This window comes from Artemia franciscana, chromosome 7, assembly GCF_032884065.1.
Source record: "Artemia franciscana chromosome 7, ASM3288406v1, whole genome shotgun sequence".
NCBI lineage: Eukaryota > Metazoa > Arthropoda > Branchiopoda > Anostraca > Artemiidae > Artemia > Artemia franciscana.
Genome location: NC_088869.1, coordinates 52,655,244 through 52,727,332, shown reverse-complemented (window position 1 = coordinate 52,727,332; position 72,089 = coordinate 52,655,244). Strand labels below are relative to the sequence as shown.

Below are 72,089 nucleotides of genomic sequence, written 5' to 3'. Positions count from 1 at the left end.
TTTTCGAATTACCCCCCCCCCCAACTTCCCCAAAGAGAGCAGATCCCTTCCGGTTGTGTCAATCCTGTATCTAGGACTTAAGCTTATTTTTCTCACCAAGTTTCATCCCAATCCCTCCACTCTAAGCATTTTCCGAGATTCCCCCCCCCAGCTTCCCCTTCACTAGATCCGGTCAGGATTTAAAATAAGAGCTCTGAGACATGATATCCTTCCAAACATCAAATTTCATTTAACATCCAATCACTTTTTTGTAGGTTAAAAATACCTCATTTTTTCTGATTTTTCAGAATTAACCCTCTCCCCCAACTCCCGCAAAGAGAGCAGATTCCGTTCCGGTTATGTCAATCATCTATCTAGGAGTTGTTCTTATTTTTCCCACCAAGTTTCATCCAAATCCCTCCACTCTAAGCATTTTTGAAGATTTTAGGTTCCCCTCTCAATTCCCCCCAATGTCACCAGATCCAGTCGGGATCTAAAATAAGAGCTCTGAGACATGATATCCTTCCAAACTTCAAATTTTATTAAGAACTGGTCACTCCTTTGTAAGTTAAAAATGCCTCATTTTTTCTATTTTTCAGATTTAACCCTCCCCCCCCCCCAAACAGAGCAGATCCGTTCCAGTTATTTCAATAATGCATCTACGACTTCTGCTTATTTTTCCCACCAAGTTTCATCCCAATCCCTCCACTCTACGCGTTTTCCAAGATTTTAGGTCCCCTCCACCAACTCCCCCAATGTCACCAGATCTGGTTGGGATCTGGTGGGATCAGCTCTGAGACACAATATCCTTTCAAATATCAAATCTCATTAAGATCCCATCACCCATTTGTAAGTTAAAGATACTTCATTTTTTCGATTTTTCTGAATTAACTGGCCCCCCACTCCACCCCCTCCAGATTATCAAATCGGGAAAACGACTATTTTTAATTTAATCTGGTCTGGTCCCTGATACGCCTGCCAAATTTCATCATCCTAGCTTACCTGGAAGTGCCTAAAGTAGCAAAACTGGAACAGACCAACAGACAGACAGACTGACAGAATTTGCAATCACTATATGTCACTTGGTTAATACCAAGTGCCATAAAAACAGAATTTTGACAACAATAGACAATTTTTAAAAATTGGCATTTAATGCTGATGCCAAACATATAAAATTCATTGAGTTTACTGTTACTCAGCTAAAACAACAAGTCTGAGAAAATTTACCTGATTTTCTAAAAAGGGGAAAAATACCCAAAAAGTTAAGAGATCTTAATCAAAGTGTCACTATCACAGAAGCTAGCTGTAGAGGTTTCAGGCACCTATGTACAAATTTGTACCCTTTGCCACCAAAGATTATAGATTTTGTTTGTTTTTTTCCCCAAGGGTGATTGTGCTGAGCCAATGATCCAAGGAGATTAGGAAAGGCTAATTCAAACAAAATCTAAAGTTCTAGGGCCTTTTTTAAGTGACCAAAAGGATGGAAGGGTGACTAACCCCTTTCATGCCCCTTCTCCACCAGAGACATCCAATCAAAATGTTGAGATAGACATTTTGTTGAGCTTTGCTTAAAGGTGTAACAACTATGCCTCTGAGGAAAATGTGGGCCCCCAAACTCCCTATGGAAAGGGTAAATGAAATTTGTCCATTGTTTGTATATAGTATTTGTTATTGAGAAGCATACAGGCATTTTTTTGGAGGGGGGCTACGGGAGGGGGACTACCAAGGGCAATTTTCCATAGGAAAAATTTTTCTATTGAAAGGAAAGTTTCTGGGATGAATTTGCTTTGAAAATACACAGGGGGAAATTACCACAATTCATCAATGGAATTTGCTTGATTTGTCTTACTTCTTCTTTGCCTATTTGCTTTTAACTGTGGAGATTGGAATTGTCCTGGGGATTTTCTGTGGGGGAGGGAATTCTCTACAGAAAAATTCTCCGTGAGGGAACTTTCTATGGGGGGGGGGGGCTTTCCATTGAGGGGTGAGGGCTTCCAGAAAAAATTTCAAAGAGGGGGGGAAGACAGTTCAGCCAGTGTTTAAAAAAGATCAGAAATACATAAAAAGTTTTCTTCAAATGAAATTAAGTAGAATCTTCCAGCTGGAATTGCCTAAAGAAAATTTTTCTGGGGGAATTTTCAGCAAGGATGGAATTATCCAGAGAGAATTTTTGGGGGTGGGGGATTTTACCAAACAAAAATTTTCCATAGGGGAGGGTTTCCACAGTTGGGAGAGGCATATTTACCAGCATTTGTTGAAAAGCAATCAGAAATTCAATAAAAGAAGAACAATTTTTTCAATAGGAAGTGCAGAGCAACATTAAAACTTAAAACAAAGAGGAATTATTTCATATGTAAGGGGCTGCTCTCTCCTCAGTTCTTTGCTCTTTACACTAAAGTTTGACTTTTTTCCTGATTCTTTAAGAATACCTTCTGAAACACAAGTGTCTTTTAACTAAAATAAGAAGCTTTATAAAAGTACTAAAAAACTTTAGCATAAAGAGTGAGGGTTGAAAAGGAGACAGTCCCACTAATCTACAGAACAACTTCTGTTAGTTATGATTAATATGGCTCCTTACTTTCAGCTGAAAAATCATGTTTTTTATTTAATAATATAAAACATAACAAAGTGCTTACTATATAACCAAAAATATCAAAATTAGAAACTCAAATGTTGTAGCAACCACAACCAAGAAGTAAAAACTATGTTAATCATAATAAATATGCCAAAATATGGTGAAAATATAGTACTTTAGTCAAAATTATGGAAACTACAACAGATAATTATATTAAATGAATAACACCCTATATATATATCAAATATATAATTTAATTATGCCTGCATATTACTTTATATTGCTCAGGCTAAGTGGATTATCTCCAAGTGAACACAGAAAACTTCAATACAAATCAAAACAAAGTGTGGTTGCTATAACACATACAAAAAAATTAGCATACATGCAAATCCCTGGTGGTTATCAAAATTGGGTACAGGCTTGTATTTCTACAAGTGCTCCATTTATGTTGCCAATTTAAAAACTTCACAGAAAACAAATTTTAAGAGCCTAAAACTGCTTGTGAGTAACATCACAGCAAACATGAAATCATTTTTAGGGGGTTTCTATCTGTTTTTAAAACTTACTGTAGGGCCTAAATTCATTTTCAAATGAATGTTTCATTATTGAGACTAGACAAAGTAGTAATTATCATCCATGAATCAGCTGCAAATACCAATTTTTCTTATTAGTCATTTTTTAGAAACACATTTTAAGATTTTGGTTACAATGGGCTGTTTTGAATCCTTTTATTCCTTTAAGGGCTCACAATGTTATCAAACCCTTTATTGGTTATAAAGGAAGAGCATAAAAAAGGCACCAAGAAATATATTTGCTTTCATCCTTGCTAAGCTATAGGCTTAGTATAAAATTCAAATTTACCAAAAAAGGTACTGGGTGATGTATCCACTTTCATCCTAGCTGATTTATGTTATCAACTACAAATTTACCAAAATAGCGAAGTCACCTACATGACTTTGTAAAATTTACCAACCAGTTGGTGAAATCCACTGCCCCCTCCCTTTTAGACATTTTGGCTAGTTGCACCACTACCTATAGGTAATCATGAGCCATAATTGAGGCCCTAGATCAGATGTTCCAGGCTTCTTTTGAGGCATGCCTTACTCATGCATTTCTAAAGTCCTGATGCCCCTCACATGATATTTGAATTTTGTTATTAAAAATTTTACATGTATTCACCTGAAAGAAGCTTATTATAGTTAACCAAAGGTTCATTTCCTGCCAATGACCAGCCGATGGGGCACGCACCCCATGTTGGGAACCAGGGCTGTAGATCCATTCTTGAAAGTTTCAACCACCTTGGCTTTCTTTCCAAGATAGCTACAAGCCCATTACCCAGAGTTTTACCATTATTAATCTTTAGTGTATCAACCAAGCATTTCATTCTGATCTCAGAAAGTTGATTTGGTAAAATTCTAGTTAATTGACTTCTTGCTATCTCAGAAAGGGTTTAGGTTAGGAAAATGAAACTTTCAGGGCTGAATCTACAGACTAAAGTATGTCCCAGGAAGGTATTTTGAAGCAACTACCTCCACTCCTTCTCCCTGTAGAGGGCCTTGACCTTTGATGACCTTTAAACAGATGTGTGTTATAAAAGCGAAACCTTGCAAAATAGATCTTCTGCTTAATTGAAGTACAACAAAATTGTTTTCAGCTTCATAACTTTGCTCAATTCTATTTTATAAGGTTTTAAAGATATGCAAATACATTTCCTAAATTTTGAAAAAAAAAACATTGATATGGCTCAAAATTCTACTCAAATAACAGGAATTGCATTTTCAGAACTGAAGCCAGAGAAAAAGCAACTAGTAACTGAAAATTAAGGTAAAATGTTGTTTTGTCAAAATTTCAGTAGGTAATAGACCTGTCATGCAGGCAAATTTCAGGGTTCTCTAGAGGGAGAAGTGGATGTGGGTGCTTTAAAATACCTTCCCGGGACATACTTTAGCCTGTAGACCAATCCCTGAAAGTTTCATTTTCCTAAGCTTAACCCTTTCCGAGATAGCAAGAAGTCAATTAACTAGAATTTTACCGTTGATTTTCATAAAAGAAAAAATAATAAAGACTGCTCTAATAGGCCTACTTCATCTTCGGTCTGAGTAAAAGTACTAGTCTGTTGTAGAGAAAATACGCTCGGCTTTCGCCCTCTGCGAAACAAAAAGGCGTCTTTTTTAAGTTTGTATTTCTTCCATAATACACTAAGTGTCAGTATTGCGAGATGTTTGGTCTGAAATTGCAATACCTAATAGCGAAAATATGCCGAAAGCTCCATTACCCTTGTGAGAATGCGCCAAATGAACGATTTTACCTCAATGAAAATGCGCCGATTGGAGAAATTCAGTACGTGACCACCTAAAAAAAGCACCAAAATGATGCCAATGTGCACTATCTGGCCACTCTGCTAGCCATCGCACATCAACGGTTAGGATTAAGCTCTGCCTTCTTTACAGATTTACAAGGAAAATTGACTTAATGAAAGTGGCATTTTATTCACTAGATTGACATCCCCCCCAAAAAAACAAACGCTTGAACTGGAACTGACTTGCCTTTGGAGTCTGAAAAAGCACCAATAAAGACAGGTCAACTGCATGAGATAAATAAGAGTCGACAAATGTGAACACAAAAGATGAAGAGCTGCTGTGTCTGAAAGCATATACTTGCTCTTTCTTCCCCGCTTCGAGGCTAAAGATTAGATTTCATTCAGGATTTAGCATTCTGAGGTTGTTTTTTAAGGAGATTGTCACGGACTAGATTGCCTTTTCCCTTTTCCTTTTTTCCTTTTGATTTCTTTTTAAAGACAAATGAATCTTTTGACTACAGCATCAGAATATGACAAGGAAAAGAGAAGTCTGATTACTAGCAAAATATTTAAAATTTTCTTCTGCCCATCAGTCTTTTAATACTAGTGACACAATTTCAAAACAATAATGGTTAACCATTTTAGTATCTATTTGTCTGTATGGTAAATTAATGCCAACTCTTGCAACTTTGTTACAATGTTTGATTTGTTCTGCGATAAAACTCCAAAGGTTGTAAAAAACAGTTACAGTATTTTAGTTTTCTTCGAGAGGGTACAAGACAAATTTACTAGCTCACTAAGCTTCACCGTAGAATGGTGATTAGTATCGATTTGTATGACAAATTCCCTGTAAAATTCCATGGCCATTTTTTTTCTTTTGCTACCTTCAGTAAAATGAGACTTCAAATAAAAACAACTTCTCGGCATTCAAAACAAAGTAACATTTGTTCCAGGGTAAGATACTATCCTTCACTGATCATGTTGACACCCTCTAAGCTCTTTAAGCTCCAAAGGTAGGAACAAGTTATAAAGTTCCTGAAGAAAGCACAACCGCTTAAATGGCAGAAATGACATGAGCATTTTAATATGGAAATTACAGATATTTGGCTGCGATAAGCGTTCGTTGACTGTGGCAATTATTCATCATAGAATTATGATTCAGTAAATTCTGAACCAGTTTTTTAAATCAAACTGAAACGACAGGTGAGTTTTTCAAATACACTATCTATTGTGATGCTACTGCAAGCACTATATACAAGATATTGTTTTTTTTGTTTTTTTTATCTCCAAATACCAATTACCAAAAACTGATGCAAATGGCTAGATATGTTTCATCAGAGCCATCTGTTGTTTCATCCACAATTACAGAAGAGTAGTACAATTTGAACTCGCCAGGTATTCTTTGTCTTTAGGGCTTGCCATATCACATCTGTAAATTTTTGTTTGCCCGAGTTTAGCATGCATAATAAGTTTCATTCTGGTAAGGACTTCGCTAAACTTGTGAGATCATTGTATAGACTATGAGGAAAACCGTGCTCCACGAAGAAGCATGCAAGTTTGCTTTCTACTTCTAACAACCGATCTTCCAACCCAGAAGTAAGGCTTTACGAAATAGGTTGGCAATCAAAATTACCCAATTTTACGGAATAACGGAATGCACAGAGAGCTTAAACTGAACTTTAGATACCCGGGGAAGAAGCTCCCAAGGGAAAAAAGAGAAGGACCAACTTTGTCTGAGCTGAACTGCTTTTAGACATAGAAACCACAGCGTTGAGGATGACACAACTTTTAGTTTCATTTTAAATTTGCATCAGGAACCAGGAAAAAAATGTTTTGAGTTTAAGACAAAAACCTCTCTTAGTCCCCAACGATTCGACTAGTTTAGATTGATTACAGAAATCAATTAATTGCTAAAATCAACTTAGCAACTCTGATTGAAAGCTGTATAATTATAGAAAACAAATGTAGTGACTCAAAAAAAAATTCAGTGGTGGTAAATATAAAAAAATGTATGGAAATTAAGTCCATAAATAGATTTCAGATTTTGGAATAGGAGAATCAAAAAGTAATTAACCTGCATGCTTAATATGTATAAATAGAAAAAACTGACTCCAGCTGTCAGAAAAATTAAAAAGAACACAAGCTGCTTCACTTGAAAAGGCCATATTCAAAGACAAGACTTTAGAGCTATTAAGTTTTTCTGTTAACTTTCATTTTTACGGTGGCGTTCAGACGCTCGACTCAGACTCCGATTGGACCCAACAGTTTGACACTTTTCAACTTTCGACCTACCTGAATCCAAGATTTGAGGAGTAGGAGACTTTGTCCAAGACTGAATCCAGTATATAAACGTCAAACGAAGATGGCAGATTTTGTTGACAAATATAGAGCAGCAGGGAGCTAATAATTTTATTAATTAAAAAAAAAAAACTTTTCTGATAGAAGTAAAGAGTGAAATTGCAACTTAAATAAAAAATATTATTGCTTCCCGGCCTGTGCAACACACATTTATAAAAAGACAGAAAATAAACCTACTGATAAGATTTTCTCCTATATACGAGATTATGGAAGCAAACACTTTACTGGAAACACAAAACCCACGAAAAAAAAAGTTTAAAGAGATGATAAGTTTATAAGATCTATATTACATAGCGTGCAAAATATCAAACCAATCTATAAGGCTCACGAGAAGGCTTAAGTAAAGGGCTGATTTTTCATTATGCTACAAACATTGCGAATTCTCATCAGTAGTTTGCACTAGTTTTCTAGATATAGGGTGTGAGGCAATAGTTTGTGTTCTTTTTAAGGTTCAAATTTGCGCTTTAATTCTATCAGAAAACTTGTTTTTTTTTACTAATAAAATAATTACTGAGCTTTTTTTCATAAAGGTATTGCAACTGGCCCCCTCCCATGCCTACAATTTCCCCAAACACATCCAATCCAAATTTTAAGATAGCCATTTTGTTCAGCGTAGTAACGGAAATTATGTCTTTGGGGATGACAACCCCCCACAGCCCTTACGGCAAGGGTTGGATATTATGCCCTTGAGGCATGTAAGGTTTTTATAGAAAGGGTGGTGATATGAACTCCGGAGGGGCTCATTGGATTGGTAATCAGAAGTTCAAGTGCCCTTTTTTACATTCAAAGTGATCGGAGGGTGGATACCCCCTCCCCCCACATCTCGTATTTTCCCGAAATACATCTGATAGGAATTTTTTGATAGCTATATGTTGTCGTAGAAACTTCGGAAAAGGCTCATTCGAGTGAAAATTAAAAGAGTTAGTGCCCTTTTTAATATTCAAAAGTGATTGGAGGGCAACAAGCCCCTCACGCCCATCAGTTCCCAAAACACATCTAATCAGAATTTTGGGATAGCCATTTTGTTCAGGGTAATTGAAAAGTCTGGAAATTATGCTTTTAAGGATGACACGCCCCAGCCTTCAACGCAAGGGTTATAAGTCATGCCCAAAGGGCATATAAGGTTTTTATGGAAAGGGTGGTCGTCTAAACTAAGGAGAGAGCTCATTGGATTGAAAAACCCTTTGGTCTAGCGCTCTTTTTAAGAGTCAAAGTGATTGTAGGCAGCCACCATCCCCCCACGTCGCATTCTCCCTAAATTCGTCCGATCGAAATTTTTGAGATAGCGATTTGTTCCAAAATAATCCAAAGATCATACAACAATGGCTTTGGGGTTGACAGAATCCCCCAGAGTCTGAGGCTCAAGGTTGTAAATTATGCCCTAGAGGCATATAAGGTTTTTTTTTATGGAAGGGGTGGCCGTGGAACTTTAGAAGAGGCTCAATTGATTGGAAATGTATAGTTTTATTGGTTCTAGGCCTTACTCCCCCTCCGGAGGTTACTCCCCCGAAAAATAACCCCCACGGAAAATAACCCCTCCCTCCCCAGAAAGTATCCCCCCTAGAAAATACCCCCCAATGGAAATATCCTCCCGCGGAAAATAACCCCGCGAGCATTCCGCGGGATGTTCTTTCTTCTTAGTAGTAACGCTATTCCATGCTATTACTGGTAATATCAGTACTTCTACTGTGACTACTATTACAACTATGTCTATGGGTAAGAAGGTGGAATTATCAAGGAATTTTGAGGGGGGTGAACTAAATCACAACACGCCTTCTGTATGTATTTGGTCAAAAGGGTGTAAGAGCAATATCTTAGGAATCGTTTGGTGTGTGAAGCTGAAACTCACAATGCTTGTTGTAAGGGATTTTGAACTAACCAAAAGAGCATATTTGTATCCTAATGCTACAGCTTTTACTTATGCTACAAATACTGTTACCATTATTAATACTTCTATTTCTAATACTACCACTAAAGCTTAGACTGCTACTATTAATTCTACTCCTACTACTGCTGCTGTTATTAAAACTAGGGGTATTAAGTTGAACAATTTGGGATATATAGAAACTGTATGAAACTAATTCGAAAGACAATGTGCTCACACAGGCAGGGCTGCCAAATTTTTTTTAAGGAGTGTGTCATATTTTTTCCAAAAATGTGCTTTTTGTGTCATCTCAGATTCCATAATGTGTCACAAAATGTGTCTTTTTTTTTCCACAAGTGGTATAATATTTAATTTTCAAATCTTTATTTAGAGTTTTGAATATATAATATTTTCCAAATCAATTCAAAAAGGAGTAAACTTAACCTTATCCTATTATCTTGGGATCATGATCTTTATATGACGTCATGAAAGAAATAGAAACATTCGATTAAATTATTGTTACACACAATGAATTTGTGTCTGAGCGGCCAACGAGGCAAGTTTACATTTATAAAAGTTTTAAAGACAATCAATTCCGACAGTAAATTGAAAATAGACTTTTCGTATTACTTTATAATCGTAATCGGCTCTATACGCAATTTGCTTTATTGGCTAAGCTTTTTATTTACTCAATATGTAGGCCATTCAACTAGCTTCAATCTAGCTATTTTTGTCATATTTGTTGGTGCCTTTTTAAGCCAGATGGATTATTCTGAAGGAAAGACATCTCTGGAAATTTGTAATGTGTCCGAGGTGGGATACTTCTCCTGTACTCCTAAAAACGGGAGTTGTTGCTTATGCATACAGCATTGGTAAACTGCATGGTGTTTACTCTTTACTATTAAGTACGTACCAGTTGGCTACATCAAATACTCAATCAAGAAGCCAATTAAGTTCAGATATTCCGCCTGCATTTCGATTTGAAATTTCCGCATATGGCTGTTTTCTTCGCGTGGTTTAAATTTTAAATATGGTAATGGCATATGTCCTATATTCCGCACTGTTTGTGTACTGCTGCCACCGTTAGGTAGCGCTATTCCCTTCCATTAATTTGTAGCTTTTCTGGAGGTAGAAAATTGAAATTTTACTTTTCTTTTATTACTGTTTAAAAAACATGACTTGGATGACAAAAATGAGTCTTTTTTTTTGAAAAATGTGTAATTTTTGTCGATTGTGTCATTTTTTATTGAAAAATGTGTCATTTTTGTCGATTGTGTCATCATTTCGACTGAATGTGTCATTGTGTCACGGAACATCAAATTGTGTCATTTTGACACAAAATGTGTCAGTTTGGCAGCCCAGCACAAAGGTTGACAAGTGGATGCATTAAAAATATTTCAGGAACAGAATATGGTATTAAGCTGAAACTTTAAGAGTGTGTTGAAGGGGATGTTGAAGAAACCATAGGTGCTAGGTGCATACTGCTACTAATGCTGCTACAACAATTGCTACTACAAAAGCTAGGGGTATTAAGGTTAAGCTTTTAAGGAACATTTATGTGGATGTTGTACTAAATTAAAACAAACTATGAGCATGTGGACTTTCAAAAAGGTGACAAAGCAAGATCTGAAGAACAACTTATATTATTAAGTTAGACCTTTAAGGGAAAGTTGTGGGGGATTTTGAATTAGCCAGAAGGCAATTTGTGTAAACTAATGCTATCACTACGGTTACTGCAACTAATGACGCTAAGGGTATTAAGGTGAAACTTTTAGGGAATGTTTAGGAGGTGTTTCAATTTAAGGAAAAAACTGTATGCATCCAGGTTTTCAAAAGGGCATATTAGCAATATTTTAGGCAACACACTCTATAATAGCTATAAATATCAATGAAACTTTTAAAAGAGCTAATTTGAATCAAAATTAAAAGATATGGTACCCTTTTTAAGAGTAAAAAGAGATTGGGAGGCAAGCAGCCTTTCTCTAAAGGATAGTAGAGCCATTTCATTAAGCATAGTAGAACGGTCCAGCAACTATGTCCTTAGGGATACGGGGCATGTTCACATCCCACAATTATGCAATTGGTCCATTATGCTTCAAAACTAAATCTTCTTTTCAACTAAATCAAAAGGCATTGTGTTTATGGTTGCCAATAAGACACCTCAGCAATATATCGAGAACGACTGGGGGTAATAAGTTGAAAGTTTTGGGACTACTACTTCCACTCTTACGATTTAAATAGTAAAAAAGAGTGTAAGTGTATCCAGGTTGTCAAAGAGTATAGATAGAATCTTTTGGGAATGATATTAAGTTTCATTTTTCACGTTATCTTCAGGAGCTATAAAATCAACTTAAGAATACCGTCTGTGTCAGGATCAATAATTGTTCAAAAAGTTTCTTCAACACACAATTAGTAACCCAAACTATGGATTCTTATAGGAAAACCAAAAATATAAATAAAAATTCAAAATAAGAAAAAGACCTAAGTCAATAAAAGACGAACATAAATTAATTAAAAAACTTTTCTCACAAAACAAGTTATTCAAAGAAAACTGTAGAACTTCGTTAAGCCAAAAATGAGCAGAAATCTTCCAAGCGTAAAACTACCACAAATCGCCATCCATAAGTAAATAAAACTTAAAATGAACAGAAATTTTCAATAGATAGCCGAGTCAAACTCAACACGAGCTAAAATTAATATGAGCCGGACTGACAACCCCCATGGCTTCTAGAGACAAGAACAGAAGTTGCGCTGTACTGAAGACAAAATGCGTTTGAAATGTTTTCACTTTTTTCACTTTCATAAATAGAAAATTATCGAAACTTTAAGGAATTAATACCATATATTTCAATTAAACTGACCATCCACGGTAAATTTTTTTTTTAATCAAACAGTTCGTGGTAACAAACTGTAGTAACCAAGGAGCGACCCGACCCAATAGTAACCGAAACTCTAAAAAACGGAAATTTGATACCAATAGATATATCAAAAGAATTAGATTTTTATGCTAATTTTGAATATATAATCTTCAATATTTTTAGTCTTACCCATCAAAGATTACTTGCCTAAGAAAATTTGCCTGATTTAAAAAAAAAAATCGACCAAATGGGCCTAGAACATCGAGAGAGGGCTCATTCTAACTCTAATCAAAAGTTCAAGTGTCCTTTTTAAGTGAGAAAATAAGTTGGAGGACGACTAGGCCCCCTCCCAGTCCTATTTTTCCCCAAAATCGTCCGATCAAAATAATGGGAATGCTATTTTGTTTAGCATAGTTAAAAGGCCTAATAACCATATCCTTGAAAATAACAGAACACCCCACAGCCCTCGAGGAAAGGTTTTTAAGTTATAAAATGTGCCCACTGTTTACGTATGGTATTTGTTATTGGGAAGTATGCATACATTTTTCGGCTAAGGAGGAGAGGACAAATTTTCTGGGAAACTTTGACGGGGAGCATTTTTCATGGAGGGGAAAGTTTCCAGGGAGTGAACTTTTCACGGGAAATCGTACACTAGAGGAATTTGCCAGAGTTCCTATACAAAATTTCTTTGTAAGTCCTGTTTTCTCCTTACCATCGACTCAACTTTAAGCGTGGAGGTGTTAAGGATACTTGTCCAGGGTAAATTTTCACCAGGATTGAATTTTCCATAGGATGTTTTCGTGGGAAGGGGAATTTTTCCGTGGCAGTGAAGCCAGATTTCCAGGCGTCATTTAAAAAAAGATCAGAAATTAAATTAAAAAAAGAAGTTTTTTTTTAACTGAAAGTAAGGAGCGACATTAGAACTTCGAACGAACATAGGTTATTACGTATATGAGGATAGTCGCCCCCTCCTCAAAACCTCGCTATTAACGCTACAGTTTGAATTTTTTCCCAGTTCTTTAAAAAAAAAAACAACTCCTGAGATGCAAGGAACGTTTAATTTGGACAATAAGTAGCCTTTTTAAAGTGCCGAAAAACTTCATCGTGAAAAGCGAGGTGTTGAGGATATATGTAATGAAAAGCGGGATATACCCTCATATATGTAATAATTTCAGTTCATTTTGAGTTTTAATGGTGCTCCTTACTTTCAGTTGAAAAAACTCGTCTTTAAATTTAATTTTTCAGTAAAGTGCAAATTATGTTCTGGTTTTAAGAAGCATGGGGGTTATAAGCCCTAGTTAATTTTTGCTCGTTTTGAGCTTGACTCGGATATTTACTGTAATTTCACTTCCTTTCAGTTTCATTTACTTATTGATAGTGGTTTGTGATAGTTTTACGCTTGGAAGATTATTTGACTTTATTTCTGCTCATTTTTGGCTTAATGGAGGATTTTACTTTTCTTTGAAAAAGCTGCTTTGTGGAAAAAGTTTTTTTGATTAATAGTAATAATAAACCATAGCAAGTAAAGTAAGAGCCGAATCGCGGAATAATTCTTTTCTAGATATGCTATTTGTGTGCACAGATTAAGAAAAAAAAAATACTAACTCTCCTTGAATTACTAGAGGTCAACTCGTAAAGTAGCATCATAGTATCTTAAACGTCCATATCGGAAGTACCGAATAACTTAATCGCTTTCTGCTTCTCCACAGAAGCAAAGGTCAACCTTAAGAAGCAACTGGATATTTTTGGGCCTGTCTTTTCTTTTAAAGACTCCACTTAAGCCATTTCGGATCTTATTGCAGAAAAATGCTATTAAATAATCACATTTATTTGTATAACTTTTAAACTTTTGTTGTGTATCTCTAAGTAAACTTTACATAAACTTATCTCTCTGGAATTACAAAGTAATTAGCCCTATCGAAACAAATTTCCTCCCCTTCATTTGGGCCTCTTAAAGGTGATAAGTAACCGTTATTCGTAATTGATAATTTTTAAACTACCGATTGAGATACTAGAAAAAGAGAAATTCACTAGTTTTTACTAGCCAGATTTTCTAGCAGTTTACTAACTTTATGTGGGTTGCACCAGAATTGACTTGCATATTTACTCAAAATAAAGAGCCAGTAATCACTAAATCCAAATCTAATCCAATCCAAATCACTAAAGAGGTGAAAGAAACTCTCCTAAGCGTTTACGGACCTTTCACCTTAGAAAGATGACAAAAAGAGAAAAAAGTGTGGAAGAAGTTACTTCCTCCATTTGATGCCTCCCTCCAGATGATGAGAAAATTATTTTCAAAGTGTCAACTGAGAACCAAAAAAGAGAATTGAATTGATTTGTTTTTCACATGTTGCTTTAAATGTGAGGTACCAGATTTCCCTAGTGTGTTAATTAATAATCGAAGCCCAATGTTGAAGCCAGATCAAACAGTTCGTGGTGACGAAATGTAAGTAAGGAGCAACGCGGCTCAATAGCATCCAAAGCTCTAAGAACCAGAGTCTTGATAACAGTAGAGACATCAAAACAAACGAATCTTGATGCTAATTCAAAATATATAAATTTATCAAGTTCAATATTCAATGTCACCCATCAAAAGTTACAAGCCTGAGAAAATTTGCTCAATTTTTGAAGAAGAGGAGAAACAACCCCAAAAGATCAAGTTACCTAAAGGAAAATCACACCATCAGATTCAGCATGTTAGAGAGTCCTACTGAAGACGTTTCAAGCTCCTATATACACAAATTTTGTATTTTTCGCCAGAAGAAAGATCATTGATGTGTGTTTATATATTGTTTTTTTTTGTATATTTTTCCCAGGGGTGATCATATTGAATCAATGATCCTAGAAGATCGGGAGAGGGCTTTTTTCTTTGGAAATCAGAAGTTCTAGTGCCCTTTTTAAGTGAACAAAAAGATTCGATGGCACTTGGACCCAATCCTAAACCGATTTTTTGTTCAATGTCGCCCTATTCAAATTTTGAGATAGCCATTTTGTTCAGTATAGTTGAAAGATTCAATAACTATGCCTTTGGGGATAATATTACCCCCCATAAACTTTGGCGAAAGGGCTGTAAGATACATAATTTACTCATTGGTTACGTATAATAGTTTTCAGTGAAGACGGAATTGTCAAGAAGGAACTTACGGCAGAGGGGTATTTTACGTGGAAGGAACTTTCCAAAGAAAATTTTTCCGTAAGGGGAGGGAATTTTTTATGAATGGGGGTGCCAGATTTACATGCGTTATTTGAAAGACTATCAGAAATTAAATAAAAAACAAAAATTTTTCAACTGAAAGTAACGAGCAACATTTAATCTCAAAACGAACAGAAATTATTCCGTATATGAAGTGGTTTGCCCTCTCCTCAATTTCTTTGCTCTTTCCTTAAAGTTTGAATGTCCGTCCCAATTTCTCAAATACGACTCCCGAAACAAAAAGCCCAATCCCTAATTAGATTAAGAAGCTGTTTGAAAAGTGCTAAATAACTTCATCTTGACGGGCAAGGTATTAAGGAGGGGCAACCTCTTTTTATAAAGAACAATTTTTGTTCGTTTTAAGTTTTATTGTTGCTCCTTACTTTTAGTTAAAAAAAACTTTCTTTTATTTAATCAATAAAAATGCTGAAAGAACTTTCCTTTGGCGTTTAGGGTCCTCTTACCTGATTACGAGGGTTAAGGATAATATGACAATATCAGGTCAGCAGATATACGGATGGTTTGAAATTATAAACAGTTTCGGGTAATAAAATATTACAAATTTAATAAAAAGAACTTAAGTCAATACAACAAATTCTGAATAATATTTCTATCCTCAATAGTAAGTGAGAATTAAGAATACGACATTGGGAGTCACTACCGACAGTTCTAATCTCCGTTTCATGGCTCTTCAGTCAGGAAGTGTAATAAGAAGCGTAGGACCAGCCATCCTGTACTTATAGAAATCCTTCCTGTTTACCTTCCCCAGATTTTTCCAGGCACCCATTTAGAGCTGGGCCAACTCCGTGAGTTGGCCATGACTCTATTCTCAATAATTCATTCTAATAATTCCAGCCATATAAATACAAACGTAAGGCTGTTGATTCCGTAATACATGTCAACGAACCGGCAGTGACCCTACAGATAAAATTATAGTGGTAATCTTTAAGAAATCATTTAGCCAAAAATTTAACTTTGAGAGAAAAAAACAAGATCGACCAATTATAGTTTCATACTATGTGTTTGCGCAAGGACGATAATATTGTTAATGATAATTAACTACCCGTAAATAATTATGTTCTATGGCGACGACTAAAAAAAGAGGCAATAACAGACTATAAAGTTAGCCCTTTTATGCATTAAAAGAGATTTAAGGGCTACGTTAATCCTTTTTTTGATTTCAGGCTAAAGGTCTAGGGCTGAAGGTCCTTATGCTGAATAAATAATTTCAAGGTAAATGAATTGAACAAACAATAGCACACCTTATACATAGGTTTAAAATACTTTCTTTGAGCCTTCAAATGTGTTGTTTTGATGAAAATGGTGATGCATACATTATCAGATGGCAGAGTTTTCGGTTTGTTATGTGATCATTGACATGGAAACCGAAGTATGTTATACTAGGATTTTGTATTCTGAGACTTTTCTTTTCTTGCATAATGGAAAACTATGAGATTATTGGAAACATTGGTGAAGGTGCACATGGAGTTGTTCTTAAAGCAAGATGTAATTATACATTGAAAATGTATGCTTTGAAGAAAGTGTATGTCGAGAATATTCGAAAACAGTTTCCTATAAAGGTTTGGAGAGAAATCAACAACCTGAAAAAATGTAACTCACCATATGTAAGTTTTGGTTTTAATATCCTTATTACATAATATTTCACACGGTATAGTGTCTAAAAACAAAACTATATATTAAAAAAGCTAGCTTTTGGTCGCAAAATCATTAATCTCCTATCTTATCAATCAATTGCAGTATAGTCCGTGTCAAAGGGTTATATATTCACGTTTAATTCGCTTTCAGGATGTGCATACAATATTATAGTTAATTATAGACACATCAAATGAAAATAATTACGTATTTGCATATTTTTCTAACATTTAAAATACATTTTTTGCATGAACCTTCCCTCTAATAATGCAGACACGCACTCTAATAATTAGACATAACTTAATTGTGACAAATCCGATCGGAGAAGTATAGATCAAATATTATCGTAAGTATGGCTGATAACCCCCATGCCTTTTCAATACCAGAACTTAATATGCATTTTACTTAACAGAATATTACTGTGGATTGTCAGTGTAATTGACATATACTGCTATTTATTCCTTAAAGTTGAGATAATTGTTATTTATGAAAGTAAAATGGTAAAAATATTTAGAACATGTTTTCTTTTCAGTAAAGAGCAAATTATGTTCTGGTCTTGAGGAGGCCTGGGGTCTAATCATGTTAATTTCTGCTTGTTTTGAGTTTGACTTGGCTATTCATGGTTGTTTCTGTTTGTTTTGAGTTTCATTTATTTATTGATAGTAATTTGTGGTAGTTTTGCGCTTGGAAGATTATTTTACTCTATTTTCTGCTTATTTTTGGCCTAATGGAGCTCTTTACTTTTCTTTGAAAAACTTGTTTTATGGAAAAATATTTTTAAATTAATTTTCTTTTTATTTTCATTGACATAGTTTTTTCATATTTTTCGTTTTTTATAGCTTTTCGGTTTTTCTTTAAGAATCCATAGCTTGGGTTGCTAATTGTATATTGGAGAAACTTTTTCAACAATTTTTAATCCTGACATAAACAGTATTTTTCAATTTCATTTTATGTCTCCTGAAGTTGACCTGGAGACTATAACTTAATATAACACCCAAAAGATTATATCTATGCTCTTTGACAACCTTGATACACTTACACTCTTTCTATTTATTTAAATTATAAGAATAGAAGCAATAATAGTAATAAACCCAAAAGTTTTATCTTAATACCCCCAGTTCTTCTCGATATATTGCTGAGTTCTCCTATTGGCAACCATAACCGCAACGCCTTTTCATTTAGTTTAAGGTAATATTTAGTTTCAAAGCATAATGGTCCAATCGCATAATTGTGGTGTCTGGACATGCCCAATATCCCTGAATACACAGTTTTTGACCCGTTCTACTATGCTGAACGATTTGCCTGCATCGAAATGTTGACTGGATACGTTTGGAAAATGAATGAGCTTGAGAGAAGGGTTGCTTGACCTCCAATTTCTGTTTACTTTTAGAAAGGGCACCAGAGCTTTTAATTTTGAATCGAATTGCTTCTTTAAAAGTTTAATAATATTTATGGCTAATATAGAGTGGTGTTGCCTATGACATTGCTTAGATGCCCTTTTGAAGACCTGCATGCATAAAAGTTTTTCGTTTAATTGAAACTCCTCCTAAACATTACCTTAAAGTTTCACCTTAATACCCTTAGTGTCATTAATTGTAGTAACAGTAGTAGTCATACTAAAACTACTCACGTAATTCCTTCTTTCTAGTTCGAAATCCCCCACAACTTACCCATAAAGGTCTAACTAACTAGTATAAGTTGTTCTTCAAATATTCCTTTGTCACCTTTTTGAAAGCCTAAATGCTAATAGTTTATTCTCATTTGGTTTAACATCCACCTGAATATTCCATAAAAGCTTCACCTTAATGCCCTTAACTTGCGCAGTAGTAATAGTTCTAGCTGCATTAGTAGGAGCATGCACATAACACTTTTGGTTTCTTCAACATCCCCTTTATCACACGCTGAAATTTTCAGCTTAATACCAACACTGTTCTTGAAGCATTTCTGATGCGTCTGCTTGACAACCTCTATGGGCATAGTGCGTTTCGAATTAGTTCCATACAGTTTCTATATATGCAAAATTTTTCGCCTTAATACCCATAGTTTTAATAGCAGTAGTAGTAGTAGTACTAGTGGGAGTAGAGTTAATAGTAGTAGCCTAAGATTTAGTGGCAGTAGTAGTAAAAGAAGTAGTAAGAATAGTAACAGTAGTAGTAGTTTGAGTAGATGCATTAGCATTAGGATGCAAATATTTTCTTTTGGTTTGTCCAACATCCCTCACAACAAACCCTGTTAGTTTCAGCTTCACACACCAAACTGTTCCACACCATAAGGTATTGCTGTTACACCTTTGTGAGAACATGCTTAATGACGGCATGTTGTGATGCAGTTCACCTTCCCTCAAAAATTCCTTGATAATTTCACCTTCTTGCCCTTAGGTATTGTTGTAATAGTAGTCACAGTGGTAATATTGATATTGCTTGTAATAGTATGGAATAGAGGTACTGCTACTAGCAGCAGTAGTATTAACATATTACCTTTTGGCCAGTAGAGCATCCCTGTCATCAGGTCCTGGAAGTTTCAGGTTAATGCAATTAGCCAATGCTACAACATTGTTGATATCTCCTTTTGATAAATCGTATGTTCACATACATCTTGAAATTTTATCTCAATGCTCTTAGCCTTATAAATAGTTGCATTAGAAGTAGTTGTAGTAAATATAGTAGTAACAGTAGAAGTAGCAGTAATGTGCATATACTGTGTTTTGGAGAGATGATATTCCCCTTAAAGCATTTTCTGAAAGTTCCAACTTAATATACATATTAATTCTTGAGATATTCTATTTTGACAATGTGCTTGCACATAATGTCTTTTGATTTTTGTTCAAATTTTCCCTCAATACTGTTAATGGAGTAGTGTGCTAGTAGTATTGGTGATAGTTGTAGTAGTATTGGTACCGTGCAAACATTGCCTATTTGATCATATCTCTTAACATTTCCTGAATTTTCTAATTAATATACTCAGTTATTCCTGTGTTACACCCTTTTAGCAATCCGTATGCACATAACATGTTTTGATTAAGTTCAAAACTCTCCTAAAAGTTCCCTGAAAGCCTCATCTGAATGCGCTTCGTCCTTTTGGGAAGGAAAATTCAAATTTGTATACCATTGTCAATAATAAATAATATGTATAAACAATGAGCGAATTGCCTAACTTACATCCCTTGACCTGAGGGCTGTGGGGAGGTTGACATCCCCAAGTACACAGTTAAAGGACCTTTCATCATGCCTGAACAAAATAGCTGTCTTTAAATTTTGATCAGATGTGTTTTGGGGAATGATGGGCTTAGGGGGAATGATCGCCCTCCATCAACTTTTGACTCTTAAAAAGGGCTAAAAACTCCCGACTTTTAATCAAATGAGCTCCGTCCTATCCAAAGTGCATACGATAACCCATAAAAACTTTGTATGCCCCAGGGCTTAACTTACAGCCCTGGGCTTTGGGGGATTGTGTCCACCCTAAAGACATTTTTATAAAATTGTTGGACTATTGGTAACAAAATGGATATTTCACATTTCAATCGAATGCGTTTCGGGAAAAAGAGGATGTCGGGGGGGGGGGGCTAGCTTCTCCCATTGTGTCTGACTCTTAAAAGGGAACTAGATATATACATTTCCAATAAAATTTGCCTCTTCTAAAGGTCCACAACCACCCCTTCCATAAAACCTTATATGCCCCTGGGGCATAGCTTACAGCCCTTACTCCCGGACACTGGTGGATTCTGTAAACCCCAAAAGCCTTATGATATTATCTTTGGACTATTTTTGAACAAGTGGCCACATAAAAATTTCTATCGGATATATTTGCGGAAAATACGACGGGGGAGGGGATGGTTACCCCCCGATCATTTTGACTCTTAAAAAGGGTACTAGAATATCCGACCTCCAATCCAATGAGCCCACTCCAGAGTTTAAGACCAACCTTTCCATAAATACCTTATATGCCCTTTGGGCATGGCCTGGAAATCTTGCATTGAGGGTTGTGGGGGGTGGGGTGTATGTCATCCTCAAAGGCATAATCTCCAGATCTTTCAACTACGCTAAGCAAACTCGCTATCTAAGAGTTTTGATTAGATGCAGTTTGGGAATTGAGGGTCCTGGGGGGCTTATTGAATTTCACTCATTTCTTATTATTTAAAAAGGCACTGGCCCTACGACAGCAAACGGTCATCTCAAAATCAGACGCATATCAGGAAAATGGGAGGTTTGTCTGTCTTTCTGGGGGAGGGGGTTTCCATCCTCCGATCACCTTTAATCCTAAAGAGAGCAATATAACTTCTAAATATCAGTGCACCTAGCCCCCTCCAAAGTTCACATGACCACCTTTTCAATAAAAACCTTATATGCCCCGAGGGCACAGCCTATAGCCCTTGCCCTAAAGACTGTGGGAGGAAGGGGGTTGTCATCTTCAAGGTATAATTTTCAGAGGTTATAAGTACACTGAACGAAATGGCTATCTTAAAATTTTGATTGAATGTGTTTTGGCAAGTGTGGCCGTGGGAGGGGGTCGATTGCCCTCCAATAACTTTCAACTATTAAAAAGGGTTCCAGCCTTTTGAATTTCCAATTGAATGAGCCCTATTCGAAGTTTCTAGGACAAAAAATTTCCATCACAAAATTTCAATCAGATGTATTTCGGGAAAATACGAGGTGTGGGGGAGGAATCATCCGCCCTCCAATCACTTTCAATCTTAAAAAGGACACTAGAACTTCTGATTACGAATCCAATGAGCTCCCCTTCGAAACTCCTAGGACCACCCTTTCTAAAAAAACTTTTTATGCCCCCAGGATACAACTTACAATCCTTGCCCTGAGGGTTGTGGGGGGGCTATCATCCTGAAAGATATAATTCCCCAAACTTTCAACTACGTTGAGCAAAGTGGCTATCTCAAAATTTTTATTGGATGTTCTTGGGGAAATGGTGGGTTTGAGAGGGGGTTCCAACCCTCCAATCACTTTCAACGATTAAAAAGGGCACTAGCCCCTTTAATTTCCAAGTGAATGAGCTCTTTTCGATGATTACCAACGACTCAAGGGCCCAAAATTCATGGCAAGGAGACTCCTATCCTATTGTCATCTTCAGAATCTCGTGAGAGTTTCTGTGCTCGAATGGGACCCAAGAAAAGCGAGCAGGAGGGAGGTGTTTGTGAGGTGGTGAATCTTGTTAATGAAGCACCCCCAACTTTGATGTAGATAGTTTTATAGCCGATCTCGGTTTCGAAGCGGAATTCTTGGATCGTTTGCTTACTCAAGCGCTACCAAGCTAGGTCGAGAGGCTTCTAGAGAAATGGAAAATGCCCAGATCCCACAGTGACACCGAGAAGAGGGGAGCAGGACAAAGTAGAAGTGAGTCACCCTCTGAATTACCAGATTTTTACTTAGCTAACTCTACCTTGCACATTGTTTATGTTTTTAGATCTGAGTTTGAAGACTATAATACTCTTACAGCTGGTAACATCCATTCGGATTTGATTGACGTAGTACACTAATATGTGGGCAAGACTCGATCCTCTTTTGATTAAATAAAAAAACAAGTTTTTTTTAAATGAAAGTAAGGAGCAACATTAAAGCTTAAAACGAACAGAAATTACTCCGTATATGAAAGGGGCTTTTCCTCCTCAACGCCCGCTCTTTACGCTAAAGTTTGACTCTTTCTCTTAACTCTACTTTTTAAAACAGTAAGAAACTATTATTTCACTATTGAGCCGGGTCGCTCCTTACTACAGTTTGTTACCACGAACTGTTTGATAAACAGATTCGGGAGGGGGATAGACGTGCTAGTATTAAATGATCCGTTGAACATTTTTTTTTATTTAAATGAGAAATTGGGTGAAGTGTACTCGCATTACATACAAAAAAAATCTGACACTTCATCTAGACTTGCAAAGTTATGAGGGTTTATTTTCACATTGTGTGGCTAGTATTTTTCACAAGGGTGATAGTTATAAAGAATGGGAAGTGAGTTGGTGGTTTTATTTCTTGAAAGTTTCAAGTTAAACATAACGAAATTTAAAAATATACTTTTTTAAAATGTGGGAGGTTAGAGGTGATGTAAAATATAATGAAGGTTTGAGAGCGTGCGGAGGTGTACAACGCTTTTCTTTTATCAGGGGACCTAAGTGATTAAAGCATACAGTCCTTGTTGCAGCCCATATACCCTTGAAATTTGATGAAAGTAAGACATATTTGAACAATTAGGCAGTTCATCAGGCTGCGGAGGGGCAGAGTTTCTTAAAGTAAGCTTTTACTATTTAAAGAGGAAATATCCTGTAACACTTAAGGGGATAGGTATTTTTGAGAGGACTAACAATAATTTAAAGACTGGTTTTACAGCATATTAGTATGATACAGAATTTGAAGGGGGGCAATCTAAAGATGTGAGGGGGTAATATATTCAGTGAGGGCTCCGTCTTTTCAGTTGGTGAAGCGCAGGGTATGACTTCTTTACAAGCCTGCGACAGAGCCCGATCCAATTGGGTTTTCACCGAAGGAAAGGGTCACATCGGAGCGAATACTTTTATTGTCCAATGTATCGGTCTAGATTCCGTACATAGTTAAAATTAAAACATCACTTGATGTACTGTAAGCGTCATGGGTACCAGTCCGTTGAGACGGTTTCGGGTAACAATGTCATCTTGTAAAAAATAAAGTTCACTCTTGTAGAGCGGCAAGGTGGCGCTAGATATCGAGGACAGACTCATGGATGCATGAGATTCATTGAATTCAAATCGTGTGAAAGAACACGAGCCCATTGCATTTTCTTATGCCAACGCACAAAGAGGCTCGTGTAATACCATGCAACTAGTAGAGGTATTTGAGACATTAGGTACAGAAGAATGAGTGGGCACAGACATAGTTGCACTTATTAAAACAGCCAATAAGTAAATTTCACGTCTGCACAATATAAATTATCCAATGAATCTATCACCAGAGGACGAGTTGGCTATTAAAAATAGGAAAATATGTTTTGTGTGTGAGGGAAAATTTGTTGAGGATAGTGGAGAAACGCAAGTCTGTGACCATGATCATTTCAGTGATCTAATTTATCGGGGGGAGGGACCGTGGGTAACTTTCGTAGACACGCACATAAATCTGATAATTTAACCGTTAAACAGTAGTACTTTCTACCGTTTACATGCAAAATTCCAACTATGATCAAATTCCTTGGCGCGGTTGTGGAAAGTTTAAGTAATAGATGGCGCACGGGTAGATGGTTCTTTTTCTCATAGCGTCATACCCAAATCTTCTGAAAAGTTACTGGTCTTAAAATTCAAATGGAAATCACTTGATAATGGTAATACATGCTTGAATGAAATCTGTTTTTTATATTCCTAAAAAATTTTCCTCAAATGCCCGAGGCAACTAATTCAAGTAGGCTACACAAAAGCGACGATTTTAATAGTTTACCTCTCCTTCAACGGTGCTTTCCACATTAATAATTGTATGATTTACTGATTTTGAAGAGCATATACCCATATGGGTACTACAACTCTGACTAGAGACTAAGACATTGTACAAACATTGTATCAATTGCATCAATGTACAATGTATTAATGTACAACTGCCGACTATAAATTTGCAAGATCAGTTTGAACCATGGGCGGGTGTAAAAATAGGAATGGATTATTGTAAAATGTAACTGGCAAATGATGTGCTGAAATTGTTGTATATTTTCTGTAAAAACATGGATAAAGTCTATGAAAAATTTGGGTTATTATTTTTCAACTCCTCAGCCGGTGATGGATTGAATTCAGTAGAGAAAAATAGGTCTAGTTATCGACAAGAATTAGCACTTTTTTGTATAAAATCCATGCGGGGAGGGTGTGTTTTCCATGGAAGTCGTATCCTGGAAACTGATCCGACTGGACAAACTGATCCGACTGATCCGACTGGAACAATGCATCGTTGTGAAGTCGGATGCTGTTTCTCTCTATATGAACTCCCTTCATCCGTCCACAATGTCTCACTACTCTTTCCTGTATGTGAATCGCAAATGCCTTTACAATCCTTGTGATCCAAGTTTCCCCAACATTACCACTATTGAGGAAAATGGAATTAATTTTAAAATCCGAGACGGGGAGTTGACTTAATATGCCGTTGTGTACGTCCGAAGGTGTACTTTGTACAAACTCACAATAAGAAAATCAAAAAGTTTGCAAAGTCATACCTACACACTATGCGGAGAAAAATATCGACATGCCTGTACAAAGAAACTGTTTAGAAAATAATTTAATACCAAGAGTGAAGGTCATTGTGATTCGCTCAATAAAATTTAAAAATTATACAATTAGAGTTGAGAAAAATGCAATGTCTGCTTTATCGGACAAGGTCTATGTATAAGAGAACGGTGTGAAGATTCTACCACAAGGTCATTATCTCACTTGGGAACGGAATGTATGTGTATAGTACAAACACTTTCTTAGTCTGGAGAAAACTCAATAGTTGGCGGAAGGACGGTCCAGTTGGTGAGAGGACGGCAGCAGTTTGTTTATATATTTTTTATGATTTTTTATGTTCGCCCAGTGTTTGCGCAAGAAGGAATTGCTGCTGTTTTCAAAAGTGCTTAATATTGTACTTTTAATTTAAAGTCAGTTAGCCGGTTAGGCCCGGATCTGACTTTCGGCCATTGCAGTGGCTACCGTGTCCTTCGGAGGGGGACGCATCCAGCCCTCCACGTGGGACCCTTTTTAAGTCCTTTTTTGAATGTTCAATTGTTTTTAATATTCAAGTTTTCCTACTGTCCAAGTACTTATCTCATGTGGTTTATTGCTTATTTAATGTATTTTTTTTTATTTTTAGTGCATTAATTCATATTAAAGAAACATTGTGTTTTTTTTGTCTTTTTGAACATAGATATTCATTCAAAAGTATGAAGTAAGGCTCGGTTAGTTGTATTTTGACAGCCAGATAAGTAATATGAATCAATTTAAAACGTCTTTCAGATCATTTTTTCGGACCATCAATGTCAGGCAAAACGACCCTTTTAACGAAAATAATTCAAAATCATGATAAAATGTTTAAAAAAACCAAAAACTTCTACTATTGCTATGGTAAATGGCGAGAGTCCTATGATGAAATGAAGAATGCTGCACCAGACACAAAATTAATATGGGGACTTGAAATGTTTAATATTATTGAGGAAAACTCGTGTTTTGTTATTAATAATTTAGTTTAGTCTATTAAAGAATAGCCTCTTGAGGTGTTACAATTATTCACAGTCCGGACTCATCATGAACATATTTCCGTAACCGTTGTTCTTCACAATCTCTTTCATCAGAGCAAATGTATGAGAACACTAGCTTTACATAGTACTTAAGATATCAACTATAGGATTGTCCGTGATTCCAGTCTAAACATAACTTTAAACAAACATACATATCCCGGCTAACCGAAATTACTACTCTTGACATATAATCAGGCTACAAATTCTACATTCCATTGACTTTAAATGAAAATACACCCGAGGATTTCAGTGTAGTCACTGATATCTTTGACAATGAAATTACCGTAAATCTACCAATGAAGAGTGGAAAAGGTCATGAGTTGCCATCATGACACTGAAGAAACTAAATGAAAACAGACATTTAATTTCCGTCCAAGGTAATTCCAAACTGCAGCTTAGGAAGGCTATACTCAAAAATGGTGTTGACAAGGAATTCATTAATCTTCTATCAGACTCTATTTAAAATTTAACTGAAGGCAGTGGTCAACCACCAGAAGTAGTCAAGCAACGGAAAAAGCAATATAGTTCACTTGTATGTGCCCTAGCATGCAAAAGTAAGGGAAAAGATTTTGAAATAAAACGGCTTCTTCAAGCTGTAGCTTCTTTTCAATGTTGCTGCCAATAATATAGGGATTTGTAAACACTGTTATCTAGAAATGGCAAAACCCAACAAATTGACACAAATAGAACGCGCCCTTTCAACAAAAGAGCACTTTGAAGATTATCTTAGTAAATTCATTAACAATGAGACAGTTGCCAACAATAAAAAATTAGTTTTGCTTCAAGATGCCCTTCGACTCGTCGACGGGCATAAATCCTACCGTGAAAGACTACTCAGTGTACATGTCGTTGATCACATCAAACCTCGAAATTCACTAACACAACAACCGGCACCAAAACAAGAAGAAGAATTGTCATTGTCTAAAGTTTTAGCAAGTGTTGCAGATTTTTAACCCCAATCGTATCGTGAAAAATATAAAAGGCTTTGGACCTCGCTGAAAATAAACATGAACAAATTGGTGGTAAAGAAAGTGAAGTTACAATCTACGGCAAGGCCTACAATCTTTTTAATTTAATATCAGATTTGATTGTAAATCGTAAAAGACTTAAATTATTTGACAGATAGGTGTATTAATATTTAAACTCATCAAATTTTCCAAAACGTCTTATTGGGAATAAACTTATTTTAAATTGATTAAGGAAACATGGTCAAACAAAAAATGATTTTAAATCATTTTCGGAAAATAGTAGCAAAACAAGTGGGGGCTATTATTTTCTATTAAAAGGTACCAGGCGAGGGCTTCCTAATATCAGTGCATCACCTGTTAGTATGCAAAAGGGTATTTGACACTTCACAACACGTTTACATTCACAATGACGCAGATTTTGAAACTTTTTACGTTAATATAGGTGAAGTAGAAAGTTAAGATCCCTAAGCCTACTTCCTCAGATACCGGAATTGAAAAGAAGCTAGTGAAAGAGTAATTACACAGTCAAACATGTTACACTTTATATTGAAATCACAGAGTTCGCGATAGTCATTATCAAAAAACTAAATCTCTTTTCCCATTACATACGTTACAACCAGATCTTTTGACTCGGGACAAGGTTCAAAGGATACGCAATGGTCCATATAAGTATATTTTACTTACAATCAGGGTTTTTAGTCTCTATGAACATGCCTTTTCATTTCCCTCAAAGAGAGGCGATGAGTTGCTAAAGCCCTTGAATTTTTTTTAAAACAAGATTGTTCTAGGAAAATTCAAACAGATTGAGGTAGTGAATTTGTTTATCCACATATAAAATGGTGCTAGTGAAACATAATGCATTGCTCTATTATAATCATAATATATAAAGGCGACATTGGCTGAACATTTCATAGGAACTATTCGACTTTTAATCTCGACATATTGTACATTGAAAAATACTGCTGTTCTTATTCAAGATTTATATAAAATAATGTTGATTTAAATCAACACCCTCAACAATTCCTTTCCAACCTCAGGCCTCTGGAAGATCACCACGATGATAGCAATACACTTGACATTTTTTAAAACAATATTCCATTGAAACAAAATTGAAAAAGAAGAAATTCAATTTTGGTGATACAGTTTGAGTCAATAGAACTAGTAATATTTTGGAAAATTGGAATTACTTATTGTCCACTGAGCTCTTTAAAGGGTCAAAAGTCTTAGACAATAAACCTGTAATGAATCTCCTACGTTCTATGAAAGACGAAGAGATACTTGGCGGTTCTTATGAGCATCAATAACAAAATGTGAAATCAATGAAATATATCAAATTGAAAAAATATTAAAGGGTCGAACTCACAAGGGTAAGAGTCAGTCGCTTGTTCGTTCGCTTGATTTTGCTCTTTTTGATTGCATTCTCAAAAATAAATATGATATTCTTTGAAAAAATCGTATATAATGTAAAGGTTAGACCAAATGATTGCCCAGTGTATGGCGATGTTTATAAATGGGTAAAATCACTTAACTCTGATTACACCACGTCTAACCCTAAAATGCAATGAATATGGTATCATGAACGATTTTTCCGTGCAATAAATAGAAAAATCTCTGCTTGTAAGAATGATGCATTCCACTTTAACTGTTCAAGGGAGCATGGCAGGGTTTACACCACCTCTCCCATTTAGAATGAAATGGTTCATTTCAACCATAATCTGAGAGATGTTCTGGGTTTTAAATGGAATATAATGAATGATTAAAGTGCTGGAACCATCATTAGATGAAACGTCTTGTCTTTACAGACTATTCCCCCGGCTTCTCATCAGAAAATTGCATGTTTTCTTATACATCCTTTATTGAGACATCGAGAGTCGGTAATACCATTGTCCTCCTCCTACGTGTTCTTAAACAAAAAACCACTCAGAAACACATTCACCACCACAATATAAAGCATCTTAAATATGTTTCTTAAACATTTCATATTTGGAGCTATGTCAGGTAACATTAAGAAGTGGATTAGGGGATCCTTTAGCAAAAGCAAAAGGTTTGGCTATGATTACACATCATTCGTGCCCCATTCAATGAGATGGCTATAGAAAAAAGTGTTTTTATTTGTCCTGATTTTGATTGCTGTGCTGCTACTCTTAGACCACGACAATTGGGTCATGGAACGGACTGTTACAAGGGTTGTTTGTCAACGTTGGGTTATCATCTCGGCAATTGGTTGCTTTTTTTTCGCTCTGAACTAATCATGGCTAGAAAATATATTGCCCCGGTTACCACGGATTTCACATCCTCTATACTAAGCGATTGGGGCTCTGGGAGGGATTTTAAAGAAAGTGTTTTGCAAAATCCGATATCCAGAAAGTGATCCCTCGGGTAGCGACTGAAATCAGGACAATGTGGGAAAGGCTTAAAAAGAGCTAGGAAGAACTCATCACTCACCAGTCTATACTCAGGTCAAAGCGAAACACATAACTCTTGTCAAAGAAGAAAAAGTAAACAACAGTAAAAATTGTTAGATTGAAAAACGATTTCTTTTCCTAAAAATTTCATATTTACCGCAAAAAGAGTCTCATTCTTCAGTCACATCAGAATTAAATCTTTTCAATGCAGAAAATGTTGATGTGAGTGTAAAACATGGTTATTATGTAGAGTTTCATCAACAACAACCGCTCTCTCAAAACGTCACCTTTTCCAATTTATTCCAGTGAAGACTAATTCATATATTCGAATTCCACATTTAAAGATTTGGATGCCATTGTCAGACAATCTAACAATGAAAAATCAAGTGCCGCTGAGGGGCTATCTCATAAGAATTGTGTTCTACACATATTTCTTAGGAAAATAAGTGTCTACATAAATTCAACGTAGGTAAACAAAAGCAATAATCTTTTAAACTATGCAAGTTACACACAATTCATGTTGATTACTCCAGAGTCATATAACAAATTGCGGGGCCTAGCCATTGGATATGAATATGAAACGAACACTAACACTACCAATATACTTAGAGAGGCAACAACTAGTGATTTACGTTCGGTTGGGGAAATAAATCATGAAATATCTATATACCTCAATGGATACCTCAAAATATTAAGATTGATGTAAAGATACAACTTGCACTGTCCAATTCTATTCTGCAAAAGTTGCAGGTTACTGCACCTGATGCAAAATTTTTCTCTTACATCGGTGATACTTCATATACAAAAACCTCAGGTTATAAGTTATGTTGCTTTGGCAATTGAAAAAAAGAGCTGGTGGAAAGAATATTGAACTGCTCGTCCCAAACACAATTACAAATCAATGACATATTGCCACGTGCTTACATACCTACACCAACTCTTCAGTTATTATTTGTGTAATTCCTTCATAACTGGCTTAGGCTTTAATGAAAAATGCTTATGTAATTGTATCATCGACGAATTCCCCACACAAATTTGAAATGTTTAGACTTCCATCTCTTGCACATAAAGTAAATGGAGTCCTGCTCTAAAATTTATACTTTGATAAATCCCAGAGGACCCTATTTGAATTGACAATGTAATCCCTAGATCGAGTTTCACAACTTCTTGAAAATGGTATAACCGATACAATGATTGCAAAATCTCATGGTATCATTGTATTGGATTCGTCTGGTACTCAAGAGATGAGTATTATCCGAACGGGCACTGTACATCTAGAACATACCTTTGCAAACCATTGACGGAGAGTATAGCATTAAGCTCGCTAAATCAATTTGAAACTTATTGGGACATTACCTCCGATGGCGGTTTTCTTTTAGACTTGGCACCATAAATACAAATCAAATAATGAATGCATTTAATTTGGATCCATACACTTCAATATACAAGTCCTATTGCATGCCCTGAGATCTCTTCGAATATATTTATAACGCTAGAGACAGCATTATCATTGCTTATAGTAATAAATCAACTGTAAATACGGGTTATTCGCATTGCATCTTTCAAAGAGCAACGGATATTGAATTTTTCGATCCTCTTGGCCTACCATATGCATTCTACACAACCCACATCGAAAACTTTCTTGAGCAATATAGTGTTTTAAATCGGATATGAGCGACAAAAAGCTGTGGTTTTCATGCACTACACTATTTTATTTTTCGATGTCGTGACTATACTTACAGTGAATTTCTCAGCATTTATGTAGACAATCCTTAATTGAATGAATGACTTTATAGTTGTAAATACCCTTTCCTACCCTTATAATATAGATTTCACTGTTCTAAGATGAAAGTGCTTTAAAAAGGTTTGTTAATTTGTTTATTAATAAAAAATGAATTTACAATAAAATTCTTCATTCTTTAGATTTCTTCTTCCAAGTATAGATAATCATTGACAACGATAAGAGGCATCAGTTTGTCAGAATTAAACTTGCACACATCTTGAAATGTAAAGTTAGGGTCATATTTTTACAATACAATGTAACTTCATATTTATTATATCTGTTCATAAAGTCAATAATATTTTTCTGATTCTTATTATGATATTCAAGTTTTTCAATTTGCTTATTTGAAGCAACATCATACACCATATTCCAATATGATGAATCACTTTATGTAACAGCCAAATAAAAACTAGTAGGTTTATAATCATAGTAGCCAGTATCTTCACAGCGATATCTAAAAGCAAGGCTCTCTTATTATTCAAACAATTGAAGTGTAGATCAGGTTCTTCTTCCTAAAGAAATTTAAAACCACGGAAATACTAGTCTCTTAAAAATATTAAATAAAAAAACAAGTTTTTTTAACTGAAAGTAAGGAGCGACATTAAAACTTAAAACGAACAGATATTACTTCGTATACGAAAGGGGCTGCTTCCTCATCAACGCCCCGCTCTTTACGCTAAAGTTTGATTCTTTCTTTCAACTCTTCTTTTGAAAACAGTAAATAATCCTGCTTTTTGATTCTTCTCTCAACTCTTTCTCTCACCTCAAAAGAGTTTGATTCTTTCTCTCAACTCTTCTTTTTAAAACAGTAAAAAACTTTAGCGTAAAGAGCGGGGCTTTGATGAGTAAGCAGCCCCTTTTGTATACAAAGTAATTTCTGTTCGTTTTAAGTTTTAATGTCGCTCCTTACTTTCAGTTAAAAAAACTTGTTTTTTTATTTAATTTCTGAAAATTTTTGAATCAATGCATGTTTTGATTTTGGCTCTCTGCAGAGGAATAATTAAAACGAAATTTGCATATTTTTTGGCTAATGGGTTTCTCATAATTTTGAGAAAAAAGAGTGGGGGAGGAAGCCTATAAATTAGTAACTTATAAATTAGCTTACGTAAAGAACTTTTGTATTCTCATGTTTTTATTACATATATGAGGGGGTTCGCCCCCTCGTCAGTACCTCGCTCTTTACACTAAAGCTTAAATTTTGTCCCAATTCATTAAGAATGACCCCTGAATCACAAAAGCCGTACAGTAAATAGTTGACATTACTAAAAAATACTTTAGCGTAAAGAGCGAGGTATTAGGAGGAGGTGAGCCCCTCATATGGGCAATAATTTCTGGTCGTTTTAAGTTTTAATGCTGCTCCTTACTTAAAGCAAAAAAAAACTTTTTCATATTTATTTTTTCATTGTTTTTTTTAAGTAAAGCTAGTAAATCCTGCGAGCCCTTCATGGAAATTTTCTTCCCCCATGACAAATTCCTCGATGGAAAGTTCACCCAGCATATCCCCCTCTTCTCAACCCCTCCCCCAACCAAAAAATCCTCCTGAAAACGCCTGTACACTTCCCAATAACCATTGCTATATGTAAGCACTGGTCAAAGTTTGTAACTTGTAGCCCCTCCCACGGGGAATGTGGGGGAGTAAGTCGTCCCCAAAGACGTAGTTATAAGGTTTTTCGACTACGTTGAATAAAATGGCTATCTCAGAATTTTGATCCGTTGACTTTGGGAAAATAATTAGCGTGGGAGGGGGCCTAGGTGCCCTCCAATTTTTTTGGTCACTTAAAAAGGGCACTAGAACTTTTCATTTCCGTTAGAATGATCCCTCTTGCAACATTCTAGGACAACTGGGTCGATACCATCACCCCTGGGGAAAATCTGATGGTGTGATTTTCGTTAAGATTCTATGACTTTTAGGAGTGTTTCCCCCTATTTTCTAAAATAGCGCAAATTTTCTCAGGCTCGTAACTTTTGTTGGGTAAGACTAAACTTGATGAAACTTATATATTTAAAATCAGCATTTAAATGCAATTTTTTTGATGTAGCTGTTTTTAGAGTTTTGGTTACTATTGAGCCGGGTCGCTCCTTACTACAGTTCGTTACCACGAACTGTTTGAAACTGAAATCACTTTTTGGTTTTTTTTCCAATCATACCTTGGTAAGTATTTTCTCATTTATCACATTTATCTTAGTGACAATTGAAGTACAGGAAACCTCTAATTTGAGACTTACAAACATCTTCAAGACAGGTATTACAGTCTTTAATTTACACTATATATCCTCTATGTAATTTACATGGATTGCAAAATCTGCACTTTTTGGCATAGTCAACAATAATGGTATATTTCTCACAGGATGAACAATTGCCCAATGTGTACAAAATAGTGGATATGGAAAGAACATTTCTCGCCGTTGACATTCTCACTTTCAAAAATAAAATTTAATTGCGATCGATAAAATAAATGTTTTTTTTTTTTACTTCTATGATAATTAACTGATTGACGTCACAAAGCCTGTTTGGTCAGGTTTTTCAACTTATTTGTTGTTTGGATAGGGTCTAGATAGTGTTCAAAGCAAATCTACAATATCATCTTATTTTGTCTCTATTAGTAGTCAATAAATTGAATAAATGCATCTTGCCCGAGACGTGAAATTCTCATAATATAGTCGAAGGATGGAAAAACATTTTTCATTATATCGTCAAGCATTCTTTGAAATAATATTTTCCTTTGAACAGATAACTCCTGAAAATGATCATTTAGAATCATACATTTTCCAAAGCCACAAGATTCCGCATGATTTTTTTTTTGTTTTTCAGATCCAAACACTTTTGATCCTGACACTTTCACTGCCGAGTATAGACTAACAAAGCCAAAGAATGAAGATTCTTTCTACTTCTCGTCACTAGTAAAATATCCAACGAGAAAAACACTTTCAAAAATAGAATAGTCACAAACTGACTCCTTTTCTATATACTGATTCAGGTCATTGTCTTCAATGTATTTCACTAATGCGCTCAATCCATCTTGTAGGGTCTGTATATGAATTATATTTACTTTTGCTGCAAAACATATCTGTTCTTCCAACTTGAATCTGCTCAACGATATGACATATCTTTCAAACATCTCGTCCCATTCAAGAGATAGCTGACAGCCCCTTTTCATTACTACTGTAATATTAGGTACTCTAGGTTTCATTTCATCTCTGGTAGTACCATCAGTTTTCAATAGAGTAAAAGTATCCCTAACTAAAAATATGCTTAGAAGAAGATCCATAATGTTGACGCACTGAACTCTTTTTCAATAATGAGGTAAGTGGACAGTAAGATCTATCAAAACAAGTCACGTGAGATTGAGTAATCTTCAATAAATTTACTTAGGTAAACAATTACATCCCCTAAACTATTACATAGCAATCAAAGAACTCTTGAAGAAAACATTTGCACAGGTAAACAATTACGTAACAAACATTGGATTTGTGAAGAAAATTTACCAAATAAGCTTAAAAAAGTGCCACAACCGGGATTCGAAGGGATTTGGCTCGGTGGAATTCGTTGTGATTTCACTACTAGTTTCTACCTTTTTTTTACCATGGCACATAGCTCACTCTTTTAATATAACAAATTTATGAAAAGTGTGAGGTGGAAATCTATTTTTCAAAATCTAGTGGGAAAAAAATTTTGTTGTTTTTTTCCATTAAAATACAAAATAAGTATATTTTTCAATTGTAAGGGGAGGGAGCAGAAACATTGGAGGGTAAGTACCGTTGCAATCATAACGCATATTTTACTGCAGCCGTAGTGTTTTCTTTGTGGTTTTGCAGCTGGTTCACATAGTCTGGTTTATCTAATATTTTGCTGGTATTTTTTTTTTGGTTTTATCTGAGACTCTAATCTGACGGTTTAAGATGGATTCTCTCCTTTTTCGATTTTTTTTTATCACTTTGCAAATGTACCTTTTAAGTTGTCTCTCTGACGGGCAAGTTCTTATGCAGTTTGGAACTATGATATCAAGCGCATTACTTACTTATTAACATAGTTACTCGTAATTTGCTAGCATCTACTCACAGGAGTGATTGGATTATGTTATATCAGTAGTAACAAAATATATCTGCTGTCTTTATTCAGGTGCTTAAACTGTCGAAATGGTTCTGTCATCGTTCTAGTGTTGTTATTGTGACTGATCTAATGGCTTCTGATCTCAAGGAAGTGCTGTCAGAAAGGAGGTTAAATATGGCAGCGGTCAAGAGATTAATGGCAATGCTCCTTGCTGGCGCTGCTCATCTACATTGCCAGAAAATCATGCACAGGGTAACTAATTCATATTCCATCTCATTTTCTATTGTGGCAAATTGATAAATTTTGCAATAGTCACTTTGGGGTTGCAAAATTCAAATCTAAATTTGAAATGGTAATTTCAAGCCCCCTTTGTATCCAAATTCGTATATTTCTAATTTTCAAAAATTCCAAAAGAAGGTATAAACTTACATAAGAAGCCCTTCGGCTCCAAGCTCCCTTCAAAATCTTACACTTTCCTTGACTATTCATATTTGTTTGTAGATTATGTGTAATTTGGCCTTTTCTGTGATTTTGTTTTACCTCCCCAGCACTAAAAGAAGTGTATTCTCCAGAACAAACCGTGTTTTGTATTCCTGATGAAAAATAAGCCACTTCATCTATTTAAACCAGTACTCCCTCATATTATCTTCTTTACTTACTCTTAATTAGGCAAGTGGCCAGAAATAAAAATTTTTGCGAAACTGTGGATGCCGCCCATCCTTATTGATAATACTACTTTTATTATCATTCATAATATTGTTCTTAGTGCACAAAGCTCAAGGTGAGCCTTTTTAATTCTAAATTGATTGGTTATCTCAGACTTTTCAATCGATAGATGTTTGGTTCTCCTTGAGCCAAAAATGTTGCAATGTCCTGCTGCTATGGCCGAAAATAACACTCAGCTGTTGCACAGCCTTTTTTCGTAACTTAGAGAGAACCAAAAAACTTTCAATCCCCCTTAGAATGAGCCTTCTCTAAATATTCTAGGACGATCTGTTCGAAAAAACTAGCTATGGGAAAAACAACAACAAATAAACCCGCATCCGTGATCATCCTTCTCGGAAAGAATACGAAATTTTGTATTATCAAACAGTTCGTGGTAACGAACTGTAGTAAGGAGCGACCGGGCTCAATAGTAACCGAAACTCCAAAAAATGGAATTTTGATACCAATAGTTACATAAAAAATTACATTTTAATGCTGATTTTAATATATATAACTTTCATCAAGATTAGTCTTATCTATCAAAAGTTATGAGCCTGAAAAAATTTGCCTCATTTTAGAAAATAGGAGAAAACACCCACTAAAAGCTATACAACCTTAACGAAAAGCACACCATCAGATTCAGCGTATCAGAGAACCTAATTGTAGAAGTTTCAAGCTCCTATCTACAAAAATGTGGAATTTCCTATTTTTTGCCAGAAGACAAATCACGGATGTGTGTTTATTTGTTTTTCTGTTTTTTTTGTGTTTTTTTCGAGGGGTGATCGTATCGACCCAGTGGTCATAGAATGTCGCGAGAGGGCTCATTCTAACGGAAATTAAAAGTTCTAGTGAGTTTTTTAAGTGACCAAAAATTGGAGGGCACATAGGCCCCCTCCCATGCTCATTTTTCCACAAAGTCACCGGATGAAAATTCTGAGATACCCATTTTGTCACCATAGTCGAAAAACCCAATAACTATGTCTTTGGGGACGACTTACTCCCCCGCAGTCCCCGTGGGAGGGGTTGCAAGTTACAAACTTTGACCTGTGCTAACATATAGTAAAGGTTACTGGGAAGTGTACGGACGTTTACAGGTGTTTTTTTGGTTTGGGTGGGAGAGTTGAGGTTGGGGACGTGGGGGGGGGGTTTAGATGGAGGATCTTTCCATGGAAAAACTTCTCATGGGGGAAGAGACTTTCAATGAAGGGGGCTCAGGATTTCTTAGCATTATTTTAAAAAAACAATGAAAAAATAAATATGAAAAGTTTTTTTCTACTGAAAGTGAGGAGCAGTATTAAAACTTAAAAAGAGCAGAAATTATTGCACATATGAGGGGTTTACCTCCTCGTAATACTTCGCTCTTTACGCTAAAGTATTTTTAGTAATTTCAACTATTTATTCTACGGCCTTTGTGATTCAAGGGTCATTCTTAAGGAATTGGGACGGAATTTAAGCTTTAGTGTAAAGAGCGAGGTATCGACGAGGGTTGAACTCCCTAATATACGTAGTAAGAACATACGAATATAGAAGTTCGTTACGTAAGTTAATTCGTAAATTACGTCTGTTTTTTACTAATGAAAATGTTCGTAAAAAAATTAAAAATTCTATTTGCTTTTTTAAGTAATCAAGTAATTGGAGGGCAACTAGGCTTTCTCTCTCTCTCCTTTTTTCTCAAAATTTTCCAATTAAAACTATGAGAAAGCCATTTAGCCAAAAAAAAAATAATATGCAAATTTCGTTTTAATTATTTATGTGCGGAGAGCCAAGATCAAAACATGCATTAATTAAAAAACGTCCGGAAATTAAATAAAAAAACAAGTTTTTTTTTAAATGAAAGTAAGGAGATTAAATTTGGACATTAAAACTTAAAACGAACAGAAATTACTCCGTATATGAAAGGGGCTTTTCCTCCTCAACGCCCCGCTCTTTACGCTAAAGTTTTTTACTTTTTTAAGAAGTAGAGTTAAGAGCTTGTCCTTTCAGTGATGTTTAGTCCTTTTTTGAATATATAAGCAAATATTCTTTGAATCTTTACCTGTGGTGAGTATCTTTCAATTCAAATTTTAAAATCAAAATGATATATTTTTTTAAGAAATGTGGTTACCATTACCACAAATGATACCTATACTATGAACCATTTGTAATGACAGTTTATTTATGAAAGTTTCTTTTATTTTGAAAAAAAAAAAAACACTCTAAATCTCTCTTAGCATCGTTTGAAAAAAGTAAAACTTTAATGTGAAGACGGTCGATGAGGGAACGGTAGCCTTCCTCATATTTAGGTTGACACCGAATGTGTTGCTAAAAACAAGCTAACAGAATGTTTTTCTTCGTATGAAAATTGTCCCCCTAGGACTAAATAGATGCGGTTTTAGCAGGACGGAGGGAAGCACTTGCCCTGAGGATAGAAATTTTAGAGGGGCAAAATTTTAAATAAATAATCTAAGATTTACAATCATTTGGCAGTTTTTAATTTTTTTATCTTTATTGAAATATAGTAGAGAGTGCACTTAGCAGTAAGTATTGACAAATTGAATCCGAAATTTAGTTTTTCTTGATTTTACTCCCATATAAATCAAGAAAAGTCAGATTTGAATAAATGATGGATTTCGTTAACAAATAGAAATTTTTGGAAGATAAGAGGGTGAGCACTAATCAAAATATTGCCCCAGGTGCAAGAAAGGACAGGCCCACCACTGGGGTAACCCAGTATGGAGTGAACTTGAGCCCATAGTAACCGAAGATTTAATAACGCGTAAAGAAACAAGCAAAACAATGTAAAGTAACGAAGAATTGTCATTTGAAGCTTATTAATTAATGGAGACAAAAATTTCGATTTATTTTAACGATAGAAGCTCATTACTAAAGTAAATTTGTGGGAATTTCGAAAAATAGCCTGAATCCCCACGAAATAGTGTCGGATTGACATGAAAGCTTCATTATTGTGATCATCTTAGCCGAAAAACTCGTTTAGTAAAATTACAGTCCCCTACTGTAGCGACAAGGAAAATCACATTTTCACTTGATATGCTATGATATGTCTCCTTTTTCTATTTTGTTTCTCTTTTTTTTTGTCGATGCTATTGGGGCACCTGAACATCATAGAGATATGTTAATGAAAGTCAAGAGTGGTATTAAATTGTATAGTTAATCAAAGTTATTTTCTATTTGAAGGGAGATCTCGAGGAGTGGAAGCAGGGGGGCTCTGGACTCTGTCCTCCCAATATCCTATAATGTCCCAGAATGTATTGACATTTCTTAATCCAATTATTATTTTTTTTTGTATTTCAGCTTTACTAATCTTATTCAATTTTACTTTCACAATACCTCAAGAATGAAGTGGCTTATTGAGGTGAATTTAAATAAATAAATTCACAAAAAAAATCAGTGCAGATTTTTCAAAGGCGTTCGGTAACTAAGGGAAAGTAGAAGGCTTGCTACTACAAGTTGGCTATTTTTACCACGCTTAACAAAGGTTTAACTGCTCAAACTTTAACGTAAAAAGAGGGAAGTTGGAAGGAGAGGATATTTCTGCTCGTTTTAAGTTTTTGATGCTACTCTTTACTTTCATCTGAAATTTTTTTAAGGAAAGGCAAAAATTATTGAAGAAATACGTTCAAAATTATTACGTATGTAGTTTTTTTTCTTGTGCAATTATAAATATTGTGAGACGAAAACGATATACGTCGTATGCTTCATACAGGCATTGAAAATAACATTGATGGTTCTTAATAATTTTTCATTGTAGGATCTGAAACCTTCGAATCTTCTAATATCATTTGATGGAATATTAAAAATAGCTGATTTCTCACTATCCTGCACATTCAGTGAAGAACTTGAGGAAAAGCCACAGATATTTAGCCATAAAGTAGCCTCAAGGTGGTACAGAGCACCGGAATTGCTTCTGGGATCACAAACATACAGAACTGAAGTTGATTTATGGAGTATTGGCTGCATCTTCGTTGAAATGGTTAACGGAGCACCATTATTTCCGGTAAAAATGATATTGTGGACTTCACGGTCCTTGCTCTATATCTCAACCATATACTAGTGTTAAGAATTAAACTTAAGACACTTGGATTAAAAAAAAACACACTCTCTCTCCAAATCACCAATGCAACACGCCTCACCACCTCAGCTCCAAATTGCAGTTTCTGTAAAATAGAAAATCGAACTAATGATCACTGCCCACTCGAATGCAATGTCCTAACACCAACAGAGGCTTACTCTTCAAAATATTTTAAAATGCTTTGAACCCCCAAAATTATTTCCCTCAGTCAAGAGCACAGTTGACCACACCCTCCACTAAGGCAGTTCAGTGCCTTGATACAATGGACTACTACAAGACGCATAAATTGTGAGAAGCTGTCACAGATCAATACTCCATTTTGAGATGGACAAACAGAAAGATGGCTAAATAATCTTGACTGAAAAGTCATCAGTTTAAACAGCTAAAGAAAAAATTATGTTGTAATTATATGATTTTAACCTCTTGCTCTGGATTTACGTTCTTATTGAGAAAGCAATTTTCAACAACTAATAATCTTCATTTCGTAACAACAAGGAGGAGAAATTTAAAATCCTAACTTCTGTAGGCTAACAAACTGATATTTCAGGATTGTGCTGTCACAACGAGGCGGAGAAAATTTAATATTTGAACTACTTTTACTGATAAAAATTTGTTTTCGAGTCTTTTTATGGCACAGAGGCGAAGAAACTGTCATCTTTACTTTTTTGGCTGGCATATTCTTTTTTTTGCGAAGCGAGGTGGTTTTTAGATCATTGTTGTTCTTAGGGGATTTGTATAATAGAAAGTAAATGTATGACTATGACTTTTATTAACATAATAGACAAAAATATAAACTATTACAGATATAAATCACTGTTCTAGGAAAAAATTAAAATTTTGCTAACGCGTAGCGATTAACTATATAAACATTCCTAAAGGCATCCTAAATTAACAATAATAATAATAATAACTACATAAATATTTTTAGAAGCATCCTTGACTAATTAAAATAATAATAATAAAAAAAAGAAAGAAAAGATAATCACCTTCTCTCAAACACCACCACCGTCAAAATACAGCTCCGTCCACCCTAACCCCTTCAACCTGCTCCTCTACCCTGACCTATAACCCACTCACAGCCCCCCCCCCCCTCAAAAAAAAAGAAGAAAAACTAAAAAAAACTGTAAAAACTAATTCCCCAAGAAATGTTGCTTTAACTTTTTTTTTAATTGTGGGAGGTGCTCAGCCGCCCTAAGGCTCACTGGAAGCGATTTCTATACGGAAGGGCCAAGATACTTCAAAATAAAACCAGATCTCACACTACTTTCAGTATCCACAACCAAGTTATCACATCTTCTTGTATCATGCTCATGAATAGAACTTATGAGACGGTGAAACTCATTAAAAGTCCGGGACCAGATTATGCACAAAATATAACTAAAGAGAAGCGCATGAAGTTCACTATTAGATTGGCAAAGAAATTATTAGCTTACGTTTTGGATTTCGGTGAGCAAATGGTGACCACTTTACTGCCTATTTCCATCTAATTAAAGCTTTGTGTTGTATGACATATTGCCTCCTCTGTTCATCCTAAAACATTAAAATAAAGGCCAAAGTCTTTAGAAATACCTGAACTTTAATACAACCTCGTATAAGAGTACACTTGAAACTAAGTATATGAGTTGAAATACTCCTTCCAAGGACGGAGTAATCCTTTAAGATAACTAGATTTAAAAAAAATATTGTTTATAAAAGAAGGGAAATAATTATTCTTTTTATCCAGCTGGAATAGATGGTTCTCTGAATTCTCAGTTTGAATCGGTAGAATAGAATTTTGTTTTATCATTCACAAACGAAATGATGAAAAAAAGTGGAAATTCACACTACTTGAGTTAACTACGGAAACGGAATGCAACAAGAATATTACTTCAGAATTTATCACCTTCTCATTATCAACCAGTCACAAAATATAGCTATGTTTTTGTATAGAGTTTGCAAGTATTTGTCAAAAAAAAATTGTGTGAACTGCTATATATACAGCTCAGGATGTTTATACTTATTTTGACACATGCCATCCAATCATGTTTCCACGAATAGTTGTTGGTAAATCAAAATTTTTGCAGGACAATTCTCTTAATTAATGCTAAACGCTAAAATAATTTCTAATGAAAGAATTTCTTTCAAAAGGAATTTCTTAATACCTAATTCTAAAAGAATTTCAAATTTCTATTTTTGTACACAACAGACTTATCGAGATTTGAACGTTTGAAATGAATATCTAAAATTCTCAAGATTAAAATAAAATTAATTAGAAATTTAGTACAGCTTGAAACCCTAAGAATTTAATTCACCAATCTATACCTATCAAATACAAAAATAACCAAGACTTAATTTTTTTTGAGGATATTTCGACTCATATACTTACTTTGAAGCACATACCTACATGCCTCCTTATTAGAGTTCATGTTTTTCTGACAATTTTTGTCTTTATTCGAATGTTTTAGGATGAATAGAAGATGAAATACTAACGAAGAGCTCTAAATTAACAGGGCTCTAAACTAACAGGACTAGCCATTATAAAGGTTCGCCGAAATATTGAGGTAGACATCGACCGTGTGATGCATAGATGTGGCAGGAGTGGAAATAAAGAAAAAGAATTTTTCTTATAAAATTATTATTTCTATAATTTAAGCAAAATATATTAAGCTTTTAAAAGTGGAAAAATATGCTACATTGTTATGAAAAGTGAAATTTTGATTAGTCAATTTTGAGATTTCGTCTAAGTTGACACTGTTTATTAAAACTCTAGTATAAAAAATAGTGAGGGTTTTAAGTTAATGCTTTATTGCCTATAGTTAAAGCCCTCGTTTTAAATGAATTTTAGGTATTTATATATTTTTTTCAATTTTTTTTGCTACAACCCTAAATGAACTAGTACTTAATGTTTAATATATCTTTTAGAAAAACATAAGTTGTATCTTAATCCTCATTTCCTATTCTTCATTACTATCATAATTACTAAGCGATGCGATAAGGTTAGGTGACATGCTAAATGGATTGAAGTATACAAATAGTCAAAATGAATAAATGACCCAAAAAAATGGTCCAAGACTAATTTCTTTGACAATACAAAGCTTAGCTCACTCGCTATAGTGGTCAGAAATGCAAAGGCGAAAAATTATGCTTAAAATATTAAATATCACATTTTTGTGATATGATGAACAGCTTTTATTTTTTTATGGCGGGGTGGTTTTTATAACTTACTATTTTTGTATCAGTGTTTTTACATCATTGTAATTTCAACAGATTTATTAGAACTTTAACCCAGACCAGATTTTAGGTTAAATTTAAGATCATATTACATACCTACGACGAATAATTGTCTAGGTTCCCTTTAAATTGCTAGTATTTTTTGTACGCAAGTTCATTGAAGCAACTTTGACTTTGCCAATGTCGTAAATCTGATTAACTAACGATCAGTAAATGCGATTGAGATTCCCTCACGGAAGAAGGAGACTTCCATCTAATAGGGGTCACTGAGACAAAGATTAATGATGGAAATCTGGACTTTGGTCCAAGATATGAGCTGACGGTATCATAGATCAGGGAGGTAGCGAATAGTCTGGAGCAGGGATATGCCATTCTTACCCCAGGAGACTACCATTTAAGGAGAAAGTTTCTTCATTTAGGATCCATAGGTCTTGTCACCGGAAAAAATGATGAAACTGTTGGGGGTCTGTTTCGGTTTTTCTATAAGAAGAAAACTGAAATAACCAAGGAACAAGTCAAGGAGGTAACAACTTAATTCAACGTGGCAATTGACATGGACTAGGCTTCTGAAATATAGAACCGGGACATCCATCTTCCAATTGGGATGAGGGGACTCATGCTCTCAAGCCTCTTTTTAGGAATGCTGCAGAGGGTGAAGTGGGACGGTAAAAAAAACACTGGGATAATCAAAATCGTGCCAGTATGTGAGCCAAGAGGGGTAGTATGCTGGCTGATCAATCACTTGAATTTAAACTCATAGAAAAATGTCTAAGGGGAGCAAAAAGTGATCTCAGACTAGAGATTAGCAATTAATGGAAAAACAGACAGCAGATACGAAAGGGGCGATTTGAATCAAAGCCGGTATCTACAAATCAATGATGCTTAAGTGCAAGAAGCTGCACTTCAAATGATACCTAAAGATAAAATCATCTTAATTGTCAACTCCGAAGGGTACTTTTAAATTGCTATAAAAGATAGAAAAGAAACGAAGGAGGACAGACGCCTGTAGACCATCTCCATAAAGAGCATTGTGACAATTGGCTTTTTTAAATGGTTCATGATCTGATGGGAATTCAGAACTGGAAAAGTAATATGCCAGTATAGATTGGACCCAGATAAAGAGATAATTAGATTTAATTTGGGAAGATTTACTACGGTATTTCATTCTGAAATGCTTGGAATAGAACAGAAAATTGGAATACTGATTCAAAAAGAAAGTACAAATGGAAATAGATGTATTTCAACTGATACCCAAGTATGTCTGCAGGCTCTTATGAATGTAAGGAGTCAGTTTAGGAATAAATTGGAATGCTAAAAAGCCCTCGAAAGTTTAGCATCCCAAGGGTACCAAATTGCTCAGATGTGGGCCTCAGGATGCTCTAGGAACAAAAGTAATGAAATAGCAAATTAAGCAGTCAAGGCTGAATATTATTGACATAAGATGGACGAAATAAACCTTTTCATCCACATATCTCAGAGCTGCTGGAAACTGACAACGAAGAGTTGTCAGGAGCAATCGAGGAATGTAGCAAAACTGGCATAGGAAAATTGAGCAAAGTTTAACAAAAGAAGCAATTAAAAAGATTAATTCCGTGCTAACTAAGTATTTACTACGACTAATAGGTTCGTAGATGTGAAATTGTGATGTGTTCGTAGATGCCATAACTGGAATTGAAAATTATGGAAGTATATAGCTCGAATAGAAGGGATGATTCGAATAGAAGGGATGAAGAAGGGTATATAGCTCGAATAGAAGGGATGATTCTCCAGTTCACCAGAGATGCAAGAAAACCAGGGAGAAATGGGTAATCTGGGAGAATGCCCAGCTAGGATTAGATACAGGCTGAAAAATATCCACTGCATTGAATTTAAAGCTGGAGGACATCGTGGGAAAAGGAAGGGTCCAACAGCCGGAATATCTTATTAAAATAAAAGGGGGGGTTGATGATAGGAATATTTCATGGGTTTCCCTAGCCAATAGGTAGTTGTTTTTTGTTTAATGGAGCTATGGAAGCAATGAGGATTTGAGAATAAAGCATCGACTTCTAGTGTATGAATCCACCACACTACGGCTTACAATATGGAATAAATTAATATGAAGGAAGTTACGATTTAAAAAAAAATATGGTCATAGAATATCCCAAAAAGTTAGATAAAATGCAAATTTAGTTGGTGATACCCTAGCTTTGTCATGACTATATATAGATGGTATAGAAATGACACTACCAAGTAGTAGCCACGACGTCCCTCGAAATGTAACGCCAATTGAAGGAGATCTGTGGTTAAGCTGTTTATTTGAAAGTGAATTTAATTAGTGATGAATTAAGTGGTATATGTCAGGGAAGAGTAATTTTCTAGCACTAGGAAAAAAAAATATATTTAAGGAGGACAAAGGTGATGGATAATCTTTACTTATTCCCCATGTGTGAAGTAACCATTGAAGATCTGCTTCAATTTATGGCCCCTTGTCCTAAATCACAGGATTTAAAGAATGCATTATTTCCCATTCAAGCTTTGGAAATGAGGGGTCAAATGACTGGTGCGTCTCAGTAATAGGTTTGAATGAATATGGGACATTTAAATAGATTGAAAAATATAGCTCTTTTCTTCTATTTTACTTTATAGACTTTGGTGAAATGCTCGTTTATGGGTTAAGAGTATCATTTTGTTTTTGTACACACACACACACACACACACATATATATAAATATATATATATATATATATATATATATATATATATATATATATATATATATATATACATATATATATATATATATATATATATATATATATATATATATATATATATATATATATATATATATTTACCTTTACCCTGGTCCAGGTTTTTAACCTGATATTGTTAATTATTGGTGAGATGGCACTTATGCAAATTTCATGTTCTTTCATGTATTTGTTTATGTATTTATTGACCTATTGACCTTGGCATGTTTTTTGGACTTTGATTGTTGGATTTTGATTTGGATGTTGGTTTGTTTTGGATTTATTTTCAATAACTTTTTATGCAACAAAACAAAAATATTAGCCTCGGAACGATTTTTTGAAAGTTAGTAAGTGTAAAAGTCGTTGTTTTCTTTGCCAAGATCATTTTGTCCCACGGACTTCTGTTAAGAGTACATTGTATAATAAAAATTTTGCATGCAAGTTACGTGGTAATCTAATTTTAGAACAACCAATGTAATTTACCTATTAGCATGTAATAAATGCTGCCTACAATATGTGGGGGAAACAACTAATAATATATATAAAAGATTTTCTGGACATAAGACAACAGTTAATAATGAAAAAACTAATAACAATCTAGTTCAACATTGTAATAATGGTAAATGTTCCATATCAGATATAACTGTCACAATTTTAGAAAATTTAGAATTAGAAAATTTAAATAAAGAAGAGAAGAATAATAGACTACGTAGACAGGAGGATTTCTGGATCCATACTCTTGGTACAGCTTATCCTTTTGGGCTAAATGATCGTGTAGCAAAATATGGTGACATGTCTCATGTTGTTGTTAAATGTATTGATGGTTTTATGGACCATCCTTCTTTTACTTGTCCTACTAAACGTAAAAAACGATCGAGAGGACATAGGAAAAATAATAGAAAAAATGAATTAGATGTACATATGCTTTCTATAGATCTATGCCAGCTACTTGAATCTAGGGGTATGATTTCTGTAATAAAATATCTAAATAATTTATCCAAGAGGAATTTAATCAAACTTTTCTGGATTGTTAAGAATAATACAGCTCTTGATTATAATTTTAAAGTAATATGTGATACAATTTACATTCTAACTAAAACGAAATTTATTTCAAAAAAGAAAAAGTTCGATAAGATTAGTAATAAGGATAACAGATTATATTTACCTATTAATTTTACTTGTAAGCAGATTGAAGATATTAATTTACCGGAAATTTTAAATCAGCGGCATGTGAAATAGGCCCTTCCTAATAATTTGAATTATAATGATAGTCCAGTTTTAACTTATAAATTTTCAAAAACTATTGGGCAAATTATTTTTAATTATAATTTAATACTAAAAAGACTAGATAGTGGTAAAAATTTGGAAACCGGTTTGTAATTGTAAGCAACTTGGCCCATTTGTAAATCCTACTTACAAACATGTTATAACAGGGGACTTGTCAATAATAAAGCAAGATGATCTGCAAATTATAATGAATAAAGGGGCTAATTTTCGTCTTTCTCATCATGTGAAACCATCGAGTGTTCTTGATGGCCTGGAAAATGATTTTGATTTATATATTGATATGTGGTGTAAGAAAGAGAATAAAAATAAAGAGAGTTTTCAAAGTTGAAAGAATTTAATTATTAGTAGAATAAGAAATAAAATATATTCTAACTTAAAAAATAGTAACACTAAATCATTATTTTATAACGCGAAGATTAAACAAGCAATTGCTAATCTAAAGAATGAATTTGTAATTGTGCCAGTGGATAAAGCTAATAATAATTTTGCCATAATTTGTCAGAAGCTGTATTGTGATATCTTAAAAAGGGAGTTATGCACAACTAATGTTTACGAAAAGGTAAATAGAGAGGATGAGAATTTAATTGAAAAGACTGAAGAAATACTTTTTAAAAATTTTAATGTCAAAATAAATGACAATGATAAAAATTTCCCTTTCCTATATTGGAGTGTAAAATTTCATAAGAATCCCCCTAAACCACGGTTTATTGCTGGAGCAGCTAAATGTCCAACCCGCATTGCTGCTACTGACCTCTCTTTAATTTTAAAGGAAATTGTAAATAAACTTAAAACCTATTGTTCTGGTATTAAAAAATTTTCGAATTTTAATCCATATTGGAGTGTTAATAATTCATTGCAGGTGATAGATTCTTTAACAATGGTTTCAGCTAAAAGAATTGAGTCTTTCGATTTTGCGACAATGTATACCAATTTATCACTTAATGTAGTGTTTGATAATTTAAAAATTGTTATCAAGAAATCTTTCCTCTTATCTAGTAAAAGGTTCTTAAAAATAGACACTTATAATAAAAAAGCTATATGGACAAACTGCTTTAATACTGCAGTTAACTTGAGATGTTACAGCTTGGATATGATTTTTGAGTTATTAGAATTTGTTTTATACAATACTTATATAAGATTTGGGGGTGATTTGTACAACCAAATCTTGGGAATTCCCATGGGGGGGGGAATGCCAGCCCATTTATAGCTGACTTGATTTTAAGTCAACTAGAATATAAATATATGATGGATAAGAATAATCCAATTAATTTAAAACACGCTTTGTCAAATAATAAAAGATATTTAGATCATATTTTGGTCTTAAATTGTAAGGATTTCATTGATATTTCCAAAAATATATATCCATCAGAGCTTATTCTTGAGCCTAGTCATGGCGCTGGTCATGAAGATCATTTCTTAGATTTAAATATTAATATTTCTGATAATAATAAATTAAGTTTTAAAATGTATAATAAAACGGATGATTTTGATTTTGAAGTGATTAGTTTCCCATTCCCTGAAAGTAATATATACTCAAATATCACATATTCAGCACACAGTGCTGAAAACTGTGAGTTTTTCTCACAGTTACTTCGTTATGCAAGATTTTGTAGTAATTATATTGATTTTAAAAATAGATGTAAAATCTTAAGTCAAAAATTGATATCAAGAGGTTTTTCTGCAAATAAATTAACTTGGCAATTAAAAAAATTTAGTTTTCATTATAACGAACTTTTAAATAAATATCAAAAGAATAATCTAGAAATACTTAAAGAAATTTTCAACTAATTTCGGAGGTTCGAGAAATGTTGTCGCAGCGCCATTTATTTTGAATTGTGTTTCTAATTGAGCGGATTTTTTTTTTTTTAAATTAGCCACATGGTAAAGATGAATTCTATAATTGTTTAGTTCATTCAGGTTTTTTGCAACGTGTTAATATTTGTGATTTGGTAAAATTTATAGTATTTAGTTTACCTATTGTTGCTAAAAAGAGGGATATATTAACAGGATAAACTTGTTTTGGTTTTACTTGGTTGTTTTACATTTGCTGTTTTTTTTTTCTTTCATAGGCATGTATTTTGGGGGTGATACCTGACACGGGGATGCCATGGATATTCTGTGGTAGCCACAACACTGTGCTGGGTAGAGAATTTAAAGTGGCGAAACCCTATATAGGCCAGTGTATTCTCCTGATGAGCCCTTGTGTTGGGTGTTGCCTCTGAATTATTTGTCTATATTATTTTTTATATTGTTTGGTAAATGACGACCTATACTTATTGACGACATGACTGCCTGTCCATGGATTATTCTTTATGGTTGATTGTGTATGGCTATGCTGTTTGACCTATGTGATTGTATGGATGAGTAGGGTTAAGGCCTCATTCAAGTGCTGGTCTATATTAATCACTAGTTTAGGAAAATAGTCTTCCATTTCTCCTTCTGTCTCTTTTTTTTATGTGTTTGTGCTGTTGCATTGGTGATGTCTCTTTTCATGATATATATACTATATATATATATATATATATATATATATATATATATATATATATATATATATATATATATATATATATATATATATATATATATATATATATATATAATTTAGGGGTTAATCCATAACCCCCTATGGATTAACCTAGGGGTTAATCCATAATTTAAATTACAGGGTCAGTCTGACGTCGAGCAGCTTGGAACTGTTATCAATTTCCTGGGAACACCTAATTTTGAAAATTTTCCTCTTTTATCCAGTCTTCCAGATTACAGCAAAGTTAATTTTCCTTCCGTCAAGCCCTGCTCTTTCAAAAACATTGTTTTTCGAAAAACCAAAGGGCTCATCGATTTGGCTAAGGGCTTCCTAAAATATAATGGAGCAGCTAGAATAACATGTGACGAGGTAATATTCTTTAATTAGTATAGCCTATCTACCCCATCAGTTAAGAAATAAATTTAGCAAGATCCTCGTATTGCAAGATTGTGGTTGAACAGCTCATTTGATTTTGAATTTTCAAATAAATTCTCTGAGTAGAATTGCAGTAAAGAAGACAGGGAGCTGTTGATAATGTAATTAATTTATTTTGACCTACTTATATGGTAAAACGGTGGAGTAGCAAAAAAAAGAAAACACATACAAAAGATCTTTTTTATGACAATATTAAAAATAAAAAAAAACACAATGCAAATCAAACTAGTCACACGAGAGGACAAAAAGGACCTAACTGCAGGCAAGTCTCTTCTTTTAGCTTAACATCCAAAATATTATGGGACGTCAATATATCAGTACTGCTAAACATTCGAATAATCTTTCAGTTCCTATACCAACTTGGTAAATATAAAAGTCATTTACAGTAACTGAAATACAATGCATTAATATCTCAAATATTACTAGTATTAAAAAATGGGCGCAAACCGGACAGAAAAAGAATGAAATGGTCACAATATGTTGAATGATGTATGGCCAAGGGCTTACAAGAATGTCGGCTACAATTTCAGACAATTTTGACATAACCTGCTTTAAGTTTATTCTTAATGTCTTAAAGTGCACTAGAACGAAAAGCTGATACCGAGGAACAAATACTAGCCTCAAGTCAACCCAACCCAGGAAGTAGCTTAACTGGAAAAGAATACCAACTCAAATCACTACTTTGCTGTTTGACATTAAAAAGTAAATATTCACATTTTTCAGCATGAAGAATAAGGCCGTCTTTTTCTTCAAACAACTTATCAAACAGTTCGTGGTAACAAACTGTAGTAAGGAGCGACCCGGTTCAATAGTGACCGAAACTCTAAAATACGGAATTTTTATTACAATAGTTACATCAAAGAATCGAATTTAAATGCTGATTTTAAATATATAAGTTTCATTAAGTTTAGGCTTACCCATCGAAAGTTATTACATTTGCCTTATTTTAGAAAATAGGGGATAACACCCCTTAAAAGTCATAGAATCTTAACGAAAATCACACCATCAGATTCAGCGTGTCAGAGAACCCTATAGTAGAAGTTTCAAGCTCCTATCTACAAAAATGTGGAATTTTGCATTTTTTGCCGCAAGGCAGATCACGGATGCGTCTTTATTTATTTGTTTGTTTTTTTTCCCAGGGGTGATCGTATCGACCCAGTGGTCCTAGAATGTCGCAAGACGGCTTATTCTGACGGAAATTAAAAGTTCGAGTGCCATTTTAAGTGACCAAAAAAACTGGAGGGCACCTAGGCCCCCTTCCACGCTCATTTGTTTCCCAAAGTTACCGGATCAAAATCCTGAGATAGCCATTTTATTCAGCATAGTCGAAAAACCTAATAACTTTGTCTTTGGGGACGACTTACTCCCCCAAAGTCCCCGTAGGAGGGGCTGCAAGTTACAAACTTTGACCAGTGTTTACACGTAGTAATGGTTATTGGGAAGTGTACAGACGCTTTCAGGGGGATTTTTTTGGTTGGGGGTGGGTTGAGGGGAGGGGGTTAGGCGGGGGGGGGGGACTTTCCACGGATTAATTTGTTATGGGGAAGATAATTTCCATGAAGAGGGCGCAGGATTTTTTTTTTAGCATTTTTTAAAGAGCAATAAAAAATAAATATGAAAAGATTCTTCAACTGAAAGTAAGGAGCATCATTAAAACCTGAAACGAACAGAAAATATTACCCACATGATGGGGTTCACATGCTCCTAATACTTCACTCTTTACGCTAAACTAATTTAGTGATTTTAACTATTTATTCTACGTCCTTTGTGATTCAGGGGTCATTCTTAACGAATTGGGACACAATTTAAGCTTTAGGTATTGACAATACAATTTTAGCAAGGTATTGATGAGGGGGTGAACCCCATCATATACGTAATAAAAACATACGAATTTAGAAGTTCGTTACGTAAGTTAGTTCGTAAGTTACGTGTATTTTTACTAATAAAAACGTTCGTAAAATTAAAGTTCTAGTTGCCTTTTTAAGTAACCAAAAAATTGGAGGGTAACTAGGCCTACTCCCCCGCACCTTTTTTCTCAAAATCGTCCGATCAAAACTATGAGAAAGCCATTTAGCCAAAAAATAAGTTAATCTGCAAATTTCCTTTCAATTATTCATGTGCAGAGAGCCAAAGTCAAAACATGTATTAATTCAAAAACGTTCAGATATTAAATAAAAAAAATTAGTTTTTTTAACTTAAAGTAAGGAGCGACATTAAAACTTAAAACGAACACTTAAAACGAAAACTTAAAATTTATTAGGAATTACTCCGTATATGAAAGGGACTGTTCCCTCCTCAACGCCCGGCTTGTTACGCTAAACTTCGACTCTTTCTCACAATCTTACTTTTTAAATTAATAAAAACTTTAGCGTAAAGAGCGGGGCGTTGAGGAGGGGATAGCCCCTTTCATATACGGAGTAATTTCTGTTCGTTTTCAGTTTTAATGTGACTCCTTACTTTCAGTTATAAATCAAAAGGATTGATTTCCGTCAAACCCTTTACTCTTGTGATTAGGATTAATATATTCTTTAGACTTAATTTATGGAAAAACAGACTAATGAATAAAAATTTAGATCCAAAGTAACCAATAAAAACATGGTCACAAAAAACAATCAACATTGATATATGAAAGTCAAATCCTTTTAAATAAAATTAAAAAATCAGTTTAAACATAGCTTTTTCTAAGAAAATATCTGGTCAATGAATGAAATGTGTTTATTATCGCTTCTGGTTCTGGGTTCTGGCTAATACACACATTTTAATTTTCAAATTTAAATTTTTCTGAGCAAATTTCATTGGATGCCGGAATTGTGGAAAATATTAGGAAAACAATAAATTTTTCCTGGAAAATGAATACTAACACCGATTCAGTATTCATTAAGTAAATTTGGAAATCTGGAAATGTACGTTTTCTATTTCTTACCTGTAGGTAATGTTGCATAAAAGCAACGTATTTGGTTCATGCATAAAGATCAGGATTGCTCTACACATACATTTTTTTTTGTCTCAAGCACTATTTTCTTGTGAAGTTTTATAGAAATAATTTCATTTTGTTTTTGTTTGTTTTGTATATCGTTTTCTTAAATGTTTTGCTTGGGTTAGTCTCCTTGTTTTTTTCCCCTTGTTTATACTCCCGGGTGTGAAGTCAAAATTTTCGGACTTTTAATTATTTTTGAAGGCCTAGAATTGGGGCTATCGAGAAGGAATCATGTTGAGAAAACAATTCTTACTTCGTAATTTTAGCTACCAAATTTTTACTGCAACTATAGCATACTTATACATCTTCCCCCTAATGTAAAAATATATAGCCCAACTTATATTTTTCCCATGCATTCTGTCATACGTCTCTTGTTTCAACCTGTGTACCTGTTAATTGAACTAGCTTTGATGTAATAATAACTGAAAAAAAAACATGAGTGAAACACAGCAGAATGCGAGAAATATGTAATTATAAAATATATAAAATAAAAAATAAGTATCTTAAATAATTCTTATACATTTTTTTGTATACAATATACTTATTTAAAGAATAAAGATAAAGTTCAGCATTTCAATCTAAACGTTTTTAAATGTAACTTCCTGGTAACACTTGCCTCCTCTTCTCCTGGGATATTCCCTGATGACACTCAAGATTTCCTTCCAACTCCCTACCTCTTGGGTGTGTAAAGATATAAATCTAATCTTTTATATTACAAAAAAAAAAATTTTTTTTTGCAATACGAAGGAAGCTATTACACCGCAGTATCTATATTCAGGGCTAATTGAAGTGAAGGGAAACTAAAGTATAATTTACACCTCCATCCCCCAGACCTTCCTTAATATTTACCTGAATACTTATAGAAACTTAGAAAATCATGACGTAAAAATACACTTTTAGAGGCATTAGGCACACCTGCCCCCCACCTTTGCAGTGAACCATCGATGGTCTTCCGTAATAGCTTATGGAGAAATACGCTTCGCTGTTCATAATTCTATTAAACCTTAGAAAACTTTTTCAAATTTTGCTCAGAATTTCGAAAACAGATCACCAATTTTGTAAAATTTTCTAAGTGGTATGACTTGTCAAGCTTAGCTAATGTGAGTCTAGGGAGCTTACGGTTAGATAAACTCGCGAAACACCTGAATTTCAGATCCTCGGTGAGGTGAAAACAATAGGTCCTACGACAAGCAAGCAATTACTGCCTCTGAAACCGGAAAGCTTAATATATAATTTGTCAATAATTTTAAATCGGTAGACCATCCAAGAATTTTAAATCACTAGCAACTTTGCCCTCTTGGTGTTGTAGTTGCAGTTCAGTATTCCAAAATGACTGGAAAGGCCACTTTGCTGTGGTACAATACTTTGGGCATTTTAAAAAGGATGCTGCAACTTTTAGTTTCCATTCAAATGAGCTATCTGCCAATTTTCTATGATCACTGTTTCGATAAACCCTGGTGAAATAAAAGAAGATGAAGAAGAAGAAAATCACGCCTGTGATCTTAATTCTCAAAAGAAGAAAATTGCAAAATTCCATATTTTGTAGATAGGAGCTTGAAAGTTTTACTAAAAGGCTCTCTGATTTGCCGGATTCGGTTCCGTAATTTTCATTGAGATTAGTAGCCCTCTTTGGGGTGTTTTCCCCCTTTTTGGAATTCAGGCACATTTTATTACGATCGTAGCTTTCGATGCATATCTTTAAACTTGATGAATTTTATATATTCGAAACCACAATAAAAGAAGATATATCTTATCCATATATTGTTACCAAAATCCCATTTTTAGAGTTTCAGTTACTATTAGCTCTGGCTACTCCTAACTTTCATTATTATAAAAGAGAAAATATTGAAATTATATTTTGTTTTGAGTAAACCTCTATAATATTTAGGAAGTTTAAGGGGCGTAGCCCTGGTCCTGTTCGTGGTAATTTGTGTTCTTTATCAATGAAGGTTTTCTACTCCCGAATTTTGCCGCAAGGTGATGTTTGCCTATTCCGCTACTAACGATGTCTCAGATTATAGCCGTCTTCGGATCTCGGTTCGCCGTTAGGTATGTTTTGAAAGACTGCCCTCTTTGACCATCTGAAATGCAATGATAGTCTATCCTAAGAAGGTAGCTTTGTTGCATACGAAGGGCGTATCCCAAATATGTCCATAGGTTGTTCTATAGAACTGCAGCACTGCAGGCTGGCCTATTCTGCCACGAACTTCAGAATTAGTAAAAAAAAAATTTTGACAGCTTAAGGTTAGAATTTTTTATCAGGTATATCTTATCAGGATACTGCTACTACATCTACTACTACTACTTTTAAACTAAATCAGAAGAGTTAACTGCACCCGTGTTTTCAATAAGGTTTATCTGTAATATTTCGGGATATTACAGATAAATTAATCGGGATTGATAGGCTAAGGCTATCAAATTGAAAATATCAGGGAAAATTGGGAGTAATGTTGAACTAATCAAAAGACTCTTTGTGGATCCTGTCAAACAGTTCGTGGTAACGAACTGTAGTAAGGAGCGACCCGGCTCAATAGTAAACGAAACTCTAAAAAACGGAATTTCGATACTAAAAGATATATCAAAAGAATCGGATTTTTATGCTGATTTTAAATATATAATTTCATCAAATTTAGTCTTTGTCATCAAAAGTTACGAGCCTGAGAAAATTTGCCTTTTTTTGGAAAATAGGGGGTAGCACCCCCTAAAAGTCATAGGATCTTAACGAAAATTACACCATCGCATTCAGCGTATCAGAGAACCCTATAGAAAAAATTCCAAGGTCCAATCTACAAAAATGTGGAATTTCGTATTTTTTGCCAGAAGACAAATCACGGGTGCGTGTTTATTTGTTTTTTTGTTTTGTTTTTTTTTTCCCCAGGGGTCATCGTATCGACCAAGTGGTCCTAGAGTGTTGCAAGCGGGCTCATTCTAACGGAAAAGAAAAGTTCTAGCGCCCTTTTTAAGTGACCAAAAAAATTGGAGGGCACCTAGGCCCCCTCACACGCTCATTTTTTTCCCAAAGTCAACGGATCAAAATTTTGAGATAGCCATTTTGTTCCGCATAGTCGAAAACCATAATAACTATGTCTTTGGGGATGACTTACCCCCCACAGTCCCTGGGGGAGGGGCTGCAAGTTACAAACTTTGACCTAGGTTTACATACAGTAATGGTTACTGGGAAGTGTACCGACGTTATCAGGGGGATTTTTTTGGTTTGGGTGTGGGGTTCAGGGGAGGGGGCTATATGGGAGGATCTTTCCTTGGAGGAGTGTTTCATGGGGGAAGAGAAATTCAATGAAAAGGGCGCAGGACTTTCTAGCATTACTATAAAAAAAAAAACAATGAAAATATAAACATGAAAAAGTTTTTTCAATTGAAAGTAAGGAGAAGCATTAAAACTTAAAACGAACAGAGATTATTACGCATATGAAGGGTTCTAAAAATACTTTAGCATAAAGAGCGAGGTATTTAGGAGGAGATAAATACTTCGCTCTTTATGCTAAATTTTTTTTAAATAATTTCAACTATTTATTCTACGGCCTTTCTGATTCAGGGGTCATTCTTAAAGAATTGGGATAAAACGTAACGTAAGTTACGTAAGTTATGTATGTTTGTTACGTAAGTTGATTCTTAAGTTATGTTTTTTTTTTACTAATAAAACGTTCGTTATAAATTAAAAGATCTAGTTGCCTTTTTGAGTAACCGAAAAATTGGAGGGCAACTAGACCTCCTTCCCCACCCCTTATTTCTCAAAATCGCCTGATCAAAACTAAGAGAAAGCCATTTAGCCAAAAAAAGAATTAATATGCAAATTTCATTTTAGTAATTTATGTACCGAGAGCCAAAATCAGACATGCATTAATTCAAAAACTTTCAGAAATTAAATAAAAAAAAAACAAGTTTTTTTAAATGAAAGTAAGGAGCGACATTAAAACTTAAAACGAACAGAAATTACTCCGTATATGAAAGGGGCTTTTCCTCCTCGACACCCCGCTCCTTGCACTAAAGTTTGATTCTTTCTCGAAACTCTACTTTTTAAAACAATAAAAACTTTAGCATAAGGAGCGGGGTGTCGAGGAGGAAAAGCCCCTTTCATATACGGAGTAATTTCTGTTCGTTTTAAGTTTTAATGTCGCTCCTTACTTTCATTTAAAAAAACTTGTTTTTTTTATTTAATTTCTCAAAGGGTACATCAGTCTATAACATCACAAGAACTGCTTCTGGTATTAAGTTGAGCCTATCAGGGAATATTGAGGGTAGTGTTGCACTAAATAAAAAAAAACACAGAGTGCATCATGGTCGCCTAAAGAGCATATCTGTATAGATTTCAGAAACAGCTACGGGTATTAAGCTGAAACTTTCAACCACTGCCAAGGAGGATGTTAAATTTTTAAGCCAAAATATATTATATACATCTAGGTTGAGAAGAGGGCATGTCTTCAATATTTCAAAAACAGCTAAATGTTATTAAGTTGAAGCCTTCAAAGAATGTTGAGGGAGGTGTTGAATTTAAAGACATCATGGGCATCCCTGGTGTCTAAAGATCGTGTCTGTATTATCCCAGGCAATGCTAAGATCATTAAGCCGAAAAATTAAGGAAAAATCCATTGGGACGTTGAACTAAATCAAAAGACACTATGCGCATCAAGCTTGTCAAAATGACATTTCTGTAATGTCTCAAGAACAGTTAACGGTATTGAACTGAATTTTTCAGAGTATTAGGTGGGAGAGATTGAATTTAAGCTAAAGACTCTATGCGTATCCCAATTGTCAAAAGGATGTACCTGCAATGTTTCAGGAATAGCTGATGGTATTTACTTGAAACTTTCAAGGAATATTCAGAAAGAAGATAAATTAAATCAAAGATACTTTTTGCATACAGCTTGTCTTGACTGTGTGTGCAATTTTTCAGGAGCAGCAAAGGTATGAAGCCAAAATTTTCAGGAAATACTGAGGGGAATATTGAAATAAATCAGACACTACTTGCATCCATATCAAACAGTTCGTGGTAACGAACTGTAGTAAGGAGCGACCCGGCTCAATAGTAACCAAAACTCTAAAGAATTGAATTTTGATATCAATAGCTACATCAAAAGAATCGCATTTTAATGCTGATTTTAAATATATAAGTTTCACCAAGTTTAGTCCTACCCATCAAAAGTTACGAGCCTGAGAAAATTTGCCTTATTTATGAAAATAGGGGGAAACACCCCCTAAAAATCGTAGGATCTTAACAAAAATGACACCATCAGATTCAGCGTATCAGAGAACCCTACTGTAGAAGTTTCAAGCTCTTATCTACAAAAATGTGGAATTTTGTATTTTTTGCCAGAAGACAAATCACGGGTGCGTGTTTATTTGTTTGTTTTTTTTGTTTTTTTTTTTTTTCCCAGGGGTCATCGTATCGACCAAGTGGTCCTAGAATGTCACAAGAGGGCTCATTCTAACGGAAATGAAAAGTTCTAGTTCCCTTTTTAAGTGACCAAAAAATTTGGAGGGCATCTAGGCCCCCTCCCACGCTCATTTTTTCCCAAAGTCAACGGATCAAAATTTTGAGATAGCCATTTTGTTCAACATAGTCGAAAACCATAATAACTATGTCTTTGGGGATGACTTACTCCCCCACAATCCCTGGGGGAGGGGCTGCAAGTTACAAACTTTGACCAGTGTTTACATATAGTAATGGTTATTGGGAAGTGTACAGACGTTTTCAGGGGGATTTTATTTTATTTGGGGGTGGGGCTGAGGAGAGGGGGCTATGTTGGAGGATCTTTCCTTGGAGGAATCTGTCATGGGGGAAGAAAAATTCAATGAAAAGGGCGCAGGATTCTCTAGCATTACTATAAGAAAACAATGAAAAATAAACATGAAAACGTTTTTTTCAAATGAAAGGAAGAAGTAGCATTGAAACTTAAAACGAACAGAGATTATTACGCATATGAGGGGTTCTAAAAATACTTTAGCATAAAGAGCGAGGTATTTAGGAGGAGATAAATACCTTGCTCTTTATGCTAAAGTATTTTTAGTAATTTCAACTATTTATTCTACGGCCTTTCTGATTCAGGGGTCATTCTTAAAGAATTGGGACAAAACTTACGATTTAGTGTAAAGAGCGAGGTATTAACGAGGGTACAAACCCCCTCGTATACATAATAAAAATATAAGGTTATGAAAGTTTGTTACGTAAGTTAATTCTTAAGTTACGCATATTTTTTACTAATAAAAACGTTCGTTAAAATTAAAAGTTCTAGTTGCCTTTTTAAGTAACCGAAAAATTACAGGGCAACTAGGCCTCCTTCCTCACCCCTTATTTCTCAAAATCTTCTGATCAAAACTAAGAGAAAGCTATTTAGACAAAAAAGAATTAATATGAAAATTTCATTTTAATAATTTATTTGCGGAGAGCCAAAACCAAACATGCATTAATTCAAAAACGTTCAGAAATTAAACAAAAAAAAACTGTTTTTTTAGCTGAAAGTAAGGAGCGACATTAAAACTTAAAACGAACAGAAATTACTCCGTATATGAAATGGGTTGTCCCCTCCACAATCCCTCGCTCTTTACGCTAAAGTTTGACTTTTTGCCACAATTCTACTTTTTAAAACAATTAAAAGCTTTAGCGTAAAGAGCGAGGGATTGTGGAGGGGACAACCCATTTCATATACGGAGTAATTTCTGTTCGTTTTAAGTTTTAATGTCGCTCCTTACTTTCAGCTAAAAAAATTAGTTGTTTTTTATTTAATTGTCAAAAGGGTGGATGTGAAACACTTTAAAAACGGCTAAAGTGCTAAGTTTGAGCTTTCAGAGAATTTTGAGGGGGATGTTTAATTCAACCAAAAGATATAATGCACATCTAGGTCGTCAGAGTGACATTGTTTTCATTCCCCACCTAGCGAATGCTCAAGTCTAAGACATAGGTAAAACAGTTTAAATAGTCAGAAATAAAGAGAGCTGATTGATGCTTCTGTTATATACACCCTTCCCAGAGTCTTAGCTAAATATTCAATCTTTACTGAAAGTTTAAACTTGTTACTACCAGTAGTTCCCAAGACATTGCAGATATGCTATTTTGACAACCTGGCAACACATAGTGTCTTTGATTTACATTGCTGCTTCACTATGCATAAATTGTAATTCATATTGGAGATTACAGTGTAAAATGTTGCGGTGAATCAGTGACAAAAATCTCTTACACATTCTACTTTCAATATAAAATCTGAAGGCCCCTCGTCCCATCTTTCCTTTCTTTTCCCAGCAGTACTTATAGTTTTCAACTTCATCCACCAAGCCGTTGCTAAGATGTATAGATATGCTATTTTGATGATGTGGATGCACATAGTTATTTTGATCCATATGTCTCCTTCCTCAATGGTATTTTGCTGCCTTTTCTATGGTGAAATAGATAAAAGTGTCAAATAGGGACACTTGCTTTTATTAAACAGCAGAGTTACTAACAAACTATATTTGTATTAATCAAAATAATCACTTCAGGGTCAAAGCAAGTTACCAGTCCATTGGCTTAAAAAGCTCACTAACTTTTCTTGAATTTGGCAATGCTGTCTTGAATAAAGGTGGTGCAATTCTCTTTAAAATTGTTAGTCAAAGCAAGTTATCGGTCCATTGACTTAAAATTTCACTAACTGTTTTCGAATTCTGTAATACTGCGTTGAATATTCTTCTAATTAAAAATGAAATAATACTGAATTTATAGGTGCTAAATTTATTATCTTATTCTTCTAATAGCAATGTCTACGGGGTCAACATAACTCCGACAGACCCAGGGACCTTGGTTTTAAATTATGTAAGTTAGCCATTAGGGTTTCGTAAAAAAAAGCTTTAAGTGATCTTTTTTATTGCCAGAATTGTGCAAGCATATTATCTGGAAGAAACACGGGTACATGAGGGAATCGAAAGACGATATGTGCACCCAAGTTTTCAAATTATCTGCAATGTCTCGGGAATCGTTTGGAGAACCAATTTGAGACTTTCTGGCAGTATTTTAGGGGTTCAAGTGACGACGTTAGTAGAAATAAGAATAAGGGTTCCAAATAGAGACAGTTCCTTTTATTAGACAGTGAAACACAAATATCAACAAAAGCTCTAGATATTTCTAGAGCAAGAAAATACCAACGTCGTAAATATGAGGATGACAGCCACCAACTCTAGAATCAGAAACATTTCATTTGCCCTGGGTCTGTTAGAATTATGTTGACCCCAGAGACATTGCTTTTAGACCTTTAAATGCTTCTGACCAAAATAACTATCTAAAAAAATTATTCCAGCATTATTCAAGTTCGGGGGGATGCGGGGGAGGCTAGTTACCCTAAAATCACTCTTGGCCCTTTTGAAGCCTTCTAGAGGATCCCATTTGCAATCGCTCGAGCCCCCTTCAAAGTATTTATGACCACCCTCTCGTGAGAAGCCACCGAGGAAAAAAGTTGTTGGCCCTTTCCCGGCCCATTTGTTTGTTCAAGGGGGGGGGGGCAATACATTTATTCTCTGTTTGTTTCTACTTGGGGTCTCCCCAGCCCGTGATTAGGAAAAAATAAATGTCTTTGGGTCTTTCCCAGTCCATTTTTTGTGAAGCCTTGCCCCAGAACTTTCAAAATTACGTTCCTCTTATTCCAAGGACTTACAACCTTAAATTCCAAATTGATCTGGGAAAATATTGTTTTAAGCCCATTTCTGAGACCCCTACCTCCCCCATAATAAAGCGTTTGAGCTCTTTCACTTATAGAGCAGCCCTGATAATTTCGAGCCAATCGCACACCTAACATCAAACAAGTCTCTGTTTTTATTATATAGACCAATGCCTAAACAGTTAGCAATCTGCATTATTTTGGCCTTTGCCCTCCGGGCATCGGTTTCATGTTATCCCGGATACCATATTTGTTGGACCTTGCGATTATTTTAAACAAAATGGTTATCTCAAAACTTTGTTCAGATATGCTTGAGTTACTGGAAGGGGGGTTGCTAAAAACAGTGTAGAAGGTGAACCAGTTGCCCTTCTATCCCCTTTACTCTTAGATAGGGCACTAAACTTTAATGTTCAGTCAAATGAGTCTCCTTCGATGTTTCTACGACTATACCTTCCATACAAAGTGGCTGAAAAGACAAACTAAAAACAAATAATATGTTTAGAGTGTAAGGCTCTTTCATTGCTGTGGTGTGTCTATTATTCGAATCCGACCTTAGAATCACCGGTTTCAATTAACGATAACCAACCGTAGCATTTTACCCGAGAAAAGGATTTATAAAAAGGATTGCAAAACAAATTTGTCTTATTTACAATCAAAAGGTAAGTCTCATACAAATAGAAATTATCAACCAAGAAATATAAATGAGAAAAATATTTCTACAAAAGAAATTCGGTCAATTTGCTACCAGATCAAAAAAGTCCAAATCGGGGTAAAAAACTCAAAAATTAGGAAGTTCGCTTCGTTACAAATAAATTACGGACGATTCTTAAAAAGAGTTATACTAGCTATTAGCTAAAAAGCGAGGCACCTAATGCTAGTACCTTGCTTAACTGCTGGAGCAAAATGCAAATCATTATATTATCAAAAAAACTATTAGGCTTAATGCCAGGAAGAAAAAACACAACAAACAAAACACATTCATTTTTGAATGTGAACTCTTGAAGGGAACTAGGTGCCTTTAGTTTTCAGTGTTTATTCTGGTTTTAGTTATTTTGGTTGTATTTTATACTGATAATAGCACTGTAGCTACTGGTGAATGTTAGTTGAACATGGAAAGAAATAATGAATCCTCTTTTTTCAGGCCCTTCTGCATCGATATTTCTTTGAATCGCCTGAGCCTTGTGACCCCTCAAAACTTCTCAAATTAAAACGGAATCATTCGGGAAATAAATGTATATTGAATAAATAAACTTGGCTTTATACAAAAGGTTTATATTTGTCCAATAAAAAACTCCATTTGTGCAACTGGCCTTGCAGATCCAAATGAAAAGCCTCCGTTCAATCCTGGCAACAATGAAGCTGTGTCACTAGGAAATCCTGTTACTGGGACAGTGTCAACTGCGGGTAAGGCAAAAGGTACACCAGAAAAAGTGCTCGCTCCAGGAAAAGTACTCCCAGCTGAAAACGAAGCTGCAGGCAAGGCCGGGCTTAAAAGTGACGGAGACGAACCAACAAAGGCTCCACCTCCTGAAGGCACAGAAACAGGTATTGCATTTGAAAACGGCGAAGGAAAAGAAGCAGGTATGCTTGGCACTGAAAAAGTTCTTGGGCCAGTAATAACTGAAGGTAAGCCAATCGAGCCACCTGGTATTGCTGAGACAGTTGGTGCGTTTACGGCAGTTATTATTGGTGTGGATGCTGAGTTACCAGATGATTGACTAGACCCAAGGAATGCTGCCTTAACTTTTCGACGTTCTCGAACTGGTGATGCAGTCACTATGACTAAGAGACACACAAATATTGTTGTTTTCATTCTGAAAAAAAGAGAAAAATATTAGAGATTCGAAATTACCAAAATTCAGTTTGCAGGTTGTGTTTTTTAGTTTTTGAGGGACGAAAATACTCTTGACGTGTAGTGTCTATTCAGGTCTCCTCTTGCTCTTATTGGTAGGTAAGCGTATTACTGAATTTTATTACCCATTTTGCAGTTGAATTATTTTCATAATACGAGGTGAGCTCTTTCAGCACCACAATCAACTCTTAGTCCTAATAAATTCATTTAAAATAAGGGGGGTACATAGACCCATCCATATTGTTTGGAAGAGGCAACATTGCAAATTGGGAAAGACTTTCATTTTTGATGCCCTAAATCACTTCTCCCCGTAAAATGATCCCTTGATTTCCCTCTAGTCGTTGTTGGTCTCCCAACATTTTGAAAGATTGTCATTTTCATCCTGGAGATAGTAAAATAAAGGAGTAAAAGACACATTTCTATAAATAAAATGATATTCAAATGGATAAGAATGGTACTCCGAGCTGAATACTAGGTGGCGCAGAGTGGACAAATACAGCACCCAGTTACAAATTGATACTAATGGCAATATCCCAGCTATTGTTTTTGTGCATTTTTGTCTAAATATTTTGTTGATTGTCAGTTTATTAAAAGAATATTGGTAATGCTTGTGTGACAATATTAAGAGAGTTGACCTTTTAAAATTTGAGGTATAGCATTGTATGTCTAAATTAGTATTTTAAAGTCCATTACCATGTCTAGAGATCAGTTGGGGAAGTGGAAAATCTTACTGCCCTACTAAGCCCAGAATAAGGATCTCTCAAAATCTGTGCATTGGGGTTTTTCTAACACTTAAGTATCTCAGTTAAAACACTTTTTCCCTTTATAAAATTTATCAAAAAAGCTAGTCATAAATACAAGTTGAAACATTTCTTTCGAGAATTGAAGAAATTAATTCTCTAATTATATTAATGCTACATATTATAAATTTATAAGATGAAACTGGAAAACACGCTTGGGAGTTTCAAATGGTATTGAGGAACGTTTGTACAACCAAGGGTTTTATCCAGCTTTCAACATAAGACGGTTTGGTGTTTAAAGCTCCAATATCTGACAGCTACTTGGAACCATAACTGCATATTTTCGAAACGGAAAAACTGGAATTGAACGTTTTTCTGAATTTACATTGATAAATTGAAAAAAATATTTAAGCAACTGGCTTTGTTTTCTGAATTTGTCCAACGCTTCAAATAGCTTGACAGAAATCATATTAATGACACTTTCAGTTTATCTTTTCGATCTTAACCAAACTTGGTGGAAGTAAAGGCTTTTGTTTATTTTTTCTCTTTGGCGTGTTCATTTAGATTCTGACCTCAGACGGTGGGGGTGGGCAAATAGCTATTAAATCTTTTTTATCATATCTACTTGAATCGATTGGTTGTCAGATTCTAACGAAACTTGATGGGAAGTAAGTGTCGTGTCCTAATTGATTATCAGATCCCAACCAAATCCAGTGGGGTCAGTTTGGGTTTCTAAAAAAATTTTATCGGGAAATTTACTATAAAAGTTGAACTTCTCGACCTAACACAGCCGAAAGAAAAGGTAAGTATCCTAATTACTCCTTTTGGCTGTCCAAGACATCTTCAGCTCTTTCAGATAAGGGGTACCTAAATTGTTGTTATCAGCAGATTTAGAAAGGATATGGCACTAAATCCTTAAAGTCCAAACCGGCAGCGCTAATCTCCGTTTCAATGCTCTTCAGCCAGGAACTGCAATGAGGGGTAGGGGCTAGCCATCCTTTGCTTAAGCACACCCTTCCACACATTTAGAAGATGGGGATGTTTGAGCCCAACCTAAGTCACTGAAATTTAGTAGCTAACTTGTGCCTATTCTTCTGGAGATAGAACATGTGAATTGTATATGATTCCTTCAAATTTGAAGAATTTGATTTCTTGTGAAAAATTGTAGATATTTCAGAAAATTGGTCAGTGTACAATGTGGTCAGTACAATGACTTTTGCTGACGGGAAAAAGTGATCGGTACGAGCAAAAAACGAAATTCGAAATGTTCGTAAAATTTTTAACGAGTATATTTTCTTGCAGTTCTAGCTACCCTATTCTTGGCCTCCCCTCCAATCGGTTCTTCACCCCCATTGGCAAGAAACACTGATATTACTTATTTCAATTGTTTTTACATGAAGATTGACCATTAATTTAGACATTAAAGAGATACAGGCGGAATCCCTCTCTAGAAAATGTCTGACCCTTCTGAAGACACATTGGAATAACTTAATCTAAGCAGTCTAATCTGGCAGGGGCTTAATGCTCTATGCTTCAGTCCCCTCCCAGTTTAAAGTTTTCTTTATCATAATCTTGATATATGTAGGCTATATTATATATATATATATATATATATATATATATATATATATATATATATATATATATATATATATATATATATATATATATATATATATATATATATATATATATATATATATATATATATATATATATATGCCCCGGCAATCGGCAGGCTTCTATATATGGACTCTTATGGTCGCTTGTTTTCTAACCGCAGGCAATTTGAGACAACTTGCTGTCCTCTCATATTGAGGTCTTTTCAAAGATACTGGATTATTATAGCAAGTCCTATTTCGAACAACGATATCTACTAAGCATCAAACTTTTTGTTTTCTTTATTAAGGTTTTTGAATTGTCGTATTCCCTTGTTGAAATATATCCAAATGTTTTCCAACTACCGCTTTTTTGCTCTTTACGCAACCCGTTATATAATGCCAGTGGGAAGGCCAAAAGCCGGAAATTTGCAATTATTACAAATGATGATCTTGATGAAGCTAGTTTGGATGTGTGCAATTTTCTTTTGGAATTACCAGTTTTCGCTCTTTGAACAATTTAATTTGTAGAAATAAGAGCCAAAACAGAGAATCATCACTGTAATAATTGCGAATTTTCATTTTTTGGGCCTTCCTACCAGAAATATTTACGGTGCCTGAGCAATAATTTTAATGTTTTCACCTATTTGTTGTTTTTTTTTTCTCTTTTCATTTTTTGTTCCCTTTCTTTGTTCTCATATGTAATGTTTTAATTCAAACTAGAAAAATACCTAAAAATTTTAAAATTAATTGTTTTTTTTTCTTAGATAAAATCCACTCGCTACTTGATTTAGCTTACAGGTTTGAACACAACCAGTTGTATAATGCTGGAGGGAAGGCCAAAAACTGAAAATTTGTAATTATTACAAATGATGATTCGATATTACGATAAGGGATTACAACAGTTCAAAAACCTTAAAAACGAAAACCAAAAGTTTCACGCCTGCCACGTGCCGAGCCCAGGCGTACTATATACTCCCGCACTCTGTTTATATATATATACTTTAATAAATGTAAACACACACACACAGTTTGAAGCTTAGTAGAACTAGATTTGCTTTTAAAACGTTTTGAATTTATGCAGGTTTTGATTTTGGCCCAGCGTACATAAATAATTAAAACGAAATTTGCATATTAATTTTACTTTTTTGGCTAAATGGCTTTCTTAAAGTTTTGATCGGAGGGCTCTGAGAAAAAAGGGGTGGGGAAGGGGCCTAGTTGCCCTTCAACTTTTTGGTCACTAAAAAGGCTACTAGAACTTTCCGTTTTATTTATGAACGTTTTTATTAGTAATAAATATACGTAACTTACAAAATAAACTTAAGTAACGAGTTTCTATATTCGTATATTTTTATTACGTATATGAGATGGTTCGCCCCCTTGTCAATACCCCGCTCTCTATGCTAAAGTTTTAGTTTGTTCCAATTCTTTAAGAATGACCCCTCAATCACATGGGCCGTTTAATTAGAATAAATAACTCTTTTGAAATTACTAAGAAATACTTTAGCGTAAAGAACGAGGTATTTTGGAGGGGACGAAGCCCATTATATACGCACAAATTTCCGTTCGTTCTAAGTTTTAATGTTGCTCCTTAATTTCAGTTGAACTTTGTTTCTTTTCTATTTAATTTCTGAATGTTTTTAAGTTAATGCAGGTTTGGATTTTGGCTCACCGTGCATGAATAATTAAAACAAAGTTTACATACTAATTTTACTTTTTTGGCTAAATGCCTTTCTCAAAGTTTTGATCGGACGATTTTGAGAAGAAAGGAGTGGGGAGGGGGTCTAGTTGCCCTCCAGTTTTTGGTTACTTAAAAAGTCCACTAGAACTTTTGTTTTAGTTTTAAGAATGTTTTTATTAGTAATAAATATACATAACTTACGGAGTAAACTCCTATATTTGTATATTTTTAATTACGTATATGAGGGGATACCTCGGCAATACCTCGTTCTTTACATTAAAGTTAGAATTGTGTTTCAATTCCTCAAGAATAACCCCTGAATCACAAAGGCCGTTTAATTATAATTATTAGCGCTTTTGAAATTACTAAAAATACTTTAGCGTAAAGAGCGAGGTATTGAGGAGGGGACGAATCCCCTCATGTACTTAATATTTTCTGTTCGTTTTAAGTTTTAATGTTACTTTTTATTTGCAGTTGAAAAAACTTATTTTCTTTATTTAATTTCTCATTTTTTAAAATATTGCTATAGAATCCAACCCCACCCTCATGGAAATTAGCCCCACCACCAAAAACAGCCCCCTGAAATCGCCTGTATACTTCCCAATAACCAATATTATATGTAAACTATCCTCAATTACATAGTTATTAAATCTGTTGACTACGTTGAACAAAATGGCTATCTTGAAATTTTGATCCGATGACCTTGGGAAAAGATGAGCATGGCAGTGGGCGTAGTTGCCCTCGAGTTTTTTGGTCACTTAAAAAGGGCACAAGAACTTTCAATTTCTGGCAGAATGAGCCCTCTCACGTCATTCTAGGACCTGTGGATCGATACGATCACCCCTGGAAAAAAAAACATCAAGTAAACACGCATCAATGATTTTTCTTCTGGCAAAAAATACAAAATTCCACATTTTCGCAGATAGGAGCTTGAAATCTCTACAGTAGGGTTCTCTGATACGCTGAATCTGATGGTCGGATATTCATTACCATTCTATGACTTTTACGTGTGTTTCCCCCTTTTTTCGAGAATAAGGCAAATTTTCTCAGGCTCTTAACTTTTGATGGGTATGACTAAATTTGATGAAACTTATGTATTTAAAATCAACGTAAGAATTTGGTTCATTTGATGGATATATTGGACTCAAAATTGTGGCTTTTTACACTTTCGGTTACTCTTGAGTCGGCTCGCTCCTTACTAGTTCATTACCACGAACTATTTGATATCTTTGAAAAGACAGCAAATTACTGAGTGCCTTCTTAGAGAATTACAACAAAAAGTCTGACTTAAAGCTAGGAAGGAGGTGTGTAACCGTAATCATATACGGAATTATTTTAGTTTGTTCCTAGTTGTGATGTTGTTCGTTTATTGCAGCTGCAAGACATTATTATTTTTATTTAATTTCTAGAAAATTAATTTCCAGGGGAAAAAAAGAAACAGACATCCGTGATCTTTCTTCTGGCAAAAAAGAAGAAGAAAAAAAAAATCAAATTTTGTAGAAAGCAGTTTGAAACCCAACAGAAGTATTCTCTGATATTTTAAATCTGAGTGTATAATTTTAATTAATATTGCTTTACTTTTTGGGGTTTTTCCCGTATTTTTTGAAAATCAAGTAAACTATCTCAGGCTTGATCTTAAACTTGATTATTTGTATATATTTAGAATCAACATAAAAAGCCGATTCTTTTGATATATTACTTTTCTTTTTATCGACATTTTTGGGCCTAGTCGCTCTTTACTAAAAGTTCGTTACCACAACCTGTTTGAAACCAAATTTGCAATATTTTTTGTTTTCATCCAAAACAGATTTTTTTTCTAAACTCAATTTTGTGTGGCTGACAATATAAATAAATGTACCTGAGATTGAAAGATACCCCTGATGCAGCAACTTTAACTGGCAAACAAGAACTAAAAGTATTTCGCACCGATTTAAGATTTACGAGCCTAGATCTGACAACCCAAAAATTTATTCAACTAATATAAGCGCAAAAATAATGAAAAAATCATAAATATTAAAGTCGATGACTTGACCTCTTGTATAATTAGATTGACATAATCAGGTCATCATTAATAAATTAATAAAATTAAACTGTTATTCTTATTAAGCGAAAAGCTGAAACATCCTCTCATTTCATAATGGCTTCTGTAATAAACTTGTTTATCTACAAGCCGTTTTCTATGCAAATCAATCTTGCAAAGGAGTTGTTAAATTGTTTTCAAGTCATAACTTAAAAGTTAAAGCTAAATTTTTGAACTATTAAGACTGGCTATTATTAAAATGTTGTTTTCTCCATAATATCCCTGAATGAGATCATTTCTTAGTCCAAACTGCGAATAAATGTCAGCCTGAGAATAACAGATGAAAGTCATTATAATTTGGGATTGGCATTTAGCCTCTTACTATGCGGCCAATCGTCCATGAGTAATATATTATCATCTCCTTTTTATCTCATTTCTACGCTGAAGCTTATCAAACAGTTTGTTAGCGAACTGTAAGTGAGGAGCAACTCGGCTCAATGGTAACCGAAACTTTGAGAAGCAAAATTTTAATATCAATAACTACATCAAAAGAATCATCTTATTATGCTGTTTCCAAATATGTATGACTTTTCCCCTGTTCAAAAAGTTACGAGCCTGAGAAAATTTGCCTAGTTTTTGAAATAGGAGGGAACTCCCCTTAGAATGGAAAATCATCTTAACGAAAATCACACCATCAGATTCAGGGTACCAGGAAACCCTACTGTAGAAGTTTCAAGCTCCCATCTGCAAAGATTTGGAATTTTCGTTTGAAGACAGATCACGGATCTTCCACGCCCATTTTCCCCCAAAAATATCTAATCAAAAGTTTCAGATGGTATTTTTCAGTATAGTTGAAAGATCAAACAATTATGTATTTAGGTGTAGAATGACCCACCACAGTCCGGGGAGGGGGGAGGGGCCTGTAAGTTATGAAATTCAACTATTGTTTACATATATAATTTCTTATTGGGAAGTATACAGACTGTTGGGGGGAGGGGGGTGTGCTTAGGGTGGATTTCTATAGTGAGAATCTTCCTTGTTGAGGAAGATTTCAAGGGGTGTGTGTGTGAATATTCCAGGAGAAATGTTACACTGGAGGCAACTGACAGAATTGCTATGCGAAATTCTTTTTACGCCCCCATTTTTTAAGAGTGTCTGAAACACGACTGAAACAGGGGGAAGCTTTTTTGAAAGTGCTAACAGGTTTAGCGTAAAGAGTAAAGTATTGAGGAGGAGGCAACCCTTCTTATACGGAATAAATCTGCCAAAATTCATAAGCAAATTTTGTTTTAACTTTTCATACACGGTAAGCCAAATTTCAACCTCCGTTATTTGAAAAAAAAACGTTTAGAAATTAAATATAAAAAACAAGTTTTTTTAACTGAAAGTAAGGAGTGGCACTAAAACTTAAAACAAACAGAAATTATTCCCGAATATGAAAGGGGCTGTCCCCTCCTCAACATCTGGCTCTTTACGCTAAAGTTTTTATCGTTTTTAAAAGTGGAGCTGGGACAAAGACCAAACTTTAGCGTAGAGACCTAGGCGTTGAGGAGGGGATAACCTCTTTCATATATGGAATACCTTCTGTTCATTTTAAGCTTTAATGTCACTCCTTACTTTCAGTGAAATGTTTTGTTTTTTTTTAATAAGTTTTAAGACATCCAACTTAGCCTTTGGTCAAACTTTGGGGTTATCGATTATGCTTTAAGACCTGTCACTATCCCTGAGTGGTGATCTGGATTTGGATTTGATATTTAAATCAAACTGTATAATTATTAGTCGTATGATCTTGTTAATTATTCAGTTTGCATGTATGCAACTGAATATCTTATTCAGCTCATGTATTTGCATATATGAGCTTGAGATTTTCTGGGATCCCAAGAGAAATATAGGGGAGGGGAGGAAATATAACTTCTGTCTAAAATGGAGAAAGAGTACTATTACTGAATAAACTTTTTTTGATCATATTTAAGATCCGCTCAATTAATGCCAGTACGGCTTCTTTGGGGGGATTTTAAAGTATCCCTTTTTCTTTTCCAGACGGAAATAATCGTACAGATGAGGGGAGCTGCCCCTCCAATAACTTTAAGCTAAATAATTTTAGCTTGAGTTGTATTGGGCACACGATCAATGCATACAAAACGAAACATTGAAGTTTCAGCACAAAGGGTCGAGGGGGTGGTATATTAAATCAACTAGCAGAAGTTTTGATGATACATGGATTTTGGATATACTACCAAGAATTCTTGTTTTTTCAATGGATATCGCTAGATTTTGCTCATTTTGGGCAAATTTCAACTCGATAGTGACCACTACAAGCTGGCTTCATACAAAGAAGTGGCTGAAACACTTCAATAATGAAAGTTAGCCTAGTATATTTTGGAAAGTATAGAAAAATCATTTAATCGTAT

The 72,089-nt window shown here is 34.7% G+C and overlaps 3 protein-coding genes across 3 annotated transcripts in view; 1 reads left to right on the top strand and 2 right to left on the bottom strand.

Annotated features, from left to right (window-relative positions):
* Nucleotides 1–4,733, bottom strand: part of LOC136029450 (general transcription and DNA repair factor IIH helicase subunit XPD-like) — a 69,549-nt gene extending 64,816 nt beyond the window's left edge. The window contains exon 1 of the mRNA XM_065707862.1: nucleotides 4,638–4,733. Coding sequence (XP_065563934.1) covers nucleotides 4,638–4,642 — 5 coding nt within the window. The 5' untranslated portion in view covers nucleotides 4,643–4,733. The remainder of the gene's footprint in view (nucleotides 1–4,637) is intronic.
* An 11,784-nt stretch (nucleotides 4,734–16,517) lies between these two features.
* LOC136028635 (cyclin-dependent kinase 20-like) lies at nucleotides 16,518–63,062 on the top strand. Its single transcript, XM_065706464.1, has 5 exons — nucleotides 16,518–16,751; nucleotides 35,278–35,460; nucleotides 39,662–39,907; nucleotides 49,878–50,105; nucleotides 62,929–63,062. Exons 1-5 carry the CDS (start codon nucleotides 16,566–16,568, stop codon nucleotides 63,034–63,036), a joined length of 951 nt encoding a protein of 316 aa, XP_065562536.1. The 5' UTR covers nucleotides 16,518–16,565; the 3' UTR covers nucleotides 63,037–63,062.
* Nucleotides 63,006–69,574, bottom strand: LOC136028636 (uncharacterized). The gene is made up of 2 exons (XM_065706466.1): nucleotides 69,517–69,574; nucleotides 63,006–63,601 (listed from the first exon to the last, which is right to left on the bottom strand). The coding sequence occupies exon 2, from the start codon at nucleotides 63,598–63,600 to the stop codon at nucleotides 63,058–63,060; it is 543 nt and encodes a 180-aa protein (XP_065562538.1). The 5' UTR covers nucleotide 63,601; nucleotides 69,517–69,574; the 3' UTR covers nucleotides 63,006–63,057.
* Between the last annotated feature and the right edge of the window lie 2,515 nt (nucleotides 69,575–72,089).

Bases quoted from the DNA above. Each gene is read 5' to 3' on its own strand.
- LOC136028635 (XM_065706464.1), top strand. From the start codon at position 16,566: ATGGAAAACTATGAGATTATTGGAAACATTGGTGAAGGTGCACATGGA. The intron at 35,461-39,661 runs GTAACTAATTCA...TTTTCATTGTAG, and splicing joins GCCAGAAAATCATGCACAGG to GATCTGAAACCTTCGAATCT. The intron at 39,908-49,877 runs GTAAAAATGATA...TTTAAATTACAG, and splicing joins ACGGAGCACCATTATTTCCG to GGTCAGTCTGACGTCGAGCA.
- LOC136028636 (XM_065706466.1), bottom strand. From the start codon at position 63,600: ATGAAAACAACAATATTTGTGTGTCTCTTAGTCATAGTGACTGCATCA.